We start from the raw sequence: 72,089 nt of genomic DNA, 5'->3' as shown, positions 1-72,089 counted from the left end.
CTGCTCTTTGGTCACTTTGTTGGCGTATGACCATGACTCAACAACCCCCACCCTAAATCACCCATGGTCTGCTAGGAGTTTGGAATCCCTCATGGTTATATTTTGGGTAGACCCTGCCTGGACACCAGATGCCTACTGAAGTGGCTCTGTCCCTCCTCTCCTCATCTGGACAAAGGGAAGATAATATAATAAAAGGTTAATGGATTTAAAGGCAGGGAGAAAGTCACTCTCTTATCTTTATTTCTTCATGTTACAATGAATTACTGTCACAGGCAGAACACACTCAACTTTGGGAAACTTGTTTAATTTATTACCAATCAAATCAGAGTAGAGTAATAAGAAGTAAAAACAAACCTTAAAACACTCCTACCCCTCTCTTCCTCTTGGGCTCATCTTCACTTCTGATTTTCTCTACCTCCTTCCCCCAGAGCAGTGCAGAGGGACAATAGCTGGGGGTTATGTCAGTTTGTCACACATCTCTGCTGCTACTTCCTCTGCAGAGAGAGTACTTCTCATACTTTTCCTCTGTTCTGGAATGCAGTGTTTCCCATGGGAAACAGCCCTCCATGAACTTCTCCAACATGATTCCTTCCCATGGGCATTTACTGCTCCAGCGTGGGTCCTTTCCATGGTGCAGAATCCTTCAGGAACAGGCTGCTCTAGCATGTGTACCCTGCAGGTCACAAGTCCTGCCAGCAAACCTGCTCCAGAGTGGGCTTCTCTCTCCACAGGGCCACAGGCCCTGCCAGTATGTTCCAGAAGTTCCAGCATGGACTTCCCACAAGGTCACAGCCTCCTTCATGTATCCAACTGCTCCAACATGGAGCAGTGCTCCAGGAGGATCTCTGCTCCACTGTGGATCTCCACAGCTGCAGGGGAACAGCTGCATTACCACAGTCTTCACCACAGTCTTCACCACAGGCTGCAGGGGAAACTATGCTATTCTCTCTCCTTCTTCACTGACCCTGGTGTATGCAGAGTTGTTTATCTCACAGATTCTCGCTCCTCTTTCTGGTTGCAATTGTGCAGGTTTGGGTTTTTGTCACTTTTTAAATATGTTATCCCAGAGCTGTTACCATGACTGCTGATGGGTGCAGATTTGGCCAGCCGCAAATCCGATTTGGAGCTGTTTGGCATTGACACTGTTGGGCATGGGGGAAGTCTCTCACAGAAGCCAACCCTGTAATTTCCTTTCCCCACCAAGATCAAAATACTGCCAGGCAAACTCAACAGTTAATTACTCTTTCCACAGGTTTCCATCTGCTGCATCCTCTCCTTTAAATACCAATGAAATAACACTTTACCGTAGACTTTACTGTACTACATAAATCTGGCATCATTTTCTGCTGTAAAGTAGCAAGGAAGTGTCAGATGTCAGATTGCATTTAATGTTATAAAGAACCATGCAGAATAGACAACACGAGTTAAACATCTGGTTTTAAAAATCTGGCATTTTAGTTTTCGTTTCCTTTTATTTTTTTTTTTCACTTTTCATTTCCCATGGAAGTGCTGCTCAGACAGTTCAGAAAATAGGTATGAGAATGAAATAGGAAGCTCTATTTGAATTGCCCAGGGAGAAAGGGCATCAGCATGCTGAAATGAAATCCTTCCCTCATTGTAACACACTTCACAGCAAAAAGAGAAGCTGACAAGAACAGTGTTTGCAGTATCCCAGAAATAATGGAGGTATTCCCAGATGAGAAGCTGAGGCACATTAAAGAAAAGGGGAAAATGAACGGTGTACATCCTGTTTTACGTTCTATACACCACTGCTTTCAGCAGCACAAATATCATAAGAAACGAAACAGTCTTTTTGCTTATTTTTCTTGCTACTTCTTCCATGACCATAGGTATTTCTCATTCAACGGTTGTGGATTGAACACAAAAGCAACCCTGAGTGCTGCACTCTCCTACTCTTTCACCTCTGTGTGCCTGGCTCTGATGTATGGAGTCAGAGCCATATTTCTCAGCTTGCCACAGAGAACACTGTGCTATCTTCTATAGATCCAGCTATTTGTGCCAGAGTATGTATTTTGGTTGGTTTTGGTCTGGTTTTTTCAGTTCTGAGAGCATATATTACTGTGAAGACATAACATTCTAATGGCCATGGAGTAACCCAACTCTGGCATTATTTGTGATATGTATATTGTTTGATTCAGTCCTTTTACAGCCTGACAAGGTAATATTACATCTGTTGCCACAGTAAAATCCCATGCCAACATGAGGTGTTGGTTTCTATAGAATTTTGTCAGCTACATAAATGAAACTTCATCCCTTGGTCTTTGCCACTGTGCCTCAAATTGTAAATTAATTTGTAGTCTTTCTCTGAAATGGTTTTGATTTTTTTGGGGTGATGGGTAGGGGTAATGCTAGGGTTTGGATGTTTTTTTAGGGGGGTGGTGGATAGGTAGCCCTTCCAGTAACATAGAAATTGGGGCTGTAGATACCATTAAGATCTTTCCTATTAAAGACAGACTCTGGTTGCTATGGAGTTACTTGCTGCCTTTCAGTCTGGAGATGTCTTACTTCCTTGGCCACTTCTACCTGTGACATTTGATTCTCATGCTGATGCCTTTGCTCTCAGCACTGTGACCCTGAGCTCTGTGTCCCGGCTCCTTGGTACTGCTCCTTTCCAGCTTACGGATCCACTCCATCTCACTTTTTAGTGTAATGGCTTTATTAAGCAGCACTCAGCTGCTTTAGGCTGCAGAACAGCTGTTACAAGGGGATCCTGTTTGAAAGAGATATGCATTCCTCAGGAGATGAGACCATGCATTTCTAAACAAGGAAGGATTTATATAGAAGCAGAAGCTCGTTTTAAAAATATTGGGTTTTTCTTTTTTATTTTTTCCTTTTAATTATTTGATTTGAAATGGAACAAACGGAGATAGGAAGAATATAACACACAAAACAGAAAAACAAGTGGGAACAAAGAGGTTATTTGAGAAGAAAATTGAAAACTTAGTTTTTCAGTTCTCTGGACTTGGTAATTGTCTTCAAAAATGTAAATGCATTTGATTTCTTCTGAGGAGAAAAAGACTTCTTTTTAATAAAATTTACACCATAAAAAAGTTTTTTTTTTTAAATAATGATTCTTCAATACTTCAATTTATGTCTTACATATGAAATAGTCTCATCTGTCCATTATATTTCATACTTGTGCTGAATAATTTTCATTTGCTAGCTTGCTACTGTAAATGAAATTCATTAATCTGAGGCAAAAGTAATTATAAAAAAGAACATAAAATATAAGATTATTAGGATGATATCTTTCTCTGTCGAGATGGGTTACTTGAATCCATTCATCATCTCATAGAAACACTAGGTTACTTTAGAAGGAGTGTGACCTGAATTTAAATCTGAGAACATGTAGAAGTGTATGTCTTCTACCTAAAAAAAAAAGAAAAAAAAAAAAGAAAAAAAAAGAAAAATAAGCACTCAGTGTCTGATATATTAAAGTCTGGTTGTTAAATACCTATATATTTCACTTCTGTTTTTAAAGTGTGACTCTCACATTGAATCAAACTTCACAAAAGTGAATTTCATGCCTGTCCAGAGTATAAAAATGAAGCATGACTGATATGAATATATTCTATAGATTGTGGTAGCAACTGTTTTCAGTGTGGGAAATTATCAGTATTTCAATATCTACCTTCCAGTGAATGATACAGAATCTTTGCAGTCCAGGAGTGTCCAGTGACTGCCTGATTTCTTTGAATTGTCTCAAGACTGGGCAGTGGAGCCCACTTCACTTTTCCTTCATTTCATGAGTGTTAAAGAAGCAACCTTTTCAACCTCCTTGCTTTTGTCACAGTGATGTTTAGGAGACAGAATTCAGCAATACACAGAGGCAGTTTTGTTTTCCCAGGACCTTTAGACTCCCTGTGTCCAGAGGGAGGTGGATGTCTTTCCTGGGGGACAGTGCATGTGGATACTGCTACTGCCACTGGTGCAGAACAAGCAGCATTTGCTGTGGGTGCCTCTTGCTTTGATAGAGACCAGCATGGGCACTTGCTCTACACCTTCCTGCAAGACAGCAATTGTTCCCTTTGTTACAAATTCTTTTCATCACTGGAGTTTCACTTCATGGCAACCACCTCAGCTGAAAAAAAAAAATCACATACAATATAATTTTCTGTAACCCTTTTATATCTCTTTTATTTCAATCTTGAATAAATTGCAAATCCAAGCAGGATACAAGACTCTTCTTTTTATTGTAAGTGACAGGATATCAATAATGGCATGAACCTTCTCACCCCAAAAGTGAACTACATTTTTGTTTCAAATATCTCATGAAATCTGATAAAAAAAACCAACCTGATAAACTCTTTGAAAATATTTTTAATTGTCGTTACCAGTAAACCAAAAAGGTGTCTATGTACTATGTAAAAGTAAAAAAAAAATTCTCACAAATATGCTTCTTCTGATAATAGTTCTGTGTTTTTACATATCTGTACAAATTCAAGCATATTGTAAAATTCAGATGGATGCTCTTGAAATGTGTACCTTTGAAATTGTTAATAAATGTAACAATGCCAAGAGAATGTCTTCAGGAGTGTTTCATGCAACATTTTACTGAAAAATCTTGTTCCTTTTTCTAGAAATGAGGCCTGGTTTTCAAAATTGAAATGACTATAGAAAGAGAGTGTTCTGCCTTGTCACTTGGCTGGGTTTCATCTAAATTTATAATCCACTTAGAAATAAATCCTTTTGTAGGAATATGTATTTATATGGAGCAGACTGATAAAGCCATGATATGAAGATACAAGTATCTCACTTAAAAGCAGATACTCAAAAGAATATGAAGTTCAATTCTGGCAAAGAATCTCTTGTTTGTCAAAGAATTTGTTTGTTCAGAAATGGATTTACAATGCTATAGGAACATTTCAGCTAACTTGACTTGATCTTGACTATCAAAAAAGAAACTTATCATCTTGGGAAAAAAAAAAAAAACCAAAACAAAAAAAAAACAGCATTTGATTTTATATGTGAAATTTTTAATTTTCATGACATATCAAACAGAACAGCAAGTAGCATTACTCTATCTTTAAATAGCAAAACCAAACTGTGTAGTAAGTTAAGTCATCTGAAACCCAGGCTTTTTGTTATTTGGGGCTTTTTAAATTGTGGTTCACCTGCTCTTACAAATTCCTGGAAATATGCTATGGATTTAAGGAATGGTTTCACTAAAAATAATTTTTAAAAAAAGTAGGAAAGTAGCCATATTTACATCTTTACATCTTTTAAAGGTATTCAGTTTATGGTCTCTTAATATTAATTGTCTCTGTACTGAAAGTAAATCCACAATGCAGCCAGCATGAAGTCTTTTTATCTGTACGCAGTGGTGCATAATCTTCTATTTTCTATCCCTAGATGTCAAAAATAGATAGGAAAATATCAACAGCTTCCACTGATAGCTCAGCCAGGTGAAAATCAGAGCAAAGTCCCTTAGGAAGTCCTGATATTGTGACAATTGTGTCAGCTTAAGTCAACTACTCAAACTTTTTTGTAGACAAAGTATTCAGAGAGTTCAAAAGGTTTACAACTTAAAAATTACAGAATTCCTTGTTTTAATTTGGTTTGGTGTTCAGCTGAATATCCTTGTGCTGCCACATCAATGAGGGCATACTTCAAACTTTCTTCCTCCTTTTATTATTCTACATGACTTGACTTTATCAGACGAGGCATTTTTCAATGTCATGACCTGTCCAGGAAAGTCTGTATCCATAGGAAATCCAATCAGCAGTGTATGCATAACACCATGACATTACTAGTAGACATGGCTGCACAGTGAACAACTCAAAAGAAAATTGTACTTGAATTAGGCAATTTAAAATGTTTTGGTAAGATTCAAATTTCTTAATCTAAATAAATTAATCAGTCAATTTCAGTGAGAAAAAAAAATTAAACCTCCATGGAATTTCCATAGAGAAATTTCATTTAGAGAAGTGTTTATTTATTATTTCTTACCTAAGTGCAATTTCTTTGTTCAGCTCTTAGGTATCATAGTACCTAGCTGTAAAATAAAAAATACTAAGTTGAAAACTGTGGTTGGAACTGAGATTTTTATGCAATCTATTGAAGAGAGGAGGGAACCTCCATCCATTTCTGGCATCAGAGTCTTCTCTGTGCTGGATATTAGTAGAATTATATTGTCCTTACAATTGAAAGGGAGGCAACTGTCCAGTTGAAGAGACTTCAGGGACAGTCAAGCACAATGAATCAGGAATCATGGTCAGTATACATGCTATGGGCTGTTGTGGTTTGGGTTGGTTTAGTCAGGAGTTTATTAATGTTAGTTAGGTTCCTTGTACCACCCCTATTTTTCCCTCACAGTGGTTTGCTCCAAGTTGTTTACACCGAGATTTCCCACTGCTCAGATCCACAGTTAACTGTCAATGTTCTCACTCCTCCCAGTTTTCTTCTTATTTGGTTCTGTCAGTCAAGGTTTGTTCACTCCCTGTCAGGTGTCAATCATGTCACCACTCCCACCTTCTTCATGAAAGTCATGTATCAATCACCCCACCTTAGCCTTTCTATTTATCCCAGAACGCTGTGCCCACCACTGTTATGTCACCATTAGTTGTGAAACCCTATCTTGTTTCTCTCCACTGGGCGAGGCAGGTTTCCACCCCTGTCTGCCCACCCTCTATTTAATCTGCTGTAACCCTTTGTTCTCTGGCATTTTGAATTGCATCTCGCTCAGAGAGCTTTTCCCTCTGACCATGCATGCGGGAATAAAAGTTCTTCGGGCTCACAAGCAAAGTGTCCTTCTCTAGTCCCTTCGTCTCCCTCTCCGCGTGTGACGCTACCAAAGCTGCGTTACCCATGCCACAGTGATCAGCATTACCAGGGAGGCAGACGCCAAATCCCTGGAGTGCCTACACTCACGTGTCAGCCACCCGGCCTCATACGGGCAGTGCTAGCCGGTGCATTTCGACTGCTTGAGGTCATAGCAGGTAGCTGATGCAGTGGGCCAGCCAAATCCATGACAAAGCAAAGGTAGAGATTCTCCTTCTGTGTAGAAACACTAACTGTAAGAGGTCGCTATAGGGTTTTCTGAGGACAATTTCTGTGCCAAGTTACTTAGCAAAAGGATGGTTGTTGTTAACTTTACTGAAAAATGGTTTTGGCTTCAGTACATTGACCAGATCAAAGAAAAAAATCAAAGTTGACTGTCAAAACTTGACTCATTGCTACATGTGCTGTAAATTTGTGGTGTTATGCTGTGTTACGGAAATACATCTTCTAAATTAACAATACAGTATGTTTCCTTTTAGTCTTTCTGTCACAGACATATCTTAAGGAAAAAAGAAGAAAACAAAGATATTAGCTGAGGAAACTTAATTTGCTACTCTGATTATTTTGAGGAGTTTTTTTAATTAATTCTTTTAGCTGAACAATCTGAAAAACTCATACAGCACCCCATCCTCGAATGACTGTAGAGCCATTGACTTTGAGTCCAAATATTGATACTTATATGGAAAATTTTAATATGGAGCTTAATTTTGATGGGAAAATATTAACAAATATATATTAAAAAAAAAATCATCCCAGTAGATAGAAGTGCCCCAATTTAATAATCCCAAGTACACAATAAGACAAAAAATTGCAATCAACTCCATTCTTCTGTAAATATTCAAGAAGGCCATTATTTTTAAGCATGATTTGGTATTATCTCCAAACCATTGACAAATAATTATTGAGCTCAAAACACCAAGGAGCATTTGCAATGAAATGCTGACAAACATCTTAATTGTAAATCTCTGAAGATCTCATTCATATTAATATGGAAATTAAATATTAAAAGGCTAATGCTGGACTTTGCAGTCTGTTATCTTGCATCCTAAGCACCTGCAGTTTCACTGATCAAATGTTTCTTCAGTATTCCAGAGGAGATTGCCTTAATTTTAGTTCAGAAAGTAATGACCTATCTGCTTAATATATGCATTTTAGACATATTACTGTTTCAGTAAAACACAGGAAATTGCACATGTGCTTAAGCAACCCTGGAAACACTTCCTCACACCTGGGGCATTACTCAGTGTGGATGGGTCATACTGGGATTCTGGCAAAGGGATTACCTGTGCCTGTGGTTAGATGTATGTCACTGGGGTTTCTCTCTGTAATTCAGACTGGATGTGACTACTCCGAGGGCAGGGATTGCTCTGCAGTATATTCCAGATCCTCCTGGTCCCTTCCTTTGCTGGGTTGAGTACTCGGCCTGACAACTCAAAATAGCAGTGGTAAGGTCGTCTCACCCTAAATCTGTGAGGCACCCAGCAACTATGATGCCCTCCCAGTTCCAACTCTTACAATTATAACGATTCATAAATTGGAATAATTCTGATAACTGACTTCAAAAATAGGAACATTTTTTATGCAAATCTGTTAAGCTAAGCTTCACCAAAGTAGTCAGTCACCTGCATATTCCTAGGAAATAGTCTAATGCAGCCTCCTTGTACCCAATTCTTTGCTAAAAAAATTAAGATATCTTGCTAACAAGAAGATTCTGGTATACTTGATGCTTGTGTCATATTAAGACCATTACCATCAATGTATATGTTGCACCCTGTAAGATCAGAAGTACAATTCAGCCATGCAGACTTAGATGGAAATGGCCTGCATAGTTTCACACTGAAATAGAGATTTGCTAGAGGCTAAGATGTCTTCGTGTGGAAACAGTACATCTCTGTAGGGAGCTCAGAACTCCTTTGGCAGAAATGGTGCTAAATGAAAAACACATGCATGCCTCAAATGAGTGCCAGGTATTTCATGCATCACTATAGTGTACCAAACAATGAATCATATTTTGGCTCTCTTTCTGTCAGATAAGGAGCAGATGATATTTTTCCCTCTAAAAATATTCAGACATTCTAAAGCCATCCCTTCTAGAAAGGACAAGATTTTATTTGGAAATAAAACACCTTGGAGAGATTTTTTCAAAAAGAGAAGCACTGTCATTTGCATTCACAACTTCATGAGGAGATTCATATTTCAGAGGAACATGCTTTTAATGTTCATCTTTTATTGAAACTTTAAGTACTCTGTAGATTCCAAAGAAGTATCTTTAAAGAAATATCAAACAGTCACTCAGGCAGGTAGATAATATGCAAATTTTCATGGCATACGTAATTTTCTGTCTCAAGCCAATCAACATTCAAGATAGATATTACATTATAATTCAGGAAATCCTACTTGAGGAGTCATTATAATTACCAATCCTGAGCTGCACACTTGTCAAAGGAAAAGTTTTCTGTTTACATAAGTAAAGACAAGATTTTTTTCTCCTCTCACTTTTCCTCATCAGAAGCCAAAAATTTCCAAGCAGCTTGTCATCAGATGTGTCTAAAGTACAGATATCCCTCATGGATGGCATCTGATAAATTCTTTTAAAATATCTTACAGTAAAGGGCAGCTACAGCAAGCAGTTGAAATTTGTTTGATGTTGTTCATCAAGGTTTCATTGAGAACAGGTAGCACATACCCAAAAAGAGTGCATATTATCTGCATTTAAATATTCTTGATAATAGAGCATATTTATACTGTTGGATGATGTTACAAATAAAGGATGATTGTTTGACTGTGCAATAGGATTTTTCCAAAATTTGCTAAGCTACCTCTTCTACTTAAGATTGGTCTTGAGAAGTTTCTTGAGAAGTATGATTTTCTGTCAAAAGATTTAAATAAGCAGTCAGGTCTTAGAGAGGAAAGAACTTATTTTCCTAATAGGAACCTTAATAATAATTTTAGTTATCTTAGTGTCTTAAAAGCTTTGCAACCTGTAATAATGAATGCTGTTAATCAGATTTTCCTGTCTATTTGCCTGTAGGCAAAATGACCAGGAAAGGTGCATAACAATAAACACCTAGAATACATAGTAATAGCGTTCTGTTATGTTTTTTAAAGCTAAATCAATTGTTTGAGAACAGAAATTTTACTACCTGAGATGGTAGTAAACAAAGATGAAGATCTACAATGACATCTGCCAACAAACTCTTTAATACAGGTTACTTGATCTAAATCTCTGATAAGGAGCACATACTTTCTTACTCTCCTGTTTTGTATTTTTTAAATATGACAAGCTTAACATACTTATTGCTCACAAATAATATTTAAAATTTAAAACTTATATAATTTGCTTAAGCATACCATCAATAAGGAAAGCAAGCATTCTCATATTTCCAAAATGCATGTTCAATGTGCTGGATACTTCAGACAGAATTACTCTTTTCATCTCCATCTCTCTGTTCTCCTCATCTTTACTTAATCAGTCTCTACCAGTCTTGTCTTCATTATTCCCATTTTGGCTGGCACACAATTCCAACTTGTTTTTTCCATCACTTAATCACATTACTTGTAAATAATTATTCATTATTAATCAGCACAGATATGTTTCAGAATAATGCTAGATATGAATGATGCAGGTATCCATTGTAAATTGGCATTTTTTCTGTCTTCAGCCATGACTTCTTGTGGTACTCAGTATGATGAACTCACATTGTATTCATCTCCAAGATTCCACTTGGCAATCCATATGTGGTAATGAGCTCTTTATGGCAGAAATTTTCCACAGTCAGTTGTTTCAGTTTGCCACAGAAAATCTAGCAATAGCATGTATGGTTTTATCCATTGCTACAGTTCTAGGAATAAAAAGATGAGTAATCATTTCATAATTCTTCCCCAAAATGTGGTCCAAACTTGGAAAGGCCCGTTTTCAAGATGCATTTTCAAGTTTTTACTTTTCCCTGAAGAAGCACTCAAAATATCAAACTGGAAAAATGTGCTCTGTGTACATAAATCCTGAAGGAAGTCCTCTGTGTCAGTAATGTAAAACCTTGTCTGGGTCTGTGCTCTAACATCATTACTCCTGTCAAGTTTAAAGCAGTAATTATGATTGATTTACTGTTAGCATTTGTGTCATGATATATATGCAAAATAACATGAGTTTTCCTCTGCCTAAGATTTAGAAATTCAGTTTTCCAAGATTAGTCTTTTGTTGGTCTACAAGTGACATGCGAAAGATGCTTGACATGTAATTTATCTCTGTAATGTATTATTTTTTTAATCAATCAATAAATAATTTTATGAAGCTGGCTTTGTTCATGAAAATGCACAAATTATTTCACTATTTCTAGATCTTTTGAGTCACAGCTTTTTTTTCCTCAAAATCAATGTCTGTGCTGTTTTTTTGTTGCATATCTCAACATCTTCTATTAATATGTCCCAGTTCATGCTGAGATCTAAATGCATTATTTGACCTACAGCATGTTCTTGTCCTGCTAGTCAACAAGCATGTTTCAAAAGTTATGGAAGTGTTTTGCTAGAATTCCTCAGCTGGTGAAACAAAGTGCCGGGGAATGCTTTCTTTAGGGTTCAGAATCCATACCATCTCTTTACCCAGAAATGTCTTATTTATTTTTTCACCTAATATTGCTTATACTTAGAGAAAAAGATAATGCAGTTTTTCTCAAACATCCCACCATCTGCTTTGATTGTCAACAAATGTGTTTCTAAATATATTCTTATCTGCTTTGAGTATAACTTTCTTTCCTGAGATATTTACAACTTTTTTTTTGAGTTGATGACTGAAAACATTTTAAGGACATCTGATCATATCGTCTCTGCAAAGAGGATGAGAAGCATCTCACATTTTAGATCATTCTTTTAAAAATCATTATATATTTATATCTCCAGTGACTTCATTAAAGCATCAATATCTGGTGAGATTAGTTGACCAGTTGGTAGACTGGCAAAGATTTTCTGGTAATACTCACTGCATTATTCTGTTTTCTCAAGTATTTAATGTAAGGTTTAATAGTGTCTTTATTTTTTTAATTTAAAAAAAAAGATATTTATAATTATTGCAGAAAATATCAAGGTTTTTTTCAGTTATCTTAGATTTCTCATCAGACTCGTAAAAAGACCTCATCACTTGGGAAGTGAGGTGCACCTATTACAAAATTCATTTTAAGAATTGTAGTCTGAGTGGTTTTTGTTTGTGGTCACTTCTATACCAGATGTACTGTGATTCTACAGTCTGAGACAACAAGCTTCCAAACTTGAGCTAACAAATATATCCATCATCATAGATGGTACATAGGAGACATTGTTTGGATTACATGCAAAAATTCAAGCAGTCATGACACAGAGCATCCACAGCCTTTCCTAACTTCTGATAAACCTAAAAAAAATGTCAAATCAGTGGAAGAAATCCAAAATAGTGAAAGGTTTCCATTAGCATACTCTCTTTGATAACTGAGGTATCCTTCAAATAGACACATGCTTTGTGAAAATGAGTAATTATAAAAGACTTAATCAAAAAGCACTTAGCAGATGTTATCTCAAGCACTGCTGATACTTGTAAGTGCATCTCCAAGTGGGCAACATCAGAAACGTAATTATCTTGTAGGCAAGGAGAAAATTCACTCAATGTCAATCTAAAAAGTGGTTTTTATACAACTTCAGCACTTAGGTGTTCTCCACTGGCTGGTTCATAACAGGTGGAGGATAGATTTATTTTAGGGGAATGAATAGTGGAAGAAATAGAATATTTTACCAAAGCTCACTATAACAGTACCACATACCAGCAGCAGGACTATCCCATAAACTAAATCTGGGATTATTTTAGTTTGGAAGCGGGTAAGCAGACATAGGAAATGGCATGTCAATTTTTTTCCCCCTTTATTCCATGTATTATGCTGACAGCATTATTTATCTGTATTCAAAATGGAGAAGGTTCAATCCTTTCTGAGCACTTTAATAGGACAGAAACAATATAATTACATTGATTATTTTGTACTTACTTCTTGCCCTATTAGCTAATGTATTTGCAGATGCTGATCTAGTAAAGAGAGACAGAAAAGCAACTTCCTCTAAATGAGACAGCATTCTTTCCTCAGATCTGACAATTTTATTCCAAAATGGAGTTTCTTCTCTATAGAAAATTTTGAATATTTCTTGTAAAATTAATTTTTCTTGTGGAATGAAAAGTTTTTACCCATCCCTCTGATAATTCAGTGACACTAAAAGTATTCCAGATATCTGAATGTTCAGAGTATTCAAAACAGAGCACTTCCTCTGTCTTTCCTCTGTCCTTATGACTTCCTCTTTGTCCTTATGACAAAGATTCCCGGTTGAATATTTGTTGAGTTTTTGGAGGGAAGGACCATGACTCCTTCACCCTTTGTATTTAAGTGTCATCTTTCAAACATAAACTGTTTTACTTAAAATTGCTTGTATGTCTTTTATTTTTTTTATTTTGCTAATCTCAACTTTATAATTAGTACTTTCAGAAAGCCTTCTTGGATATGCAATACAATCCCTCCTTTTAAACAAAAGAATGTGAATGTGAATGTGAGGCCTGCCTGTAAACTTCCTTTTGGTTTATGATATGTATTCTTGGATATTTTTTTTAATTCACTGACTTTCAACTAACACTAATCTTTCTGTAAGTATTTGTAATATTTTCAAACTAGCAAAGAGATTATTTCTAATGAACAGAACCATTTCTTCACAGGCAGTGTTTTCCAGATTGTTCACAGTCTAGATTTTGTCACTCTCTTCTCTGCTGCTATTTTGACATCTTCACTGCTGCACGAATGGGCTTTTTTATGAGAAAGAGCTTCTTCACCAACAGCCTTACACTTACTGTGTAAGTTGAAGAACTCATCTACTTTTTTCTTCTTTATGTAAATTTGCCTCTCTTCACGGGCACATAAAGTATTTTCTTTACTAGATTCTTATTCCTTTCTGTTTTACTTAGGTACTTCCTTTTATTAGACAAAAAATCTCCCTTGTTTTAAATCACTTGGAGCCTTACTGACTTTCTCTAGCCAGTATAATTTTCTAGTTCCAGTTTTGACAGAAGAGTATTAAAAAATTGGCTGATGTGAATATGCCTTTGCTTCGCCTGATATCATATCTGCATTATTTCTCCCTGGCTGAAGTTTTCAGTAATGCCAAAAATGGAATATGACTGTCAATGTCAGAAGAGGATGCTGTGAATTTATGTCCCTAAGTGCCATTTACTTGACATATAAATCTTCTGAAATTCTGTCAGTATTCATGCCTTTCATGCACATTTAAAAGGATCTCTCTTCAATCCCTAATTTCATAAATGAGACACTTATGTTTCAAATTTGCAATAAAATACTGCATTGATTATAACTTACATTATGCAAATGAGAGAGATACTAGCAATATATAAAAAAGCCCATTCTTGTGTTGTGACATCAAATTTTAGTTCACATAAAATAGAAAATGTCTTCATACACAGAAATAATCCTTCTTGACTCGAAGTTTGCAACCTCCTATGACAGTTGTTTGGAACGCTTCATTGCCCATAGCTTTGAGTGAGTTAGAGACTTAGAAATGGTATAACCATAATGAAAGTATATTAACATATTCAATCCAAAACCATGTTAACAGAAGCAATAACCCTTCTCCTGAACAATTCCTGGGATGAGATTCTCAAATTCAATTTATTTCTAATGATCTAAGGAAATATAAAAAAACTGGAAAATCTGCTTATCTGAGCAAGTATGGTTTCATTAAATATTGGAAAGAACACAAGCTCAAGTAAGGTATTTTTCCTTTTTGCTTGTAACTTATATGATGAAGGGATAGGTTCCTGAAGTAACAGATTTTTAAAATGTTTGACCCAATTATAATTTGTCTTGGAAGAAACCTTCTATTTGACAACAAATATATGTTTTCCATGTCCTAAATAATTGGTTTCCACCTTTCAAACACATTAGTTTATAAGACATCATTTCTCTTTGAGGTAAAAATTATAGGAGGTTAGGAGGTAGAGATGTTTACATGGTACTGAGGAAAAGAGTCATTAAAAGTGGGCCTACTGGCTACCAACCTGCAGAGTACAATTGCCTGAAGAAAAGACTTAGGCCTATTACAGCCATCTGCTAACCTATTATGTATAAGGCTTTTCCTAAAGTGTCCAGAAACATCTTTTAGTTGCAAGATCTCTTTTTCTTGGGGACCAAAAAAAAAAAGAAGAAAAAGTTTGGAATCTGTTTTTTGTACTGTCTGTTTCTCTGAATTTCATGACTCTGAAATCCACACAGTGAGCATTGTCTTGTTGGTGACAGCCCTACGAATGCTTTAGGCTGTTGCTGCTCTACATAAGAAAAGTAAGCCCACAGTGAGAGATGGCAGGGGCATCAGGCCTCCCTGTGGACAGCAGCTGACACAGAGCAGTTCCCACAGGAACAAGAGCCACTGCAGTAGTAGCATGCCTCTTTTATCTCAGGGCCCTGGCATTAATATTTTTGCAACTCCTGTTTTTCAGTGTCTGGCAGCCCGCTTTCTCTGATCAATTACTTCTTATTTTGCCTGTGTGTAAAGCTGGCACGGAAGGGAATCTGCACAACTCTGGCAGCATAACAATAAAACAGGTCTACTTGGTTAAGACCTTGTCAGGCACCAGTCACAGACAGTGGGGACGTTCACTGTGTAAAGTAAGCCCATATGCAGAGTGATGAACTTCACTCAACTAAGCCACAGAGAATTTTCCTGTCAGCCTCCTCATGGCTGAGCTTCCAAATTAAAAGAGGTTGAGGGCAGCTGTTAGGGTTGATGAGATCAGCCATGGAGTAAATGGGGTTTTTTTGCTTGTCTCAGGATGTGACAGCAAAAGACAATCTGTAGGTTAGTTGTGAGTACAAGCTTGGGCTAACTGGATAGGGGAAGAAATTCCACATGGAGTTCATCAAGAAGTAGATGGTCACTCTCTCTTTTGTATTTAGATCTGACACTAACTCAAAGCTTCCACCGCAATGAATGGAACCTAAGATACTATGAATTTGAGGGAAAAAAATTTCCCGTCATTAATTTTAGGAAATCAATTTAAAATAATGATTACACATACTCAGACAAAATGTGATAACATATGGCCTGCCTGATTAGTGTTTCATAAACCACTATTGTATTTGATCATAAATGATGCATGAAAAGAAATAATGGTTTAATACTTTGTTCCTACTTACATGGTGCATATAAGCTTCCTATGAAAGAAAGAAGAACAATAATATCTGGTTACTACCTCCAGAACAAAAAGCTAGCTCATTTGAAATTCTAAATCAAGAAAACAGATCTTATTGGCAGCTGTTTGTATCAAGTAATATACTCCAAGAACATAGTGCTCCTTATTAAGGTTAATAAGAAATGTAAGGATGTATGTGTCATCTTGGTCAAGAGAAATATAAATGTATCCGAGAAAAGCATGAAAAAAAGTTAAAAGAAATGGATCAGTCATCAAAAATTTTAATATTATTTGGGTAAACAAAGCTCTTGTAAGTTAATTCAGGTGAATGTGCTTGCCTTTTCATATTATTGTAGCTTCATAGCTCAGTCTTTAGAGAACAGGCTTAGTGCTCTGGTGGTGACTTGCATTTGAAAACTAAACCAAACCGTATGTTTAATGTAGAAGCTTCTTTTATACAAGTGAGATTTTCAACTTTTCACATGATATGTTTGAATCACTAATTGCTAATTGCAGATTCCCTCACTGTTCTTTTTAGTGACATATTTCTACCAACCACTGAAAGATTATATCGAGAACATCAATTGGTGCATAAATATTTATGAATACTTAAGTGGAATAATCAAGTGTAATAAACTCTCCAGAGATACTGCTGGTATCTGAAGTGAATTTTAAGAATCATATAATGCGTACACATATGCAGTGAAAAAGGTTAACATTTACCTTGCCAGATCCCTCTGTTATTAGTGGAATTAATTTACTTTTGAGCTTTCCAAACAAACTTCTCCCTTAAAACAAGGTCTTTTTGCAAGGGAAGAGATCTCTAGGCTAGTAAGAATAATTTTATTCCTAGTTTACTTCTCAAGAGACGGCAGTGCCAGATAGCTTGTGACTTAAAATTTTATTAGAACTGTTGTTTTTTTTCCCTTCAGAAGTACAGACCTTCTCTAATTTCTTATGGTTTTATTATCAGCAGAGGCTGAAAGTAAGCCCTGCTCATTAAGAAAACTAAGCACAGCAGTAGGCACCTACAAGGTACCTTGTTCCACCCTGCGCAGCTTTTTAAGTAGAGAAGTCTCAAAAAGTGCAAAGGGAAGCTAGTTGGTCCCCATTCCTACTTCCCTTTAGAAGGACAAGATATTGCTACTGGATATCTAGAGGAATTTGCCATTGTTGTAGCAAGTTCTGTGAAAGTGCCCTTTTTCTCTCCTTGGACTGAAAAAGAAGTACTGATTACAAAGTTTTGTATTAGGTTGTCTCTGGCAACTCACTGGCTTCTAGGAAGCATAATTACAGGTAATATATGTAATACAGAAAAAAACTGATTCTGCCTAATGGTGACATTTATGGAGATCTTTATGGAAAAGTCTTTTTTTATTTTATATTTTGCCAGAAGCTAAGACCTGGAATGCGGATATAGCCAATCCTACATATTCTCTCTTTCTGTCAGGATGTTAACTTCTGCAATTTATTATTTTAATTCTCCAGTCATTCCAAAATCTTTCTATTTACTCATAAGTTCCAGTTAACTTAGTCTCGATAGACAAAGCTGTGTAATGCCCACCTCACTGGAAAGAGAGCATTATATAGGAATCCTGAATTTAGGTTTAGTCATCACCATTCCTAGTCATCACAAATCCTGGACCTCAGTTTGATCTAAGGGTTTGGACTACAGCCCTTGAAATTTCTTGTCTTAGTGGAGTGATATGTTAGACTTTAAATCTTTAAGATATTTAGAAATTAAAATTATTATGCATTCTTATAAAATTACTATAAATTAAATTCTTACTCTAAATTCTACAAGTGATTTCCTCCAGCTTTTTGGTACAGCTACTGGAATTTTGAGTCCAGAAACCAATCCTCTCACCCCTTAATGCAAAAATATTTCCATGAATTAAATATAAAACAAGAAATTAATTCAAATTAATCCTGTATTACATTTTATTAATTATATTTCACTGTGGTTTCAAGGTTTTGAGCCTTGAACATTATTTTTGGATGGCACATTACAAAACTGATAGCCCAACTACAATGATTCAATTTTGGCAGTTCTAGGCTACTATCTTGCAATGAATTCAGTGATGACAGAGATCATTACAAAAGTCAGGGATCAAGACTTGATACAAAAAAAAGCTAAACTGATCAGGGTCAGTAGTGTGTATGCTCTGAAGAGCTGATTTATGTGCTCATATCCTATTAACTGTTATTTAATGCTGAAGTGATTTGCTGAGTTTGTCCCTGGGAGATTTGCATTTCAACTCATGCAAAATGAGAAACACCACCAGATATTTCCAAAAGTCTCACAAGAAACTGGCAAAATATTGTCATCCCAACTGAGGCAGATCACTAAATAAAATGAAACATAACATGCTGAGGGTTTTCTTTAATCCATTTTACACGACATCCCCTCTCTCTATTTCATGCAAGTAATTATTATAGGTAGGGAAGGAAGGACGAAACTTTGCTATGCCTGTTTACTGAATAAGGGAATTCAGCATACAAAGCTTGGTCTTGAATATTTCATTACCATTAAACATACAGACATAAGTAAAAGAGTTCTGATGTTCCATTTTGATTTTAATTTCCAAAGGCATTTCATAAAGTTCTTAAATATATGTTCACCCAATGATAACATTCTCTTTAAATAACTTTCAATATTAGTAGTGACATGATGATCTTTTTTCCCATTAAAAATGTTTTCCTCAGTAATAAATAATCAGCTTCAATGTCAATTATTTTGACTCCCTTTTGTGGCAAAATGAATAACCAGGCACAGCTAAATACTGCTGCACAACAGGTTCATAGATGTATAACTTTATTCTATTTGTATACATTCATATATAATAACAACAAATGTATATTTGTAACCCCTTTTTTCTTACTCTTCATATAAGAGAAACATTTAATGTGTTGCTTTAAAAGAAAGGAGAAGAACTACTTACTAACTAGAGTTTTAAGCCTTCATTTAATTTCCTTTTTCTCTTGGGCCATAAAACAACTCATGAAATATGAGATATTTAGTATGACTAATTAATCCCCATCTGATGTTTTTTCTAATGTTATTACCATATTAATTATCTAATTACCCTAACATTGCCAATGGTAATAAAATGAAAGCAATGCTGCAACCACTCTTGTTGAGCTGTAGTCTGGCAGACTCCATTGCATTTAAAGTGCTTCTGAAACAAATTGCAGCTCTAGGGAGGGAAGATAAGAGTTGCACCCTGTATCAAATTTATTTGACACCACCAGAAAGTCTAGCTACCAGGCAACTTTAAGGCAACATGCCTTCTATACCACTATGTGCAACTTGAAATATTGATATTCCCTTTCCCATCTATGCAAATAAAATAGATACCAACAGGTAGAATTTTTAAGACAAGAGGAAATGGTTCAAAAAGTCAGCACATTTAAATTGAATACATAAATAGGTAGGCAGATAGATAGCAGTTAAGTAAGCAGACATTACTGTAATGGAATTGTTTAAAAGACCGACAAACCAGGCCAGTTTTCAAACTTCACTGAATGAATTAGTGGTACTTTTATTGCTAAAGTTGTACTTGTGAATCATTAATCATGATCATTACATATGCAAAACTGTTAGTCCCTTATACCTATGCTCTGAATTATCTGTGAATATAAAATAACATAGAGCCAATGATCTATAGTTGCTAACAGTGGCCATGCTTCTTGGTGTTATTAGTCACTGATGTCCAAGTGATCAGGCTGGAGGACTCATAGGGCCAAAACCAAAGTGATTTTATCATCCTTCTTCGCTGATTTTTCTGTACTTATGTCTGATGACTTTATGCCATTTTGCTCTCTTCCAAAGGGGAGTCTAATCTGTCCCAATCATGTGTCTCTACTTTCCTTTGTTTTGTCAATCATCCTTTTGTGTATCCAAGGAATCCTATTTGTAGTCCTTTAGACTTACCTTTTATCTGTCTTGCACTTCTCCATTAACTAGACACATGCCTTTACATGCCAACACACTCCTCTTTGCTTGCCATTTTGGTGGTCGGACTGCCTATATACTTTGTAAAATGCTTATACATTTTCTTCTGGTGAGATCATGATACAAAATATCGTCAAACTAATTTTTAAGCTATGTTAATTTGCATATAATCATATTACAGTCAAGTCAATATTATTTATATCCTTATCATCACACTCTTAAATTTTAAGTGCTTTAGTTACAAGGGTTAGGAAGCAGAATGTCAGCTCATGTTGATTGCAACTGAAAACGATTACTTTGACATTTTTCTATGGCAGCTGTGTAAAGTATGTTTAGTTAACTCACCTCAGTGAATAATGAAAAAGTTTACATATATTCATGGTCTAAGTTCTGAAGAATAAATTTATTTCAGTACAACACTGACAAAATAAAGAGGAAATGCATAAATTTAAAACCCACCCTTTTCCTTTGACTAATAAACACCTCTTAAAAACTGCTTTCTTTACAGCCTACATCCACAGTATTAGACTTGGCTGTAATTTTAAAATTGTAGCGATAGTAAAGGGCATTTCTGATGAGTTCAATTTGTAGTCTAATAATCTAAAATGAGTTCAGGAAGGTAGCCTGATGCAATCCCACAAAAAGGAAAGAGACTGTGTCAAAATGAGGCTTGTCCTGGCACCAGTCAATGGTTCCATGCAATCTTTTCTCAGTACTCTGTCCAAGCAGTTCCTTAGCTGTGCTCATATCGCTTATACAAACAAGTGCTCATCACAGTGTAAAAGGATCAAGACAGTAGAAAAATGTTCAATGTTTACTTCCCAATTTCACAGCTGTTCTCAGAGCAACCCAAATCTCAGCAGGACCCCCTGAAGTGGGTGATACAACATTATCACTGTAGAACACATGCACTCACATTATTCATGCTACAATGACATTTAAACTGTGCTTGCTTATCTGAAGAGAAAGAGATCATAAATCCTATCTTAAGCTTTCCTAGAACTTTCTGCTTGTAGATTTTTCACTGCAAGTTCACCTTTATTATCTTTTTTCCTCAGGTGCTTGTTCCCACTGGCTGATAATCCTAGGACCTGATCTATTGCCTCCACCAAGCGCATGGCAAAACTTACTCTAAATCAAATGTTTTGCTTGGATTTCTGTTCCATTCTTGTAGATAGCTAAAGGAAAGTCTTTGACTAAAAAGTGTTATTTTCCTTCTTTATGTTTTGCAAGACACCTTGAATTATACTCTTCTGTGCAAATGAATGCATTCAAAACACCACAGGAATAAAGAAAGCAGCCTGTTTCCTGAGTTTTCTCTGGGATAACTTAAGAGAAAACACAGGGAATCCTGTCTAATTGTTTATGCAAAGCTACTTTATATTCTTGTCACAGCTGAATCTCGTTCACTTATAGCATTGGAAATAATTTGTGAATATATCTAAGAACCAGAAAGTAAGGGAAGTTAGTCTTACAGCATAAAATACACAGATTATGTCTTTACAATATATTTAGTGCTTTAATAAATGATGTTTTTTGCAGTTTAAAAGTTGTTATTAAAGTGCATTGCTTTTAAAAGGTAGAAATAATTTTCAAAAATGATTTATTAATTTATTTTCTCTATCTTAAAAATGAAAAACTATTTCCCGTCCCATATGGACATTTCCAGAGCAGTTGCCATTTCACTCATCAACAGTAGAGTAGATGCAAAATGACTCAAAGATGAAAAACAATACTTTAGCTAGCACATATATTTCCCACACATCTATTGAATGTCAGTTCCATGTTATGTTTATTTAACTAAGAGGGATTTCTAAAATGCCCTTAAAGTTCTTCACCTTGTTAGATAGCTTTAAAGTTGAAGAAGTTGTTACTGAACAATGTTTTTATGGTTGTCAATGCAATTAATTTAGTTACATACCACATGTTGGTTGATTACACCTCTTCAAATTTTCTGATGTCACGGAGAATGCAAAAAATATCTTTTGCAAATTGAGGAGAGGGAGAAGTAGATATTACTAGAGCTGTTTATCAGAATATTGTTCACTGTCAAGTTAAAAGTTCACTTTTCTCTCTACTTGAAGAAGGTCTGTAATTTATTCCTGTGCCACGTTGGAAACCATTCTTTCCCAATTTTCTTATGCTAGAAGAGCTCCTGGAAGATATCTCACTGGGTTGGACAAAGGATCCATTTAGCTCAATATCAAATCTTTACTGGTGGCGAAAGAAGTTCTCACTAGTATATGCATGCTGTGCATGTAGCTGTCACCACAGAGAGCATGCAAGTTTGAAAGCTGTGTACAGCCCATTCTCTGAGCTGTTGAACAAGAAATCAGAGTGCACATTGTAAGAGACTTTGTCTCTTACAGCCTATTCATGGGCCTGTTGTCCATGAAGATGGTCAAATGATTGCTGAACCTGCTGATGCTATGTACCTCCAAAATTTACTGTTGCAATATGTTCCAGAAGATTACTTAATGTTAGATAAAATTTAAACAATTGCTTAAAACCAATCTCCTAGTAGTTTCTTTTGTCCTCTGGTCTTACTGTTGTGTTTTAAATCTATCGATCAATTTATGATTTTTTAAATGTTAATCCTCTTCCTATCAAGCAAAAATATAGGCTGGGAGAAAAATGGATTGAGAGCAGCCCTGAGGAGAAAGATCTTGGGATGCTGATTAATGAGAGGTCAACATGTACATTTACAGCCCAGAAAGCCAGCTGTATCCTGGACCTCATCAAAGGAAAAATGGCCAGCACATAGAGGAAAGTGGCTCTTCTCCTGTACTCTGCTCTTGTTTGAACCCACCTGAGGTGCTGCATCCAGCTCTGTAGACCCAGCATAGGAAGGATGTAGACCTGTTGGAACAAGTCCAGAGGAGGGCTAGGTCCATGAAGAGCATTGCAGAACTGGAGCACCAGTTCTGTGAAAACAGACTGGGAAAGTTGGGGCTATTCAGGTTGGAGAAGAGAAGAATACAGGGACACTTTAGAGCAGCTGGAGAAGGATTTTTCACAAGAGCATGTAGTGATCAGACAAGAGGGAATGACTTTTAACAGGAGGAGGGTAGATTTACCACGAGGGTGGTGAAGCACCAGTGGCCCAAAGAAGCTGTGGATGCCCCATCCCAGGAAGTGTTCAAGGTTTGATGGAACCAGGAGCAACCTGATCTAGTGGAAGGTGTCCCTGCCCATGGCATGGGCTTGGAACTAGATGATCTTCGAGGTCTCTTTCAACCCAAATCATTTTATGATTCCATGATGATATTTTTTTTTTCCTCCTCTGAAATATCTTGAAACTTCTATAACCATTCTTGGAACAGAGCTGTTAACAGTACTCAAGAGGAGTGCAAAACAAATTTTTATTCAGAAGCATAAAAACCCCAAAATTTTCTTTTTTTTTTTTCCTTTTTTTATTTTTCCCTCTGAATACCCTTCCTGATTCTGTCCAACATTTCTTTTGCTTATTTTTTTGGGCTGCTCAGCATACTGAACTAATGATTCCAACAAATTGCTAGTGACAGCTCCAAGTCGTCTTTCCTGAATTGCTGTTGTCAGCTCTGATTTCAGTCTTACTTAGATATGACTTTCTCCTAGATGCATTACTTTTTAATTTAATAAGCTTAAGTTAAGCTTACTTGCTACCATTTTGTTGAAATTCTACCTTATATCCTTCTGACAGACAGTATAGGTCAATTCCAGGTACATTTAATGAGAAAGTTGACTTGTATTCTTCTTTTGGATTCGTTTTTAATGGGTTGTTGTTTAAATGGTTCAGCACATATACTTAAGATTTTTTTTTTTGAATTGCAGCAGTCACTTTTAAATGAACAAACTTTTCACTTTTAAACTCACTTTTAAATGAACAAACCATACCTAGCTAATTGTAAGAAAAGGTGCTTTGCATACTTTTCATGTAGATGTAGTATAAAAGCCATGGTTCTTCTGAATACCAAAGCAGAAGCTCTGTTTAACTGTAGACTTGTAATGCTCCTATTTCTTAGGAATGATTGGAGTTGGAGGAGTTGGAGGAGTGACATAATTTTTGCTTGATGATAATGCTGCATACAAGCCAGGCTCTGGACCAATTGCCTTTCACACTCATTATAGAGAATCTTACTAAATCTTCATAAAACATAAAAAAGTATTGCATGTAATCCAAAAATTTTTTATGACTATGGACTCTTCAGACCTTTTCACACTAAACATAGAGACTCGTTTGTCTCTGGGATCCCCTTTTCTCTTAAGTGATTGAAAATTTATCTAAAAATACACTCTCAATCATACCATATATTGTGAGTCCACCAAATTCAGGTTGTTTCCAGGGATTGACAGACATGGACTCTGCTATGCTAGCAAAGCTAAGTCAGTTTATTACACCTCTTCACCAGCATTTATAGGTCACTATGTTCATACAAAAGTTTTCCCTCAGACCCCTTTTTCTCAGTCCCCTTTAGAAACAATCTTCTCGATTATTGCTCATATGCTAGTAAAGTCCTTGTTAAACTCTTTCACCAGCACTGTCCTTGTTATGTCTTCTCTCATCAGAGTGGTAAGCATCACCAGACATGATGTCTTCACTTCTGTTCCTGCCTTGAGTTTATTTCTCCTTCGCTTTTCACTGTACCAGGGCCAAAAGATCGATAGCACTACCCAACTCAGCTTCTGTAGCTGTCTGATCTCCCACAGTTGTTCCGTGTACTTCAGTGTGTAAAAGGCATTGTGACAGAGGTAGTCCAGCAACCAGTTCCTCTTTCCCTGAGGAGGATGTATTTTTCAGGACCTGACAAGTATCACTTACAAGACCTTACAATTCAGAAGTGCTCCAGCTGAAAATTAATTTAGCATGGATATAAGATATCTGCAATGAGAAAAATGATAATAAGAGGATCTAATCCTAGCTACTCCAAGTGCCTCACTTAGTTGCTTCTAAGGTTGGGAACTTAGGCTGGCCAGGAATCATTGAATTCCAGGCAACTCTATCTCAACAGAGAATACCAGTATGCCTCTCAGTATGAACAGCCATTCTTCCTGGAATTGCCTTTGGACCAGAGCAGAGAATAATTTTTTATTTAGTTCTTCTTTACAAGATAGCTATATTCTCAGAACCAGCAAATACACATAGATTTCCATCATTATCAATAGCTACTCTCTGGTTGAAGTTGTCTTGTTGTAATGAAAAGTTCTGCTTCTGTACACTGAGATAAATCCAGAGTATCACGTACAGTGAGCCCCATGAGAACAAAATCTGACCCATACTTTCAATTACTTGGCATTTTTTTCTAGTGGAGACAGTACAACAACCTTCAGTATTAAATATGAGCATTCAATTTTTCTGAGTTTATGAATTAAATTCTCATTCAGCAGCTCCCACTACCTGTAAATTATTATATGAATGAATAAAATATTTCCAATCTTTTGGAACCACTAGAAAGAAATTCATCTAAATTTAGAAGACAAGGGCATATTCAGGTTATAATAAGGGCATTGTATCCATGAGCTAGATGAAATCTTGTAAGCTGAGCCTAGAGATCTCAGAAACATCACAAAATGCTCTTCATAGATCTTAGAATACCAGGCTGGAAATGGACTTCAAAGATAACTGGTTCTATCATTCTTGGAAAAAGCACAGACAAGATAGCCCAGTATCCTGTTAAGACAAAAGTTGGGAATCTTCCATTTCCCTGAGGAGATTGTTCATGTGGCTAGTTGTTCTAATTGTGAAAAATTGTCCTCTTTTGTCTAATTGGAATCTCCCCAGGTGTAACTGAAATCCAATGCCCCTTGTCTGTTCCACGTGACAACTTGTAAAAATGGAATCTCCATCTTCTTCTTTCTCTCCCTTTGAATAGTAGCACTTAATGATAAGGTCTACCCTAAGGCTTCTTTTCTAAAGGCTGAACAAACCCTCAGCCTTTTCTCACATGTCAGGCTTTCCAGTCCTTTGGTCATCTTTGAGGTCCTTCTCTGGACCCTTTCCCACCTGTCCACTTCTTTTTTTGCACAGTGGGGACCAAAAATGAACACATTATTCCAGGTGTGGCCTGAAAAGCGCTGAATAGAGTTGGATAATGACTTCTTTGTCCCTGCTGGTGATGCCCTTGTTGATGTAGCCCAGAATCTCTTTGAATGCTTTGATGCAGCAGCACACTGTTCACTGATATTGAGCTTGTTGGCCACAAGAATCTCTACATCCCTTTCCAAAGAGTCATTCCCAAGCTGGGTAGATTCCAGTCCATGCTGCACTCTTAGGTGATGTTTTCCTAAGTGCACTTCTCCTTGCTGAACTTTGCAAGTTTCTTCTTGGCTCACTCTTTCATTCTATCCATGCCTTCCTGGAAGGTGGCTTTCCTTTCCCAAGTGTCCATTGGGAAGTTTTAGAATAACCTTTGGTGGATCCCATGTGGCCCTATAGATTTGGGTAGGTCTACTTGGTGCAGCAGTTCGCTGATCATTTCCCCTGGCATTTTGGGAGTTCCATTCTTCTCCCTGTCTCTTTCACCTTGGGAAACCTGATACCCTGAACCACTGGTCATGCTATTAGAGACTAAGGGAAAGGAGACATTAAGTACTTCTACCTTTTCTTCATCCTTTGGCAATATGTTTCCCCCTGCATTCAATAAACTGGGGAGATTATCCTTAGCCCTCCCTTTGTTGCTGATGCCTTTGTAATACAATTTTTTTTTATCCTTAATGACACTAGCCAGAATAACTTCTAGCTGTGTTTTGGCTCTTCTAGTTTTCCCCCTCACAAAGGTAAGGTTTGCATAACCTCACAAAATCCTTGTAGTCCTACTGAATTGCTTGCCTTTAGTTCCAAAGCTCATAAACTCTCTTTCTTTCCATGAGATCAAGCCAAAACTCTCTGGTCCACCAGGCTGGTGATCCTCCCCATCAATTAATTTTTGTCTTTGTTAGGGTACACTTGATCCCATCTTGTCGGTCACTTATGAATATATTAAACTGTCTAGAGGCCAACACCAGTCCCAGAGGGACCTCACTTGTGACAGGTTGCCAGTTTGAAAAGGGGCATTTACTACCACTCTCTCACCCCACCCACCAGATCCCTTGTCTAGACCACAATGCCTCAGTTTCTCCAGTACAAGGCTTTGAGGAACTGTGTTGAAAGCCTTGACTTAATTGTACTGGATAAAAAAAAACCCTTTCCTAAAAGGAGATAATGGATCTGTTGTTGGTTTCAGAACAGTTCTTGGAGGCCGAGTGTCTTGAACAGTCACAAAATGTTTCATCCATCTTATCTATTAACAGCCTAGGGAAAACCATTTCAGAATGCAAAAAGTATGAGACTGGAGTTCACTTCTCAGGGTTACAGCTTCTAATGGACTGACTGTCACTGATAAGAAAATGATGGAGGAGCACAATGTTCTTGCAATCTCATTAGCTGGATATATTGTGTGATGCTAAAGTTACCAACCTGCAGAATACTAACACAGACCAGCTGCAAAAGAGTGAAGGAGAAAGCAATTTAAAGTTATACATGAAACTGTTATATTCTACTTGTTTCTATGAAATAACAGTTTTCAGGGCTTTTTAGTTTGGTTTTATTTCCTTGCTTGTTTGTATTCCGTGCTTACCTCTTATAAAACAGTTTAGCTGGTGTTAATATTATTATGCTAAAAAAACCCCCTCAACAGCAACCAACTGGTAAACCAACTAGCCAAAACCCTGTCAACACAAATAGAGAGTATTTCTTGGATGTGTTTTCTTGTTCCAATAATTTTTTCCACCTTTCTTTGTCCCTTATGTCAAATATTTCAGTGATGCTGCCTTTTTTTTTTTTTCAGAAAGGATTTGAAAATACCCAATAAAGCACAAATGAGGTTCCCTCCTTATGATTGCTTGGCTGTCTAATGCAGTTATTAGAATGTAAATGTGACATTTCTTACCTAGGGGAAAATCTAACCAAAGAGGCTGACCTTCAGTTATTTATACATTTGCAGTAATCCCATCAATGATATTTTAAAATTGGTTGCCATATGTATTGCTATATATGAAGTGAATACCCTTCCATACATCTTCAGCCTAATCAATAATTTTCCTCTTAAGGTAAAACACTTTTGATGCAATAGAAACTCTTATTCATCAGTCTTTCAGAGACAACTTTGTAGAAGAAATGTAGACTGAGAAACCAGAAACAATGAAATATTTATGGATTTTCCTTCAAACTACTCAATCTGGAGTTGTATAAAATGGGCTAAACCAGGTATTTCAGGTCATAATACTTTGCAATTATTAGCTATTTGAGCTAATAATGTGATAATCCGGTGATAATCTTGTCTCTGCACTAGTTTTAGTACAATTTTGGGACAGCTTTTTGTATGCTCTTAGGGACTTTGTTTCTATGGTCTTGTTGGATCATGTTTCATGGGTAAGCTAAATTTCCTCATGAGCCTGGAATAATTTGGTTCTGGCTATTCCTTCCCCTAATAGATGTTGTCATCTCCATCATGCCTTTAATGAAAAATGCATATGTGCTAGAGATACTGTTCCAGCTACATTCTAGTGCTTTCCTAGCAGCAGGAGCTAATATGACCTCTCCATGTAGATCAGGAATGACCCATGGGAATGTGCTGGAATTACAGGATAACATTCAGGTTATAAGCAGGTATAGTATTTTGTGTTCTTTGCTGTTAGCTGGGAACTTAGAGTCACAAATAATTATTTAAGTCTTTCTTGCTCTAGAAGGAAAGGTACATATATTTCAAAATGCATCACTTGAGAAATCAGGGTGATCTGTACATCCAGGTCTATGTGGGGTTCCAAGCATGGCCAAGATCTGTTTTTGACCAAAGAATTTTAAATATTTACCCATGCATTTTGCAGACGATCTCTCAAAAGCTTTTAAGCATATGGTGGCAAATTTCTTTTAAGAGTGTTGTAGCCCATTATCTCTGAGGTCAGCTCAGATGTTTGTAAATACTAGTTTCATTTTCCATATGTAACAACACAAAGTGCACAAATGCCTGCTAATTTGCATGTCACTGAACTGTAAAGATGTAGATTTTTTTAAACACAGATGATTTTGATAAAGAAATAGAAAAATGCTGCTTTCAAATGAGTGATATCAAGAATGAATGTACAAAAGAAGGTATCAGAACACACAAGTATTCCAAATAATCATAGACTATTCAAAGTTGGAAGGCCTCACAGAGGTCATTGATGTTCAACTCCTTGCCCTACACAAGATAGTCCCAAGAATCACACCGTGTGCCTAACAAAGTTGTCCATGCTCTCGTCAGGCTTGGTAACTTGACCACTTCCCTGGGGATCCTATTCAGTACCTTGTTCAAGTTCCCTCTCAGTGAAGACCCTCTTTCTAATATCCAACCTAAATCTTCCCTGACATAATTTCAGGACATTCCCTCAGGTCCTGTCACTGGTCACCACAGAGTAGAGATCAGTGCCTACCCATTCTCTTTTCCACATGAGGAAGTTGAAGACTGCAATGAGGTCTTCCTTCAAGTCTCCTCCAGGGTGAACAGACCAAGTGACCTCAGCCATGCCACACATAGCTTCCCCTCCAGACCCTTCACCATCTTTGTAGCCCTCCTTTGGACTCTTTACAATAGCTTTATATCGTATATGGTGGTGTCCAAAACTATACACAGTACTCAAGACAAGGCCACACCAACTCAAATTGGGAATATCACCTTCTGTTTTCTTCCTTTATAGTTAATGAAAGAGCTGTGGAACCACAATTTAATTTCCCTCTTAATTCTCATATGCATCACTGTACATTCTATATCAATGCCAACAATGGACTCTAATGCTTAGCTTTCTAGAATAAAATTTGTCTACCCTTTAGAGTATTTAGAGTGAGGTGACAATCTAATTCTGTTTTCTAGAATATTCTTTGAAATATCTTGCACTTTTGCCACAAAACTTTTCATATTGAACTAAAAATAACCATCCTGCTCCATTATAATGTTTCTACTGGTATTTCTAAGGCACTAAGTAAGGAGTCATTCAAATAATTTGCAATTATCTGATGAAAGAATTACCAGCAGAATATAGGTCTTCAGGATACTGCTTGTGACTTTTTTTTTTTTTAACAAACACATTTTATAGCCAAGTAGACATGGTGAGATAAATTACAGTTCTCTATAGAAACAAAATAAAATGAGAGGTCTCTTAGTTACATGAACGTCAGAGATCTTACTAAATTTATGAGAATTTTCAACTCACCATTTTTCTCTTAAGTAGAGAAAATCCTATTCCTCAGTGCTCACAGTAAAGAAATAGGTAAAACTTAATAGATTTCCATACCTGTAACACAACCCTCTTCTCCCTGCAGATCCTTTGGTTGTCTCATGCAGTTCACTGCATATTTATGGAAATGTCATGACACACTTGATTCTCTCATTCAACAGGGGAAGGATTTTTCCTGACTGAAACTAGAATCTCAAGCTTTAAGCAAACAACAGAAGTAAAGAACTGGAGAAACAGAAGCTAATATTTTCAAAACTGATTTTTATTTTTTTATTCATTATATTCAGGATTTAAGCTAATTTAGGGAAAGCTTCCATGGTTTTCCTATACAGAATGAAAATGCTGTGAGCTTGAGCAGGGTTTGAGCTAACCAGAATCAAATATATTAAGCCTTCTGGAAGTAAAGCTAATATTTAAAAGATGTTTACTCTGGATCATTTTTTTTTTTATTTCATAGCAAACCTTTATGTTTCCTTGAATATTTTGAAAAGTTAGCAAATTTCCTGAATTCCCCCTTCTTTTGAACTTGCCTTTCTGCTGTCTTCTTTCAAAATAATTTGATTTAAGGTTTTCAAGGGCATATTCACTCTTTTCTTTTAAATGATGCCAAAGTCCTTAAAGTCTCTTGTGAAAGAATATATTAGTTAGAAAAAGTGGGAATAAGTAAGAGTTTTCCAATTTTGTAATCAGAAATAGCTATAAACCATTCTCCAAATGCACTTCAAATGAAAAATTTAGTTTGAGTTTTAAATTTGAAAATTGCTGACAAGTCTTATTCTTAGGATTCATCATTTTTATATGCGCTCTTGTTTGTTTGTTTGTTTTGTTTGTCTGTTTAAAGGAACTTTGATATCCTTTTGGATTACAATTAAATGGCTGAACTAAATGTTAATTGAAACTAGTCAATGCATTTTGTGGAGTAAAAATCCCAAGCATGTGATTAAATTCAGCTTTACAATTGAATCTCTGGATAGGCATAAATACTTTTGAAATTAAACCCCCGGTTGATGATAGAAAGTGATTTACACCTGTCACATGATTTGACTTTTATGAGATAATTTTCTCTCTAGCTTTTGAAGTATTCACTCCCTTGAGTGATTATTATCTTTTTGCTTGGATATTTTTGTCATGTAGAATTATTTAATTCAGAAAAAGTTGATTGGTTATGCTGGAAAATGTAACAAAGTTCAGTGTCATATTTTAGTACATGGTAGATGTCTTTTAGCGAGAAATGCATGAAAGAGTATTTCTGTGAAAATTGTTGTTTAAAGCATTTTTTGGTTTTGTTCTTTGTATTCTAGATTGGTTACATTTTTGAAACTATCCCTCATGTCATTAAAAATAGGAACTCAGAAATGCTCTGAGATCATTTTGCAGAAGTACAGCTGCAATTCCAATTTCTCATTTAGCTCATGTTTTTTCTATGGCCCTGTTAATCAGTTCTTCCTTTGTCAGCGAGGGAAATAAATTAATCCATTACGTTTTTTTAATTTTTGTAAGAGCTCACTGTGTACATAAATAACCTATATATGACAATTCTAAATTTTTTAAACTTTTATCTAGACTGTTGTATCTTCTTGGTATTGTAGGTCCTTGCCAGCTACTGGAATAGCCCAGCACATTCTGACATTCAGATTTCCATCATGGCAGGTATTTTATATGCAGCATGAAGCATTGTCGTAAACTCTTGCTGCTTATGAGACCTTATGTCACCAGGAACAAAGCAGCCCCTGGCAGATACCAGTGATGAGCTGATTCCTTGCCTCTTCCCTCAGCTCATCATTCACTTGCAAGAGAAGTGGAATTATCCCAGATATTTGCTGCTCTCCAAGTCATAATGACCTAATTGACTAGTATTGCTGTGAAGAAATATCATCAGTTAGTTATTTATTGCCTTTAAAAACTCCTTTTTGTAAACCCTCAAAATACTCAGGAATAAAGAAATGTAGATTGTAGTTACATCTGAGGGACAAACAAAATATTAATCTTACATCTACATGCTTGAGACACATGATGTTGTTGTTAGTTGGACTAAAAAGAAATCCATTTTAGGCTAGTATTAATTATCCCTAGACAAATACCAGTAGAAACTTCATCTAACATAATTATTAAATGTTGATTTTTAATTAAGAGATATTTGCAATATAAAAGGAGCTTTCATCTGTGTAGAAAGAATACTTAAAATATTTTAATTTCTACTTTTTGCACTGTTCCATTTTTATTTACTATATTTTCATTTACAGTAAATTTTAGTAGAATATAAATTCAAGTGGTAGTTTTTTATAACATCATTTTAATAGTTACTATTGTGAAAGCTGGGCACTCTGACCCTAATTAACATTGTATGCTATTTTTCACTGCCTGAAGGGACCAGTTAAATTTTCCTTTCTGATCACAATCAAAAGCCTGTTTGTTTAGAAATCATTATTATAATAACAAGAGTGAGAAGGAGTGAGAGACTATTTATGTAAGTGTATGTGCCCATACCACAGAGATGTCTGCTTTGAAAACAGAAAGAAAAAGTCTCTCAGCTCCCAGTGATGTTAATGGAAGTTCTCCAACTAAATCCCTGAACATCCCTTTGAAAACATGCGCCTAATGTAGATAAAAGTGTAGATTTCTTCTTTCTTTCAGCAAAGATAATGTCTGGTCAGATTTATTTTGCCACTCCCCTCATTCTGGTACACTATCTTGGAGTGTTTTGTGAAGAATCCGATGAGAGACGTATCTACACTCCTCTTAGAAAAAAAATTCTCTTTATTTCAGAAATAAAATCAGGCTTCATCAGCTTTCATTATCATTATTATTATTAATATTTTTTTTTTAATCGCTGGTAAATTATATTTTCTTCTTACCCTGAAGAGGATATCTACAAGGGAGAGTTAAAACTGTGATATAAATTGGTGTGATGCTTGCGGGCCCAGTTGGGACCTTGGAGGCTCCAAAAGAGAACACTCTAGGGAAAAAAATTTCCTATCTTTATTTTTCACTTGCAGAAAATTTCTTCAGTAGGTTGTTGAAATGAAACAGGGCTGGAGAGGTTGCTTTACTAACTTGTTGGCGTAATCTGCAGTGTCAATTCCTGCTTAAGGGGAAGAGCAGGCTGCCCACTGGGACGGGCTTCTGAGGAAATGCTGGGTCAGAAGCCAAATGTATAACCAGAAAAGAAGGCTTACTTTTCCTGTTGCAGAAAGGGACCATTTGAAAATAAAATTGCACAAAAAAGTTGAAATGGGTTTTCACTAGTGACTCAATTTGTACTCTGTTTCCCACTCAAGGTTTCTTAAAATATTGTGCCATTGTTCTTTTCATGTGTTGAATAACAAATTAACTTCAAATTAACTTCTTGTTATAATAAATTTATTAAATTATATTAATATTTTATATATGCATTCATATTTTATATGTGTAAAGCATTTGTTTTAATGTTTTTGTTTTCTTTTTAAAATACATCATAAAATTTCAGCTTCCAACTCCATCTTGGAGCCAAGCTAACCTTCCAACTGCCAAATTTTCCCTGGAGAGCTAATACTGTTGTTTGGGATAGTTCTACTCTCTGCGATGGACATTTGATTATCCATGCCAAGAAAGTAAAGTTCTAGAATTTATAGAATGATTGATTACTCAGCTAAGAAGTCAGAAAATGTGCAATGATTATGAGTACCAGGAAGGAAAACAAAACCAAAAGATTATTTTCCTTAAAATTAACAAAGCCATGCATTTTTAATGTCATAGAGTTTAAGAAGAACTACATTTTTGTAAGATAAGAGCTGATTTATTCTGTTTACATCTCATGGTTAATTTAGAAAGACTGAAATATTACAGAGGAGTTGTATTTATTTTCTTTTTTTTCTATTTAGAGTTAACTTCACAGTAGAAGGAATTTGGAGACTATTTTCAATTTGAGCTGAAATTTACTGTAAGAGAGAGATCATGTATTTAAGATAAACTAGGACTAAATGTATAAAAATAGGTATATATATAATATCTCATTTATTTTTTTATGTCAATATTGTGTGGAGGTGGAAACTTTACTTTCAGAAGTTGAAGAGAACTGAGTTCAAAAGGCAGCATTTACAGCCACTTTCACTTTAATTTCTGCTTAGAGTTTACAGAAAACAGCCCATACCTTCCACAGATCAGCACTGTAACCAAACTGTCTTTTTTCTTTGTTTTTTATTAATTTTCCTTTCATTAAAAAGAACATTATCTACTCTTCAAAATAAAGACTTATATTCATGTTTGCCACTCAAATTTAGTTGCAGATCATCACCCAGATGTGTCACAATACTGAAGTTTAACATTTTTTGATTTATGGAAACTGTTCTTGATGAAAAAATATTTGCTACATGGTTTAAGAAGCAATTTTCCATAAGAAAACCTGTACTGTTTTCTATTGGTTTTAAAGAATTCCTTGATCATTTACAGAACACATAAAAACCATATTTAAAAACTGTAAAGGCAGTAAGACTGTTTGTCACAAATGTTCTAAAAGTACTCACAAAATATTTAAAGAAATGTTAAATCAGTATCTTAACATTTAATAGAAAAAGAAGGAACCCAATAATACTTCAGAGCTCTGATTCCAGCTATTGGACAGTCCATCTATGTTCCAACCTATTGCAAGTTGAGATCTCACAGTCCTTTCTTCCCTTCTTCTACTCTCCACTTTCCACTAGACACAGTCAAAGCATCTTTACTTAACTCTGACCACGTGAAACTAAAGCTGACTATAAACTATCCAAGGTTTACACAGAGATAGCTAATGGCGTATGCTAACTTTAAAAATCTTCATCCTACAAAAGCAGAAAAAGGCATTTTAAATCATAAAGACTTCCACGTAATCTAGCGGACCATGACGTTTTCGCTCAGGTTAAGGAGAGATGGTGAACCAAAAGCATTCTCAAAGGCAGTTTTGATCATGGTAATTAGTATTTTTTCGTTGACTTCAAGTGTTTTATCCAGTACGCTATTTTTTCAGTAATTTTGCAAGGAAAGTGTTCTTCTAGCTTATATTTTACTTTTGCTCTCTGGTAAAATGAGTTAGTCTGAATAACTGAAAGAGATAGCCCAACATTTATGGCCTTTATCGCTAAGTGGGTATATGCTTACTTTTCACTTATAGAAAACTTATCTTTATTGTTTTGTTTGGCTTTTCTTAAGCTGAAACTCAACATACTGCATAAATAGTGTATAAAAACCCTAACTCTTGCTTTCAATCCACTGAAATTTTTATCAATTTTTCTTGAAATTCCTCTGAAAACTATTAACTTTTCAAAATGCATAAGTATTAAGATTCTAAACCTTCTAGCACCAGAAACAGTGAGAGTCTTTCCCTCTCCTCCCCATTTTTTGATGCTACAAAGCACTGCCTAAAACAGTACGGCACTCACCACTAATAGATCCCTGTTTTCTGAAAACCTCCTGCAAGTGTAGGTCAATGACTGACAGGATGAGGTGCCTTCTCAATACACATCTGAATGCTGCCAGCACCTGACTGCAATCGCTAGTAACAACAAACTCCAACACCTGCAATCTTATCAGCTGGCAGAAATGCCACACCAAAAACCCAGCTTGTCACCATCCCTGCAAATAAATGTGAAAGGAGAAATCAGTCTCAGTTCCAATTTTTACAGAAGGAGTGACAATTTCCTTCTCAAGTTGTCAGTCCAGCTTTTATTACATTGCTTTTCAATTCTTTTGGTTAATGTAAAGGTGTAAATGAAACCTACCATTTTTATGTAGGCAAAATATGAAGTGTTTGGATCTAATTTCTTCATCCTACCTCAAGAAACAGTCTCCCTTGAAACCAAAATTAGTGAATTTCTGAACATTTACAGCTTAAATACTTCTCAATAATCAGTCACCACTCCAGGACCTTGGGTTTATTTTGTTACATAGCATTTTCCTGGTTTTCTCTTCTCTTTGTTATTTCTTATTTGAACATTTAATGCTTTACTTTGAGAAACAACCACAAAAAAAAAAAAAATCTCTCTTTGAAGGACATATAAATCATTAGAACAGCACCGCGGCTGCCCGTTACTTTTCTCAGTCCCGGTCAGCTCTCAAACACCCGGCTTGGGCGTCTCAGCTTTTCGTCGGGGCCGGGGCTCGCCGCAGTTCCCGGGCGCTTTTGCTGCCGCGCTCTGGGGTGGGCTGTTGGCCGCGCTTCGCTGTCGGCGTGAGGGAAGAAACAAAGAGGCAGGGAATTCGTCCAAATCCGTCCGCGCAGTGGCTGAATGCTTTATTGGCTGTGAGAGCTGCGGTGGAAAAGCTGCAGCCAATCCCAGCCTCGTACGGACATAAATGGCCTCGAGCATGCCGAGGAGTGGGATGAAATAGGGAAGGGACAGGGCGGACGGGGAGTCCTCCCGCCCAATGGGTACAGACATCGTGGTGATGACGTGTACTACAGCGACCAATGGGAACACGGCAGGGGCGGAGACGGGGCTTTGGGGTGAGTGGGACCACGAGAACGGGGAGATGGGCATGGAAATCGCAGGAGTAGGGGAAAACCCGGGGGATGCACGAGGGTACAGAGAACTGGAAAACTAACAAAGAAAAAACCCATAATTTCAACCCAAACCCAGGATGCAACACAGCACTGTTCAAGGAGTACAAGGAAAAGTCTGTCCCCTATTATTTTGGGTTTTATTTGCTAAAATAGAACATAATTTTCTAAGCATAGTAAATTGTCTCTATTTTCCTCAGTTTTTGACCTATAATTAACTCCTTGCAATTTCGTGCTGATACAAATTTCTAAATAATCTACCATATTTGTATAATGGGAGTCAATTTAATTTGTGCTACAGGGGTTCTTCTCTGCATGCAACTCTATTTCCCACAAGATTTTTAAATTTGACTATTTTTTAAAATTCCAACCTTTTAAATACATACAACAGACCTGTCTAAATCAAAAGAAGTCTTTGTACAAAGTACTGCTACTCAACTCACTGGACACCTTATAAGCCCTTTCATAAATCTAATTTGCAGCAGTTTTTAGTCAATACTTCAAATCTTTGAAAACATTTCTCTTGAAACTCTTTCTCACCTTTTGCACTAAGGACAAATGGCACCAATAAAGACACATGGTATTACAAAAATGATATATGGAACAGAGCAGGATCATTCTGAAAAACAGCTTAATACATACCCACTGATCTTCAACAGTAGTAGTTTGGTCTCTCGCAGAGTTAGCCCTGAAATTTTCCATTATGTTCTCAAGCAACTTCTGAAATTCTAGAGTGACTGCCATTCTTACAGACCATAGGCACAAAGTAGTCCCTATCTGATATAATGAAGTTGAAAGAACTTTTTCCCCAATAATACTGTTTACAAGCAGCTATATCAGCCTATTAAAAACTAAATTAGAGTTTAGTTACAGTGAATGTGAGCAAATACCTCTCTTCTTTCTTCTGCATATCTTCTGTTTCTTATATGTAACCAATATTTTTCATGAACAATTAACACCTCAATAAATTTTATTAGAATTTTACTTGTTGAGTGAAAAACAGAGTGATGAGGAAGAATAAAGAAACTTTGTTCATGAATTTCAAACCTGTTATTTTTGAACTTTCATAAGAAATCCACACAAAGGAACCTAATGATTTTTCACTGTGCTGGATTGTATAATTTTTTCAGTGTTTGCCACTTAAAAATAGAAAGTACCAGATATGCTACACATTTAGGTATTTGTGTTTCACTTACTAAAATCTTGTCAGTATCTACTTTCTGATTTGCCATGCTTTTGATTTCATGTAGACGGTCATACATTTAGGTAAGTATGGTGGCTGCTCACAGATGAGTCCATGGGATGTACCCATATCTGCTTATTTCTCTGTAGCTGACTCTTTTTTCCCCAAAAAGTCCTGCAAGAATTATTCAGTGAGATTTTTACTGCTCATATTATCTGGAGTCTGAATGGATACTTGGTTGCAGCAGCATCAGAAAGGTAAGGTGTCTGCAGGATTATTCCATGTTCTTAAGCTGTATGCATCAATAATTCCGCTTTGCTTTCCCCTATTATGTAATTTCCTTCTGTAAGTGTAGCATATTCTTTTCGAAAACAACAGCGTTGTTTAGCAGGACCTTAAGACTTATTGTCTCCTCTTCCACTCCTTCCCTTCATTTAATTTCCCACAATGTTAGGACTATTGTTTTTCATGCCTATACTACATAATGTAGTTTTTAATTTCTTTGACATTTTATGTCCTCTTTATATACTCTGACTTTTGACTGGTTATAATATTGATTGTTTAGGTCTACTACCAGAACCAAAAAAAGTCTCAAGATGAATTCCAGTATTTTCAACAATTTATTTGCACATCCAAAGAAATGGAATCCTCTTCTTGATGACGTCTTAGCTTTTTATATTATAAAATATTTGAAGAGCAGTGTAAGGAATGAATAGGCTCCCTAAATTGTAATCTGTTTAATCAAACAGAAGTAGCATCTCTATGGTAAAATATTTTTTTCTTCAGAAACTCAGGCTTTTATTCATCTAATTCCTGAAATAATGTATTGCAAAATTCAATGTCTCTGTTGACTTCTACAGCACATCCTCTTCCCATCACAAAAATGTTGTTATTTTCTTCAACTTTTATCTGGAATATTTTCTGCCTTCCTTAAGGGAATATTATCCTTATTTAGTTGAACTTTTTTTTTTCTTTAGGTGAGTATATTATGGACCTCACTGAAGATCAGTTGAATATATTCAATTAAAATTGCTAACTTTTCTGAATCATAATTATTTTTCAGTGACTCTAAATCATGTGTTGTTTTAAAAATTACTCCCATGAACACTGCTGCAAATTCTTCAAATCTGTGTTTGATGCACTTAATAAAAAAGCTAGTTTCTCTTCACTCTGTATGAATGATTTTATTCTGATTGACTGAACTAAGTGTTTTGCTCTCAGATCAAGCATTCAATTTCTTTAGGCATGGCCTCTTCCCTCATTACTTAGGACACACTATCTTAAAACAGGGCAAACAATGCACCAATGTGCAAACCCAGATTAGCCAGGGAAAAGATATTCTGGATGTCCTGATCTAGAGATAGACTAAATATACTTGAAGAATAAAGAACAGAGAATATAATATGTCTGCAGAGAATTCCACACATGACAATTCTACACGCAGTAAAATGATTTGTTTAATCACCTGGACATTATTTTACTATTTCTCAGTGGACAGCTCTTAGTAAAAATCTTTACTTGGCTGTACGTAATTGTGTGAAAGTAGAATAGTTGCAAGCAAATTCCTTCTGTATTTTTCAAAAGAGTTAGAATTTTCACATAATGTGAACCTGAGGTGTGTGAGGGAGGGGGTAGTGGGCATTGTTAAATGAACAAAAAGGGTAAGAAATTTAAGAAACCTGGCAAAGCTGGTTGTTGCTCATCTGCTTGCTCCTGTCTGTCTTATTATTCCCTTGATATTACACTGACAAATCAAAAAGAAAACAGTATCTCTTAGAAACAAAAAAACCTTAAATTGATGAGTAATTACTCAGAAGAATGCAAAGCAGACTATAAGAAATAATCTTCTGAGAAGTAAAAGTATCAGCCTGATTTTTCTCTAGTATTAAGTTGCTTTCTTTCCTCTGTTTATACCATGTTCCTAGTAATATACCTTTTGCTGGAATTCCTTTTTACATTAATCAGCTACTCCAAGGTTTTCCAACATTGTGTTCCAATTTTCCTTTTATTATTGGACAATAGATCTACCCTGTCAAAATGATTTCTTTTATTGATTATTCCAACTCTAATTATAGCATGGGACACATGAATTTATTCTATTAAGGCTACCTTCAAACAATATCTTCTGTATTCTCCGGAATCATAGATTTTTTGCTCATCTATAGGTATTAATCACATTTACAGGTTTTTATTGACTAATTCTCGCTCATTACAGTAGAAAACAAATAGGTATTGGTTTGGGGATTTGTTTCTTCTCAAACCAACCTATTTAAAGGCCCTGTATAGCTGCAAGATTAAGTTTGAATTATTTGTCAGGGGACATCCATTTTTCAAATCAAATATATTACTGAATGCTTATAAGTAAATAATGAATACAAGTTTGCATAATTAATTAATTGGTTTCTGATCTGTTAATTTTTTTTTTATTATTATTTTTTATTATTTTCATACTTATAGGTTCCACAAAAGAGTGCTTCAGGTAGAAAAAATTCTTTAAATGCTTATTGCAAATTATAGCTTATTCTAATAAATTAATTTATTGCAACTGAACAAAAGGGTTTATTAAATATTAATTTTCTTCTATCTTCACTGATATTAGTGATTTAAGTTTAAGTTTGGCTATGGTATAATCAATTACAGTGAAACATGCTGTGAGAAAGTGAGCCTAGCACATTAATTGGATCTATTTTAGCTACTCCTGCTGTCTCCAAAATAATTTCTATGGTTACAAGGCATTTGTCAAAGATTTCTAAAAGAAAACATCCTGAGCTTCTGATTCTTCCCTAAATAAGGCTAGCATTTTATTATTCTCTCTTGAAATACCTAGTTTGGGATTTCTGGGATCTCTAAACATTTCTCCCTCAGTAGAAGAGAATTAAAATATTGTCATCAATTGACATTTTCTGTAGAAAAAAATGCATGGTAGCTCCTTGTAAAACAGATACAAGAAACATGCAAATGTTTATAAGCAGCTAGGAGAACTTGACATGTCTCATCTGAGATATCAAAGGACTCAGCTTCTTTTTACCCTTTCAGGAGACATGCTGACAGAATCCACCATGGGTTTAGCCTGTAAGACTTTAGTTGTAGGCTGACATGAATATAAATTGATACCTATAATATCAAGAAGGCAAGAAGGAAAGGGTTGCAATTGTAATCTCTTAAATATGAACCTATCCCAACTTTGATCCTGAATTTGATATAGCTCATGTGTGGTTCCAAGTGGTAGAAACATTTAATAGGGAGATTCAAGTCTTAATACTTGAATGCAACTGGCATCAGCCTTATATGACATATATTGGTTTTGGGAGAAATACATTCTTTTCAATCATCATTTGAGAGAAAATAATACAAGCTGTTCTGAGACTTCACTATGAAGCATCACTACAGCTTGAAAAGAGGCCATGACTACAGCCTATTTTACCTTGTATAAAGTTGCATTTCTACTCAAAGAGGCAAACTCTGTCTCTTCTTTTTGTTTCCCTCCTTCTGCCAGAACAAGAGTTCATCAGTCTCCATAGTGAGCTGCTTCTAAAGCCTTAAACTCCACATTAAAAAGCCATGCAGCAGTCACCCTCACTGATATTCATGCTGGAATGTGGCTCTTTTGTCCTTTATTTACAGAAATATTGAAATTCCATTCTGCAAAGGAACTCCTGTGCCGGCCATTCAATACAAAATAAATAGAATCTATTTTTCTTTATAAAGAAGGCTTGTTTGATTATATACATATATATATATATACATATACCTATACACACACACACACACACACACACATATATATATATATATATATATACACATATATATACTTATATTTGTTTATTTATCACAGAAGATTGCCAGGATTGTTATATGCTGGCATGATGGCAAATGCTCGGAAACCCGATCTGTGATGAATTCTTCAAATAAGAATTTTGAATTCCTTCAAATAAGACATCATAGCATAAACAATGTCAGAAGCTACCTCTGGACCACCTAATCCATGCCCTGTTCAAATCAATGCTAACTTCAAAGTTAGTTTGGATTTTTGAAGACTGTCCTCAGCAGAAATACAAATAGTTTCAAGGATTGAGATTTCATGGTCTTTCTAGGGTCTTTTCCCAATCCTCATCCACTTTCATGGTGTCTATTTTTTGGCTTGTTGTGGTGGGTTGGCTTCTTGACCCTGATGGGATACTAGATGCTTAAGAAAGCTGCTCTATCAGCTGGAAAGGGAAGAAAACTATAATGAAAGGCTCATGGGTCAAGATAAGGATAAGGAGAGACCTCTCAGCAGGTGCTATCATAGGCAAAACAAACTCACTTCCTGAAACTACCTGAAGTGAGTTTGCAGGGAGATGCATGTCACACAGGAATCACAGGGTAAATGAGGTTGGAAAAGACCTTTGAGATCACTAGGTCCAAACTATGATTATCAACCAGACCATGGCACTGAGTGCCACACCCAGTCCTTGTATACCACCTGCTGAGACAGTGACTCCATCACCTCCCTGGGCAGCCCTTCCAATGCCCAATCACTGTTTTTGTGAAGATTTTTTTCCTAATGTCCAGCCTAAACTTCCCCTGGTGCAGCTTAAGGCTGTGTCCTCTTGTCCTGTCACTGCTCCCTGGGAGCACAGTGCTAGAATAAGAGGAAATGGCCTCAAGTTGTGCCAGAGAAGGTTTAGATTTAATATTGGGAAGGATAATAACCAAAAGTGTTGTCTAGCATTTGAAAATGATACCTGGGGAAGTGGTGGAGCCACCATCCCTGAAGATATTAAAAAAAAACATTTAGATGGGTTTCTTAGGGACATGGCTTAGTGATGGACTTGATAGGTCTGGATTAACAATTGCACTTTAAGATCTTAAGGGTTCTTTCCAATCTGAATGACTCTATGAGTCTGTGAATTAGGAAAAAAAAATATTACAAATCAAACCAAAGTAGGACAATGAGAAATACAACCAAATCTTTCCCCTTCATCCCAGGCTCAACTTTATTCCAAATTATTTACTTTCTTCCTCTGAGACGTGCAGTGAGATGGGAAAGGGGGTTGCAGTCAGTTCATGGCACAATATCTCTACTGCTTCTTCCTTTTCATGGGGAGAGCCCTCAGTCTTCCCCTGCTGCAGCATGGGGCTCCTTCCATTGGAGACAGCCCCTCATGGACTTCCCCAGCATTAGTCTTTCCCATGGGCAAGAGGTCATCACAAACTACTCCAGTGTGTGTCCCTTCCATGATGTGCAATCCTTCAGGATCAGCCTGCTTCAGTGTGAGTCCCTTTCAGGGTCACAAGGCCTGTCTGGAAACCTGCTCCAACATGGGTTCCTCTCTCTAAGAAGCCACAGGTCCTGCCAGGAAACTTGCTCCAACATGGGTTCCCCTCTCTAAGGGGTCACAGGCCCTGCCGGGAGCCTGCTCCAGCACAGACTTGCCATATGGTCGCAGTCCCCTTCAGGCATCCACTTGTAGTGGCACAGGTAGGTGGTGAGTTGCCGCCGCCTTCCTGAAAGCATCTGCTAATTGAAGGCATTCAGGAAAGCTTACATCCAAGCACTCGTCTCCACTCACGCCACAGATTGCTTGGTAGCAGGAGGTCGAAAGACAAAAAGGGTCTTCTGCTTGGGTTTCCAATGTGGTTCAATAGGGCCAACACTGTAAGGATCCAGGGACAGAAGACAAACAATACAGGAGGGTCTAGGTTTAAGTATACAACTTGAGTGGGCAGAGAAGAGCATCAGGAAACCAATGATCTGAGGGCACAGGGGCAGTACGAAGGGTAGGAACCAATAGAAAATACCAAGGTGAAAAGGCAGGGACACACAAACCAATGGGAAAGCAGGGAATGGAGAGCTCTCTAGAATATGAACATATAGGGGTAAAAGGGGTAGATAAGGTCAATGGGGAAAACAGAACTGAGGTAAATTAACATAGTGCTGCAGAGCACCATGGGGGAGGCCCCCTTCCTCACTCTAAGTTGGAAGGCATGCCTGGAGCCTACGGTGTGTTCTTCCAGAGCATGGTCATTGACCTTCCCCTGGTAGGCTCATGGGCCTCCACATTCACTTTCTCTAATGTTGGGACATCCATGGGCTGTGGTGGATCTCTGCCTCACCATGGACCTGTAGAGGCAGGCTGCAGGGGCATAGCTGCCTTGCCATCATCTGCACCACATGCTGAAGGGAAATCTGTGATATGGTGCCTGGAGCACTTTTTCCCCTTCCTTCTGCACTTCTTTTGGTGCCTGCAGAGCTTTATCTCTCACATACTTTTATCTCCAGACGCAGCTTGTTGCAGAGATTTGTTTTCCCTTCTTACACATGCCATCACAGAGGCACCGCCACTGACAATGATGGATTCGACCTTGGCCAGCGGTGGGTCCAACCTGGAGTCACTGGCATTGCTTCCATTGTACACGGGGAATGGCATTGTACACGGCCTCAGGCAGCCCCCCACAGAAGGCACCCCTGTATTCCCCCCATCACCAAAACCCACCATGCAAATCTAATACCTGTATCTCTTTGCAATTTGCCATTTACAACTAATATCTGAAGTCTGTTGCTTTCTTCTTTATGGCAGCTCATTACAGCTGGCGGATTGTTGCAAGACAATTCTCTCCTGCCTAGTCACATCACCCCTGCACTAAAAAAATCCATTTCCCTTTTCCTCTCTTCATCTATCACATGCTCCATTCCCCTAACCATCTCATTACTAATGAGTATATCACTATAAAGATGATCAAAGAAGAAAGAGAAAACTTAAAAATAAACAAAGTGATCAAGGCAGCTCTAGGCACATGTATCTGGTTACAATGAAGAGATACTAATGTAGTATTTTTCTGGGAGAAAAAAGGGTCAGTCACTTCAAGTCTTTTTCTGAAGGCAATCAGCCATGAAGAAATTAGGCATTAAGTCCCAGATTCTGGGCAGCATGGTCTATCCCATTCAGTGAAAAGAGTTGAACCCTCAATTTTGATATAAATAACTCACTATTTTCTCAAGAAAATCTATATGGAGCTCAAATTCCTTGAAAGATTAGGAAATTAAAATAATGATTTTCCTAATTGTGGTGGGGTTATAAATTACAGTAACTGCATTTCAAGACAGAAGGACTAGATCTTTTTCATCTGCTTCTTAAATTTCAAATACACAGTTTGCAGAAAAGGAGCAGTGGCAAAGAAATAAGAAACTGATGAGGATGAAAGAAAACCTTTTCAATATGGGTAATTTACAAGATACAAAACTCTTCAGTGTGTGAATTCCGACTTTAATAGCAAAAACAAAAACCTAAACCAGTCTTCCCAATGTCATGTCTTATGAAGCAAGCATGAAATGTACCTTCCACATGTCAACTGGCCTATTGCCTAGATTAATGTTTGCTCTGCAGAAGTAAATGCAAATTAAATTTTTAATTAAAATTAATTATCCTTTTGCATTATGCACACAGACCTATGACTCTGTTTTGAGATCAGATGACAGCAAGCCAATTAATAACAAAATCTATCAAGAATAGCAAAGAAAACTGTAGCCCCTTTATAAAAAGGAAGTTTTAAATGCTCCATGTAATGTTTTCTGAAATGCATCAAGTATGGAAAAAGATATTAATTCCTCAAAGAAAGTTTTCAATAATGAAAGTATTATCATCACTTTATATTAATTTTTTTTTTAAATTTAAAGATTGTGGCTTATTAATTGTAAGTGAATGCACACAGCCCCAAGAAAAGGTAAGCCATGACTTACCCTTCAACTCTGTTGCATTATTCCCTATGATGAATGTGTTATTAAAAGGCATTAAGAATCACTCTCTGACACTGGAAATTTAGCAGCAACCACTGAAGAACTTACTGTCCTGGACATATTTTTGTTCTATCATTTTAGTTTAATTTTAAAAGCAATTTTCCAGGGGAATAGTTATGACTAGGAGTTTCCATAGATGCAAAAGTTTCAAAATCTAGTCAAACCAATAAGTTACATATTTTCACAGAAGTGGGATTTGTTCATCCAAGTAATTCCGAGAGTAAAACTAATAATCATAGATTGGGGATTAAGAATTTGTTGGGATTTTCATTGTCTATTGCAAACATAGTGCTTGCATTGTTTGTCTAGAGCAAACATTGCACTACTCCTATTTGTGTGAATAAGACATATACTGGACATCTCTGGCAATGAAACAGAGGAAATTCAATATCAAACTCTTTGGAAAATAGTATAAATAGTATACAGTTCATTTATCATTTTTCTTATTTGTGTGATATGGATGCATTACCAAAAATCACAAAAGCTAGGCTCTGCATATTTTCACCTAGAAGGAGCCTGGTTCATTGCAAGGAGAATTTTTCTTGGGGAATTAAGTCAGGCATTGACTCAGTTCTCCAAAATAAATCTGGTTCTTTAAATCCCTGTGAAAATAAAGATACTTTTTTTTAGAAATAAACAGAACTGTATAACATGCAGCATAGTAAGTTGGAATTCTATGGTGAAGTAGAACTTTTTTTCTAGATATCTAGATTTTCTACTGTTTTATGATTTTAACACTTTTCTATTTCAGTAAACAGTTACACTTATACACTTATGAAAACACAAAAACACATTGAATGCTTCACCACAAAACATTGATCACTGAACAGATTATTTCCTTCTCTCTGGTCACTGGCAGTGAAATGAAAGCTGAATGTCAAGGCAAGCCACTGCTTTTACCAGTCTCCTGGTGCTGTAGTGCAGATTCTGAGGTTGCTGGTCCTCAACTACCCTGTTTTTTAGCAATTCCCTCTTTCCTACTTCAGTTGGTATTTTTCTTTTTTTTTTTTTTTTTTTTTCCTTTTTTCCTTTTGGACACTGAATCACTAGTAAAGTACATTGGTGTTTGAGAACTGATGGAGAACTGCTGGATGTCACTTAAAGCTTTTTTCATTGGCCCCAATAAGAAATTGAATACCTATATGTATTGACTCATGAATTATCAAGAATTCCTTAAAAGATCTGGGCAAAATAAATTTCTTTCAGTCGGGCTGCAATCTTTAAAGAGGATGTAGTTTTCTGTCTATGTAAAACGTTCCACATTTTTTCAGCAAAAATGCAGAAATTCACTCATAGGATTTGCCCTGAATGTAGCTAAGAATCTTGCTTTAAGATTACTAATTGCTTTATGACTCAAATCTCAATGTGAAAACACTGCAAAAACAAGTTGTGGTTTGTTTGGTTTGGTTTGGTTTTGGATTTTTTTCTTCTTTCCTCTGGCATTTATACTGTGAGAAATAAACAGCTGGGGTAAGCAGCAGGCTTTTCAATATGTTTTATTTATTTATACACAGAACTTTAAGCATATGTCATATTGATGGCATTTACATCATAATATATGTTGTTCCCTATAGCTGTGCAAATTCATCAAAATTGTCTGAATATCTACTGAATGCTAAGGGAGGAACAGCTTACCAAACTTTTTTTCCATCTGGTTCTTATCCCGCAGGCTCAGCTTTTCTGCATTAAGCACTCAAAGAAGGAAATATGTATTTTAAAATATAATAGTCTGCCTCTGAAATAAAGTGGCTCCTTTTCTCAGTCCAAAGGAAAGAAGAAATAGAATAGGAATTTAGTTTGTTCCAGCCTTGAGAACAAAAATAATAGAAGGGAAGCATCCACAGTGGGAACTAAGAGGATTACACGTAGGTTAAATAAATTACATTAGAAAATGTGTGTTTATATGACAGCTTGTACAAAAAATACACCTTTTCACTTGCACAATTCCACTTAAATTTATATGTATTTGACAGATTTACTGATGCAGAAGTTCTGTTCTTTAGGTTTATGCTAACATTTTAAGACTGTGTCTGTCACTGAATGGTGTCTAAAATGCTAACACTTATGTGCGTCTATAGTCTGAGATATAATATCAGGAAAAATTATCCAGGGGCTTCTCTTGGTATGTAGGACTGGAGTCAGTCCATGCATATTTCACTCATGGGTTCAAGGCCTGTTAGCTGTTCTATCAAGACTATGTGCCTCAGTATGGAAAACTGTCTACCCACCCAAATTAGAATAAGCAAGTACTGATTTCTCTGATCTTTGACGTTGTTACAGTGTCTGATGATATCCACCAAACATTTCTGCTTGATTTGTTGGGTCTAGGTTAAGCTTGATCCATGTCTACCCAGATAAAATAAACTTTAATAAAAATTAAATAAGTTCAAAAAAGTAATTATTTTCCATGTTCAAACCATAATGTATCCAAATCCAGTGTTTTATGGATTTTTGGCTCTAGAAGATTAATGGAGATCTACCTTCTATGTTTTGTTCTGAACAGTGAGTGGAAATTTATGCTTCATTTAGGGGGATGTCTCCAAAGATGGATAAATTAGCTCTAAATGACTAAACAACTGCACTAAATTACTAAAATGTTTTCTTTAAAGTAGTAGACATACTTGCAATATACTTTATATAGCTGTCTTCTATTTGTTGTCTCGCATAAACACCAACAGCAATAAGGGTCCACTTGCCACTACAAACCGTGGGGAGAAAATTTTCAGAAAAATGGAGCAAGTGAGCAGTACTGTAACCATGGCAACAATTGTCTGATGTCTTGCACATGCAGTATGGAATGAGAAGACACATGCCTTTGGACTCAGGGGGATACACTGTCCAAACACCAATGACTCACCTTCTGCTTTTGCCCAGCACTCCCAAAGGAGTGATGGGTACCTTTTGTTGAGAAAAATATGACAAGTCTGAAAAATGACAGGTGAAATGGAAACCTAGATAAGATAGAATCTTGACTTTATTCCCAGTAGATAAAATCTATTTATTTCCTGGCAATGTAAAGATTTTCAAGACTGAAGACAGCAGATACCTTTTTTATTCTGTGTAGCCTGTATCCATGAATCTTCTTAAGATATATTTTCTCGGTATAAGTTAGTTTTTTGACATGCCTATCAGCAAAGATGTAAAGAACTGGTGTTAAAAAAAAATAAATTATTCCCACACTAACTTTTACAAAACATACAAATTCGAAACCATCTTGATTTCTGAATTTATGACACAGTTTCCTTTGCCTCCAGTAGCAATTTCAAGAATATCTACTTTTTACATTATTCATTCACTGGTCATATTAATATGGTTCAAAAAAAAGAAAAACTACAGAAAAAAAAAATTGGTTTGATTACGTGGTTGGCACCTGAAGTTTTCTTCCTTAGGCAATGCTATCTGAAATTCTGTGCTTATCTTGTTAAGCGTTCACAAGCTCAGTGGGAAGGCTGAAAACAAACATGCCATTTCATCCTTGTAAAGGCTGTTAATAAAGTGGAAGAATTTTTTTTATCATTCCAAAATCATTCTTTGTTCTCTACCTCATGTTTATTTCTGCAAATAATACAAACAAAGAACTCTAGTTTCAAAACCATCTAGCAAAGCAGAGAACAAAATGCCAGCAGCCAGAGGAAATATACTGAGTCCTTGAGCTTACTCAAAGTCACTCAGCTATAGTGATGTATCTGACTCGAGTCCATTCAGTGATATGAAAGGGTACAAATAAATTCGGACATAATATGAAAATATGTGTATGCTATAATTCAGTGTCATCATCAGAAAATTATCATGAAATTTACTTCTCTAATGAAAATTGGCTGGTATGCTTCCATTTAGTAAAAACAAGAAGATATTACTGGATCTGGTAAAGCTGCAGAAATGGGAAAATGCTGGCATGTGAATTTTTCTGTTCATAAATGCAAGAAAGCAACCAGTGAGAGAAAAAAATGACATTCATATATTAAATTTTAAATATATCAAAAAAATTGTCAGTGTTCCTGTCTATATTACTCAGCAAAAACATTTTTGCCCTATCCAGTGGTGGAAATGAACCGGAGAAAAATTAACGAATAATAGATAAAAGCTAAAATGAAGAATAAATAAATAAATAGGTCTGAATACAGTTTATATTGTATAACACAGAAAACAATGGTATATTCCCACTCAGAATACTGAGTTTTATTGTGGAACCTAAATATATGTATTCAAATAATAGAAATAAGATGATTGTATCAGAGGCTTGATAAAGACTGCCATATAAAAAGCAAATAAAATGACTTAATAGTTTGATTTGAAACAGGACAGGAAAGAAGCTAAAAAATAGACAATTTTAAGAACATAAATGGAATCTTAATCTCCTAAAATAGTGATAGTAAAACATTTCAGTTAAGTTCATTCTTCAGAATGAACTTAAAAAAAAAAAAGTGTGCTTGTGGCACACACATTTCATGGAACTTTTCTACCACAAAAATTTATTAGACCAACAAAATTTAATAGCATACCTGTACTACTGAAACACATACCATATTAAAATGTCCATATTTATACAATAGTGAGTGAAATCTGAATTCCCTGAATTCCTATGATACACGTTGTGCCTTGCTTCTGATTGTTAGAGAAACAACTTCAACTAAGTATAACTATAGATGCCTATTGTGAATTTTCCTATGCCTTTCCCAGAAGTAAATCCTGCAGACTGTAAAAAGACATATAGCCATGAAAACCAACACTTACTCCAAATAGCAATTACTTTTATATCTTATTTTTATTTTCCTAATTATTTGTCACAGGTAAATTATACCCATTGAAACATAATTTTAATTTAAAAATACACTTTTGTTGACATCCAGATGCTACATAAAATTAGCTAAATCTCACTCTGTTGTGCATTTGGACAGAAAAAGAATCAAGATGAAATCAAAGTCAATCTACTTTGCTTTTCAGAATTAATTTCATTTTACTATTTTTATAACAATTTTACAACAGTTTGAGGCATAAATTAAAGATCTCCCTTCTGATCTAAAAAAAAAAATGCCAGAATCGAAAAACCCCAGACTCAATTGGCATTTTTTAAATTGCCAGAACAATTATCTGACATTTAATGTGGTAAATGTTTTTAGTAGGTATTTGTTGCCATTTTTCACTGCATTTTCAGTCAACCACACTGCAGGGTAACCACCATAGGTGAAATTATCAGAAGTAAGCAAAGAACTTCTCAAGTGCTTTTCTCCATTAGGGCATTTAGGTATCCATGCAACATTTTTTTCTTTCTAGTCCCTAAAGAAAGCCATTGCTTCTCGTGTCTATTGCAATAGATTAGTGAAAAAGATTTGTTTTGGCTAGGAAATCTTTGGGGATTCTACAGGAATGATTCAACAGTAGCCAGAAAGCAATTAAGCTTCTTCAGAGGCATGAAAATTAACTGTAATCATACCTTGATTTAGTTTGTGGAATTTTAACCAGGGACTCCACACAAATCCCAGAGGTAACTCACTGCTTTAATTGTTTAATTATTATTTGTGATATGAAACAGATGCTTTTCTTGGTGACCTCATCTACCTGCATATCACCATGAAACATATGCTAAATGACCACCTTGCAGTTAGGTCATGCGATTAAGAAGACAGCCAGATGGTTGTTTAATCTAAGTGAATATTGTTAGGAGATTTTTTTTCCTAGAAGTACATTTAGTAACACTTACAGTTTTTGCATTTTATGCTATTTCAAAGTCTGACCAGTACCCTATTGGTGTAGACGGATTTTCAGTGCACCAGGAGAGGGTTAATAATAGTTTATCTGTAGTAGATCCTGTCTGATATGAATGGTTTTTTCTTTTTTTTTTTTTTTTTTTATTTTTGCTTCTGAAATGGTGGTGGAAGTGAACAGCCCTAAGTAAAATTAATATATTATTACATTATTTTAGCAGGCTAATTAACAAAGTTCATCTCCTTGAGGCTGTGAGAGTAACAAAATATTCTGCTTTTTCAATGGAAAAGAAGCGTATTACTCACATGAACATTGTAGAGCTATCAGTCCTACTACAGGTTGAAAAAGTTATTACTCAGACTGTATAATGAGGTTTGCCTCAAAATTAGGAAGCTAAAAACTTATTTTCAAGTATTTGTCAAGGTTTTTTTTTTCCTTTTGATTCGGTATGTTTATTTTTTGTTTATTTTTTTTGTATGGAGGCATTTATTTCATATGACTTTCAATCTGTAATTCATTTTTAAATAGTCCTGTATAGATTCAAGTTTTAAGGGCTGTTTCCATTACATAGTTTACTCTTTCTTAACCTGGGACTTGCTGCTTTTGTATTTCTTTCAATGTTGTTCATGGTTACCCAAAATGGCTATTTAAGTTGCTGGCCACATTCCTCTGTTCAGGCAGGTTTTGAGAACTTTCTGTCTCTATCTGGCATTTCCAAACGTGCAGCTCAGAAATTAACAGCAACTCCAGACAACCTGTAACTACTCTGGAAATTACAAATATGAATGTGATTGATGGACTTACCTATTATATAAGTAACATACAATTGCTCTGTACATTTGCAGTTTGATCAGCATTTCCTGAACAAAGCACTGGAGCTGTCATTCTCAAATAGGATCTACAGGCATATGTGTCCAAATGAATCAGAATTTACAGAACATATACTTCATTACCCCCATGCACCTCTATCTGCTGAGCTATTCCAAAATACTTATATTTTAGCACCCTTGTGACTTTACTATGAAAACCATAGGGAAAAACAAATAAAAGAAACATTGAATTTAATATGGTAATGCATTTTTCTCTTTTCAATAAAAGTAGACTAATGAAGTCTTTATAGACTTTTTTTAAATACCAATTCCCCTTTCTGATCTACTAATAAAATAGTTTTGTCCTAATACGTAGGTAGAAGCTTGAACCTGTGAAGCAGAAATTGTCTCATTGTTAATCAGAGCTGTGGTTTAATACGATTTAGGTCAAGGAAATAAACCTTTGCTGCACAGCTTGATTGCTGGTACTGACATCACCACTTTTATTACTTTCACTGCTTTGGAAACCAATTGACATTCAGTTCAGAAATAACTCTGTTTGCTCAGCCAAACTGACTTCAATGCTCTCTCTATGAGCTGACAGCTGGCTTGCAACAGATGATGATGAGTAATCAGCTGATCATGTCTGAAAACAGAACCATGCACCTGGAACCATCTTAAATTCACATTTCTATTGCATTTGGAATAGCTATGGAGGCCTCAAGAATTGATATAATATCGTCATATCTCTTCAATATTAGCTTTTGCAAAATTGGTTTCTTCCAGCTGAATTTGCATAGCTGAGTTTACCTGTGCATATATGTGAAACTTTTCTCCAGTTCTGTAAATTAAGCATTCATACCATCTTTGACATCCACAGATTTTTTTCCCAGAAAATATTTCCTCAGACTGAGGTAAAATTAAGATAATTCAGAGGTTAAAGTAATCAACGATTAATGTATCTATATTCAAATTTAAAAAGCCTCTTGTAGGCTTCAGTCACCAACCCAATCGTTTGCTTTCAGGATTTTTTAATTATCTTTTCCCATGTCATCCATAACTACAAATCTTGGTAATACTGATATAAATGTTTTGCCTTAGCCACAGAAATGGTCATGCTGAATACTTTTTTGTAAGAGTTGTACATATCAAATGGGGAAATTATTAGCTTATTTTGCTTGTTGACATATCAAATGACAAATGGAATAACAAGCTTTTCATTCTGTGAGACTGTTGCTCAGTGTTCATGGTTGTATTGCTGCAGCTTATGTCTAGTCACAGGTTCAGAAAAAGTATCAGCTGAAGATCAGTATGCCCCACTATGTGATACAATAACAAAGATCTTTGGATATGTCTAAATTTAGGAAGGAGAGGCCTACAGAAAAATGAACTATCTGATCTTCAGTTATCCAAGGACATTACGACTGAGAGTATGGTTGACTGACACTACTGATACTCCATTAATTAGAGGGTTTAAACATGGGGTATTATAGTATAAACTACCAGGGTCCTATGTATGATTTCCCTTTGTAAATTAGCAGTAGGTCTGTGCCTTCTGAAAGTGAAGAAGCCTTTCTAGAAATTCTGACTGGAGATTATACCACAGGTAGACTTTATAAGTGATTTTTATCAGGAAGTAAAAAGCTTTATGGAAAGGATTTCTCTGAGAGGAAAGACACATGGCTGCTAGTCAAAGAAATTAATTATTTATATTTTAATTTTTCAGATTAGGTTTTTCATCAGGGTGTTTTAAAGGACTTGGAAAAAAAAAACTACCAAAAAAAGCAAACAAAAAACCACCACAAACAGAAAGCCCAACAACCAAACCAAGTGTTTTATAGCCTCTATATTTGAATCCCAGTTGTTCCCTCCGGTTCCCATTGGTGTTATAATTCATTTAGAGTGATGAGGTTTTATGGCATGCTGATTAAAGAATAAGCAGCCAGGGTCTTTACAGTGGTACTTCCTGACTGTAATCACAAACTGAAATACAAGTTCCTTTAAACATAAGAAAACTTTTTTTGTGGAGTGATTACACAGGTTAACAGGTTTTGTGGAGTGGTCAAACACAGGTTACTCAGTGTGACTGTCAAGTTTCCATTCTTGGAGACATTCAAAAGTCAAAGTGGACGACATCCTGAGCTGGATTAGACAGTCTTCAAAAGTCCCTGCCAACTTTATCACTGTGGCTATTATGGAATGACCTCTGCTTTGAAGGAAATTTCCAGTAATTTGAAGGAAATTCCCAGTAATTTTCCTGGGAAACAAGCAGGTCTGCTCATGAAGACAAGCTTGTAAGGGACTGTAGGATGTCAAGGGCAGAAGACATGAGACAAAGATCAGCATCTCACAGAGGACATGTGAAAGAGGACAAGGGAGAGACTGGCCGATAGCCGGGTCTCAAGGACAAGGGAAAGGAAACTTCATGGAGTATAAATACTGGTACTCTGGGCTTGGTTTGGTTGTTATAAATAAACCTACACATTTAATTTTAATGAAATCATCATAGAGATGCTTTTTTATAGTTGTTCACTTTCTGATTTATATAATCATATATTTAAATTCTAGCTCTTGTGCAACAGCTACATTATGTAGTCTAATCAACTCTTCAGACATGCATATCATCATCCATACATTATAAATACAAAACCACTTTCTTTCTGTTCCTGACCACCTTTTTTATTCCTGTTGTATCCATTATCATTGAATGTCATATACAGAAGCTTTCTCAAAAATATCCCATGAGAGTTTTGCATTTTGAATTTGTGTTTTCTCTTTTTTCAGTCACTTTGAAAAAACAGGATACATTTTGCATGCAAACAAAGCTGGAAAATATCTCAATCAACCTCTATAATCAAGGGTGTGTGGTTGGCTTGTTCAGTGCAATGGCCTTACAGAGATAGCAGATAATATTCACTACTCATTTTTTTAGCATATTCGTGTTCTTTTCTTTGTTTAAAGAGTTGATTAAAATTTAGCCTGTCATCAGCATACACTGCTGTATTTTGAAGAATATCAACTGTTTTGTAATGACAGTGGAGAAGCTTTATTCTCCCTCAAATTTATCTCAATGTTTTTTTAGTCAGCTAATCCCAATTGTGTAAAAACTTCCTTTTTCTACTTAGTGGAGGGTAGATTGAGTTTAAGAGCTGAACAAGGATGGGAAACAAAGTATGCTGTCACAATCTCTAGAATATAGGTAATCACTCTAATCTGATAAAACAGTATGAGTAGGAAAAAAAAAGGTCACCTTTACCATAGATATATTCAGGCAAGAATGTAAATTAGAACTGATGACAAGTCTCAGAAACAGGAATAATGTAAAAAAGGAGAATTATGTCCTTGCTGTGCACAGTACCAGAGAGTGCTCAGCACTGGAGCTACACAGGATGTATTCCAAAGTATGGCATCTCCTTTCTAGAACAAGTACACTTTACTTGTGTTTGTTACTGCTTAGTGAGTAAGAATAGAACAGATTGCGGAATTAAAAATGCATACACATGGAAGAAAAAAGGTGAATGGGGCAGAATATTATATATTTGTTTGAAAACCAATTGCCTCTCACTCTGCTCTCTCAGAGAACCACAGATGTTTCTCCTTGATTTTATGCAGATACTTGGACAATGATATTGCCATAAAAAAAAATGGAGTAGATGGCTCTGTACTTTCCAAAAATCATGGAATTCAAATCACAGTCTTTTGAAGAAGAGGTAGTGTCATAAGATCATTTTGTCTAGCCTCTTTACTCAGCCCTTCTTTTTCTTTCTTAAGAGATAAAAAGAAAATGGGTGAAAGGTGCAAAGAAGATGAAAGAAGTGAAGAAAAGAGGTGCCCTTACAGAAAAGTCACTAATCTCAGCAGGAAGATGGGATGAGCCTGAATCAAGAGCACAGAGATCCTTTTCAGCTGAAGAGGACCACACTTGAGCTTGAGCTTTTCCTGGGTTAAAAAAAAAAAAAAAAAAGAAAAAGAAAAACGAAAAATATGAGGAGAAACTTTAACTGTCTTACATGTGCTAGCCACCAAAGGAGAGCAGAAAGGAGAAAGACAAGGATGTCAAGTGTCTGGGGCTGTCAAGAAACTAAGGATAACAAGTTTTAAGTTAACAGAGGGGCTCACCTTACCTCGGACAACCACCTTTAGTGTTCTACCCAGTATGTATCTACTTAACCCTCACAATAATGGCTCTCTTGCCTGTTTCTGTCAGAACTATGAGTTCAACTTTGAAATATGGATGGCTATTCTTCTGTTTTTCTTCCAAATTCTTGTCTGCAAATCTCTTTCACCTTTAAAACTATCAGTCCTCATCCTACTTCTTGTTTTCTCCAGCACTAAATCTCTCCCCTTACACCTTTAGAATTGCTGAAATAGCATAAAGGAAATCATAGCTTTAATCTTTAATCAGTGCCTAGATATTCTATTTTGAAGTGAATTCTTCAAGACTGAGTTTCTTGTATATGAGCAAATGCATATGGATCCATTAAATTGGAATATGTACAGGAAAATAATTGTATGGATTATAATTTCTATTCCTGTATCTTTTTTGTATAAAATTTTGTGTAGGATTTTTTAATTTTTAACATTGTTCTAGGACTTGGAAGTTAACAAGTGCGGTGCTCCGTTGTTTAATCCCGGTCCCCAGGCAGCTCTGGTGCCTGGAGCGTCACTGCCTCTCTCCGGGAACCAGGTTTACAGCTCGTTCCCGGACATGGCTCCGTTCCACAGTCCAGGCAGGGCTGGCCGTGGTTTCTACCATCACGAGTGTGGGACATTGGCAAAGAGGTGAAGGAATGTTCAATTCACCCACGAGGGAAGCTGAAAGTCTTTAATGGCCACAGAGAGCGGTGGCAGAGAGGTTACGACCTGCCTCCAGTTCCTGCGTGGGCCCCGAGGGCAGAAGCCCTCCTGCCCAATGGGGACAGGCGCCGTGGCGATGACGAGGACCACAGTGACCAACGGGGATGCGACAGGGGCGGACCCCGGGCTCTGGAGAGAACGGGGTTGCGGGATCGGGATGACAGACACCGACGTCTCCGGATGGGATGGGGAGTGGTTACAGGACTGACGGGCTGAAGCTCCAACAGTAAGAGACCCAGAGCGGACTACCGTGGCGGGGGGAGAAACACGGAGGGTGCACGGGGGTACACAGAACTCAGCTAGCTAATAAAAATTAGAACCCCTAATCTACACCCAAACCTGGGATGCCACACAGCCCTGTTTTTTAATACATAAAGAAGAATGGCTGCTTGGTCTTCTTCGCTGCTCGTCTGGTTGTTTCTTCACTTATCTTCTGCTCCTGGTGTTTCTCTCTGCTGCTGCAACGGCTGCCCTTTGCAGATGGAGAGGGCCAGCCACATTGATGCTGGGGGTGGTTTTTCCCTAGGTTTCTGGGGATAGGGGAACTGGGACAACTTTATTACAAACACGTGGACTGGGGACACACACGGACTGGGGTAGCTGGAAGAGTTTTTTCTGATGCTTTGGGGCAAAAACATTTTTGAAAGAGATGCAGCATTTTTTTCTCTTTACATCGCCTGCAGTTTGATGCCACTCCCCGATTGGTGGGGTCATCTGCTGCACCCACAGGCACGCTGATGTTGCAATTCACCACCTGCACGACTTGATAAATCACAGCCCCCCTTGAGGTGTTGTGACCTGCCTTATTTTTATCCTCACACGAGGCACATGCGCGTTTGGGTTGCAGTTTTTTTTTGAATGTGGGGTCTCCCTCCCCCCTCCTCCCTCTACCTGGGGGTGCTCTCCCCAAAAATGGACATTGGATTACAAAATGTCCCTTCCAATCACAGTGGAAACATTGGAGTTTTGATGGAGGTTGCTTCAGAGCAACGTTCTCTGGAGGCACAGCATTCATGGCAACCATGTGGTTTCTGGGCTTTTCAGGGATCTTGTGTGTCAGCACGAGCTGTGTGTCAGCATTCATAGATGTTGTTTCTGGGACAAACTTGTCCTGGACCTCTGATCCCTCTACATGCCTCTCAATTGTCCCTTTGACCAGATCCGTGGAATCTGCAAAATGCTCAGAAACCAGCTCCTGCCCCCACCATCCCTGCTTCACTCCCTCCCGGCTCTCCAGGAACCATGGGAATGAAGAAATGGGGGCTCTTGCTCCCCTCTCCTTTCTCTTCCCTCCCTCCCGAGTCTCCGGGAACCATGGGAACTTGGAGGTAGGGGTTGCCATCCCCCCCACTTCCCCCCGCCTGGATCTCCGGGGCCCATGGGAAGATGAAGGCAGGGGTCCTTTTCATGGACCCCTTCCCTTTTCATGGGAAGATGAAAAGGATTCAAAGGAACAGAGCAGCGTGGGGTAGTGCCAGAACTGGGATTTCTAACTAGGAAAAAGGGATTGGAGAAGGGGTTTGGGTTCAGTTCCTTAATGAAGTGGCCAATTTCGCTAAGATGGGAGTGCCAGGGGGGCTCAGGGGACCCAGGACCATGGTCCACATCTGTGGAGCTGCCCTGCGCCTTAGAGCAGCTGAGTACTCCCCCCTGCCTACCCGGGTTAGGGGAAAAAGGGTTAGGAGAAGAAGGTAGGGAAACGGGTTCAGGGGGAACAACAGTTTTGCCCAATGGCTCCTTCCACCCTCTGCTCGCTTCCCATGCAGACCATGCTTCTACAACCTCCGAAATCAGCAAATGGAGGGTGATAAAGCAACATTTAATGGAGGGATCCCTACATTCAATTCCCTCCGCCAATTTTGCCTCCACATGCTCCCAGAACTCCTTTTTGCGAGCCTCTTCCGCGGTTACGCGTGGGAAGGAAAAGCACAGCTATTGTACAAACTGTTTAATATAACTTTTGGGATAGGGGCCCTTCACCGAGAGGATAGCCTTAACTAGGGAATATAGTTCCTTCTGTTAGGTAGTTAGCATGGTCCCCATGCTACTTCTACCCACCCAACCTCACCCTTAGTGCAGAAAATGCGAAAAAAAAAAAACAAGAAATGCAGAAGACTCCAGCGGCCGTTGCCAATGCTGCGCACTGCGTGTCCCAACCCCCCGGGAACGCGTCAAAATCCCACCCATGTGAAGGGGAGTATTAGCTAGGCACCGACCCCTAATACTTACCAAACCGGAATCTCTGCAAACAAAAGCTGCCACCAAGGTCCTTGGTCCCAGGAAGTTTCTCTTCTTCTGCTCTTCATGGCCGTGAAGAGTTCACTTCCCCTCCCATGCGGGGAAAGCACAGCATGCTTCCCTGTGGGTGGCGGAGAGTTCACTGACTTACTCTGGGGAGGCTCTGTTCCCATTTTCAGTCTGGCACAAAGCACTGTCCTGGCGTGGACGGTGGCTCGGCAGCGCAGCTCGGCAGTGCGGCCTCGCGCCGCCAGTGGCGGCTCTCCGCATGGCTCCCAGTGCTTCACGGTGATTCTCCGCCTGCTCCGGCAGCTCCGCTGGCCCTGGCCCCACTGTTGGGCACCAAATGCAGCGTTCCGTTGTTTCCTTCCGGTCCCCGGGCAGCTGTGGTGCCTGGAGCGGCATTGCCTCTCTCCGGGACCCGGGTTCACAGCTCGTTCCTGGACATGGCTCTGTTCCACGGTCTGGGTGGGGCTGGCCGCAGTTTCTACCACCGCGAGCGAGGGACGTTGGCAAAGAGGTGAAGGAATGTCCAATTCACCCACAAGGGAGGCTGAAAGTCTTTAATGGTCACAGAAAGCGGTGGCAGAGAGGTTGCGACCCTCCTCCAGCACCCACGTGGGGGAAAATGGCCCTGAGTTTTGGGAGGCATGGGATTCTATTGGGGGCGGGGCGAGGAGAGCAGAAGCCCTCCTGCCCAATGGGGACAGGTGCTGTGGCGATGATGAGGACCACAGTGACCAACGGGGACACGACAGGGGCGGACCCCAGGCTCTGGGGTGAACGGGGTTGCGGGATCGGGATGACAGACACGGAAGTCTCTGGACGGGATGGGGAGTGGCTGAAGCTCCAACAGTAAGAGACCCAGAGTGGATGACCACAGTGGGGGAGAAACACGGGCGATGCGTGGGGGTACACAGAACTCGGCTAGCTAACATAGATTAGAACCCCTAATCTACACCCAAACCCAGGATGCCACAAGCAAGCATTAGACCCTCTCAGTGTCTGTAAAGTTTAACTGCTTATTATAAGTGCTGTAAACTAAATACTTAGAAAAATACATTTTTAATTGTACAACACTGTTTAGCTTGTCAACAGGTAATCCAAATTCAGGTTTTTAATGGAATCTAAGAAAACTTTTTCTCTGTTTGGCACATTTTGTCAGACGATATGTGTTTTTAATGCAAGATCCACAAGGAGAGCACAACTATTTACAGTATGCAAATGATATGTAAATATGCCCTTGTTTTCTGACAGAATCATTGATGCTCAAGGATATCCTGCCTTCCCCAAATGAGATGCAAAGAATGAAAAATTCTCTCAAGTTCAGCAACTGCCAAACTCTGCATCTAGTATAGCAGTCTCTAGCTTTCCTGGCCCTGCAAGCTGCATACCAAAACCCCTGCATGTCTGAAAAGCACAAGACATTTATTCTGTAACTAAGAAGGGCAGATAGATCCTTGTGAATGGTTCAAAGGTAGAAGAGAACAAAATACAGAGGAGACCTCCCTAGGAGATCTCACTATTCTATTACCTCAGGGAGGATGGACTCACACCTTGATCATTGAATGACCTTTTGATTTCAGCTTCAAAAGAGTTTCGTGTCTCTACATAGTCAGGGATTTCAATCAGGCAGAAGCCCAGGTGCTGCATGCTATACACCCCTGCCATGGCAGCCTCACTTGAACTTACATACCACTCTTGATCCTTCTCCAGAGGTAAGACTTAAATGAAAGAGCTAATTACATGGCCAGCTAGACAGCAGATGTCATATTTTTAAAAAATATCATTTAAAAAAGAAAAAAATACCATAATTTTAATGGTAAGGTTTGCTTATCACAGGTTTTGTCTTTCAAACTGCAATTACACAGGCAAAAGGTAAATAGCAATATAACTATAAGCAAAAAGATATAATTTAGAACAAACACTAGTGACATCAAATTTTCAATGTCCGTAAGGAAGTCTAGAAGAAAGGTGAATGGGAATAGTTGTGACTTTTCCATATTTATAAAGCAGCAATGTATAGAGTACATGAAGTGTCCATAACATGTTGATTTTCTTTCTGACTTATAATTAAGAATGCAAGAAATATGAATTTATAAGTTAGGGACCAGATCCTGTGCTTATATAGCATTGCTAAAGTCAATAGAAATCAGCTCATTAACCTCCCCAGGGGTTCTTGTGCTAAATATTATATGAGCTGCTTTACATGTTCATCTTCTATGTCTCACATACTTCATACAAAGGAAATGTAGGCAGTTTCTTTTCCAGATTGTATTCAGTATTTTATGTGCTGAACAGAGACACTCAGTTCCTTCACTTGTCCTCAATCTTTTTTCTTTAATATAGCACCATTTGAAATAGGAGGTAATATGGGGAGTGTCTATATCTTAAAAAGCTGCTTCTCTTTCCAGCAGCCACATATTACTTTAAATTATATAGGCAATATTTTATACATTATTTCCAAAACTCTGTTTCAACTGTAAGACAAAATGCAACTATTTTGCTGACATAAATGAAGGTGCAGTAATTTTTAGCTACTTATTTTCACAATGAATAAAGATATTTACTCATTTATCTTACCCAGTTATTAGTCTGCATTCTATTCAATTTCCACCTAGAAACTACATGGAAGTTGTGTCTCAAATATGCATGTGATTTTACTGTTGTGTTCCAAAAAGTGCTGCACATTGAACAATGCCCTGATTACTCCAGCCACTTACTATGCTAAATGTACACTTGTCTTGGGTCAACCGTGCACTAGAACTGCCTGCAGCTTGCATAGTATTGCATATCCACAACACATTTCTGTACAACAGGTTCAGTTGAACCACGTACATACGCAAATTCTGTGGTTATTCATCTCAGCTGCACACCAGATTTTGGGAAAAAATGGATGGATACAGACAAACAACCTACCCAACTACTACCACCCTTCTAGTTGAAGAAACACTGGAGACATATTCTCTAGGTTGTTCCATCTAATTCTTTCTCCTCATATCCCCAATATACTTAAGAAAGCAGATTCAATTCAATTTAATCTCCGCTTACACGCAATTTCTTAGCCCCTTCATATATTTTCTTTTCCTGCAAACTTCATATACTGGTGCTTTGCTCCTCAGTGGAATTCACAGAATCACAGAATGGATTAGGGTTTGAAGGGATGGCAGTGGTTAATTCCAACCTCTATGCTCAAGCAGGGTCATCCTAGAGGGCATCACACAGGATTGTGTTGAGATGGTTTTTGAATATCTCCAGTGAGGGAGACTCCACAGCCTCCCTGGACAATCTCTTCAGTGTTTGGTCACCCACACAGTAAAGAAGTTCCTCCTCCCATTCAGGTGGAACTTCCTGTGCATCAGTCTCTGCACATTGCTTCTTGTTCTGTTGCCTAGCACCTCAGACCAGAGCCTGGATCCATGCTTTAGACAGCGTCCCTTCAGATACTGATAGACATTTATGATATCCCTTCTTAGTCCTCTCTTCTAGAGACTGAACAGGTCCCTCTTTCAGCCTTTTCTTATAAGAGACATGCTCTACACCCCTAATCATCTTTGTCACCCTCCTCTGGACCTGCTCCAGCAGCTTCCCCTCTTGTAGTGAGGAACCCTGAACTGGACATACTGGTGCTGAGTAGAGGGGCAGGATCACCTCCCTCAACCTGCTGGCAATGCTCTTCCTAATGTACCCCATGTTAATATTGACCTTCTCAGCAATGGGGGCACTGCTGGCTCATGGACAGCTTGTTGTCCACCAGCACACCCAGGTCCTTCTCTACAGAGCTGCTTTCCAGCAGTTTGGACCTCAGCTTGTCCTGGCCCATGGGGTTATTCTTCCGCAGGTGCAGGACCCTGCATTTGCCCTCGTTGCATTTCAGAAAGTTGCACTCTGCCTATTTACATCTCTCCAACCTGTTGAGGTCCATCTGAGGGGCTGCACAGCGCTCTGGGGTATTGGCCACTCCTCCCAGCTTTGTGCCATCAGTGAACTTGCTGAGGAGGTACCTGCCCCTTCATCCAAGTCATTGATGAGTATGTTAAACAATACTGAGCCCAGTATTGAACCTTGGGACATACCACCAGTGACAGGCCTCCAACAAAATCCTGTGACAGTGATTACAGCCCTCTGGGATTTGCTGTTCAGACAGTTCTCAATATACTTCCTGTCCACTCATCCAATTCACACTTCTTGAGTTTGCCTGTGAGAATTTTCTGACAGACAATGTCAAAAGCCTTGCTGAAGTTGAGGGAGAAAATATCTACTGCTCTCCCCTCATACATCCACGTAGTCATCTTGTTGTAGGAATCAATCAGGTAGGTCAAGCATAATTTACTGTTAGTGAATCCATGCTGACTGCTTCTTATCTGCTTCTTGTCATCCAAGCGGATGGCATCCAGAATGAGGAACTCAATCACTTTTTCAGGGTGACTCACTGGTAGTTCCCTCCTTGTCTTTTTCTGAAGACGGTCATGACATTTGCCTTCTAGTCCTCAGGCAACTCTCCTGATCATCAAAACCATTCAAAGCTCATCAGTAACAAAATCATCTCTATATTACTAACTCAGTGTGCAGCACAAATTCAAAACACAGCGCTGTACTAGTCACTGTGAAGAAAATTAACGCTACTCAAGCCAATACCAGCACAGAGCTTTTAGAACCCTTTTGGGACCAGGCACTGTAATCTGCCCCTTCTGCAAGGTGAAATCTCCATCAACCAGCTGGCTTTTGTGGAACTTTCAAAGAGACAATTCCTTACCACCCTGCCACTGGAATGTTGTAATTGTCCATTGTGTTTTAGAGGAGTTTACAGCCAGGATTAATTTACTTTCCATTAAATCTGCTTCTATAACCCCTTAAAAAGAAATGAACAAAAAAAATCTCAGTGCTTAATGAAAAAGATGAAGTATGAGCTTTGTCATAGAACTCTAAGTCTTTCAAATTTTATATTTTATATTTTATGTCTAGGAAGAAAATGTATAAATTTCCTTTTTATACCACATTCCCATTTTCATATAAATTTACATAGCATGCAGTAAATCAGGTCAAAGATAAACTGTTAATATACTTTGCTTGCAAAGGGCAGACCATTAACAGAAAGTTTACTTTAGGCCTTTAAAATTCTTCTGCTATCTTCTGCTCTCTCTGGCTCTGTGACCTCAGGGGATCTAATCCCTTAAAATACTGCTCATCTTCAATTAGCAAAGAGAACATATGTATGTTCTTCACTGAAATCCCCAGGTATCATGCAATGCATTTCACTTCAGATTTTACAGTTAATTAAAGCCTCATACACATTTTCTGATTCTCCAGCTGACACTGGAGGGTTTTAAAGCTTAAACCATTTTAGCTATTACTCTGCTAAAAAGTTTACTAATAAAAGCATAAATGTTCATGTGCCTTTCTTGCTGACTAACACACTATAATTGGAAGTTTATAAACACTGACCTCTAAATCCACTTTCCACTGATCCTAAAAAGGATGAGTAGATACTGAGGTTGCTGGAAGCACCAGATTTTGAACTGCCTGCATAAAAATAATCCCCCACAAAGACCAGAATTCTTTGAGAAAACATATCTTGAAAATTGTCAAATAAACATTGAGAAGCGGTCACAAAACATTTCCAGGTTATAACTGTGAAAACCAGTAGGGAACAAGATCTTGTAGATCTTGTAGACAGATGTGACTTGCTGATATGAGAATAAATACCATGTTTTTTGAAGGAAATAAAGTACATTGTTTTCTCTCCAATCTCTTTCAACAGTCCCTAAATTTACAATATGTTTTCAAATCCTTCCTTTTTATTTAGTGTCCTGCGTGAGGAATATGTATATAATAGTTGCCTGACGGATGATTTGTTCCCATAAGATGAAGATGCAGTATTAATTTTTTTTTGTTTTAGTAAAAAATTTCCTAATCTTATTTCTGTTCAGAATAGCAATTCTTTTAAACTCAGTGCTTCTTCCTCCTTTTTTTTTTTTTTTATTTCCTCAGCTAATATTGATATTTCTTTTACCAGGTTGTTCCAATCACCTGTTTAATCTGTCATCCTCTTTCCCTCTTCTGGTTACTGCTTCTCTTTTCTCCACTTTTCTTCCACCTTCAATATCCTATTTTTATCTTTTTAACATTCATGCACTCCTCCTTAACTTTCACTGGGCTGAAGGCCCTTGATCATGGCATAATCTCATGCTTGAAGAAGTTATTATCTGAAGATTGACTATAAAAATGTCACTGCACTGTTATTCTCCCATGCATCTCAATAAGGGGTTGAACTTATCGGATCAACAGGGCTTTTGTTACAAATGAAAATATTTTTATTCCTTATGTTTAAAAATATCACAGTAGGCCAAGTCATTGCAGATTCCAGTGTTTCTGAAATTAATTCTTTTATTTTATCTTATAGTGATTGAAGTTCTTAACACATAAAGTTTTCCAGGCACATTTAGTGACTGAAGAACTTAATGAAGACTTAAATCTTCATTCTGTTTCTGATATTGTTACATTACACTCTTGATTCTTGCATAAGAAACTGCTTTGAGGTCAAAGAACATACGAAAATATAACTAAAAGCACAATTAGGGCCCATTTTTCTTCTCACCTGGGTGGCCCCGGGGCCAATGAGGAATTTTTTGTGGTTTTAAAATTAAAACGCATTTGCGGAAACCATTAGAAAATAAACCCAAACATTCTGTGTTCATGGGTATTTTGCTCATATCTGTTGAGGTAGCAACCCACAAGTTTTCTGCAAAGACCATAGGGAGACAAGTCAACATCTGTCAGTATTGGTTACAAAACTGCAAAATAGATTTGCATTCCTACATGTCCCACAAGATCCAGGGGCATATAAAGCTAGACCTAGCTTAATGTTCAGCCTCTCTTGAAGTTTAGAAAGCTTATGACAAAAGAATGAAAAGGATTTTTTTACATTTGAAGTATTTCTATTTGTGAAAGTGCCGATAATAATATATTAACAATTGTATTGATACAGAAGCAGGATGGTAATCTACCTTTTCCAGACATTAACCTTCTTTCTGCGGTAAAAGGCATATAAAAGGATGTATGCTTCAGAAACAATTCCTTTTTTGTCAACAGCATATACTTGACTGCCTTGGGAATGTTGTTATTTTCTTCTCAAGTAAACCTGCTGTCTGAAAAATACTTTAACTTACTGGGTATTCTTTAGTGAACATTTTCTGGGTATTCATTATTTTTGCCCAATTTCTGTGAGTCTAATTTAAAATAGTTTATGATTATTATTTTAATTTCATCTCTGTCCCTTATTAATTCTCTTTCAGAAGAGAACTGCATGCATTTCTTTGATATAGAAAGGGAATCTGAAAAAGCTAAGAAACATTCATGGCTAGAAATGTTGGATGATATAAATCGGCATATACCTACTAATTCCACTAGGTCTATGCACATTTAACTTGACCTGTTTCTACATTTGCAATAACATGATCTCATTTAATATTTTAGATCATTTCTCATTACTTGTGGTGGATTTGCATTTCTATGGGTCTGTTTACTATGTCTGTGAATGTATTTGGAGTTGAGAGAAAAAAATTGCATTATTCTATAAATTTGAAACTATTTTTAAAAAGCAACTCCTGCACAGGAAAAAATGACAATACCCTGTAATTTCCTCTTTTGTGAAAGCTTATAGCTCTTTTATGTTATCACATAAGTGAAATTATTTGGCCCACTGCTAGTCATGGAAATCAAAGAAACAACTCTTTAATTGTATGATTGCTTCCTGTCAGAATAGCAACCCACTGTAACTTGACAAAGTGAAGTAGAAATGTAGGTGAACTATAAATACTCACCCTAAACAAAATAACAAGTTTGTAACACAGGTGTTTCTACAAGATCAGGCGAAAAAAGTTTAAAACCATAAAACCTTAGATTTCCTGATAATATTATTCAGTAATATAATTTCTTACAACTCCTCTGCCACAGATTAAGAATGCTGAACACATTTATTACAGATTCTCAGTCAACTGGCAATAGGGAAGGAAGACAAAGAAAGGATGTACTGTATTTTACATGAAAAAAATGAGCATTTTTCTCTTCACTCAGCTATAAAATTATTGTTGAGTAAAGGGAAACTGCAGAAAAAATATGCTCCTTCTTTATCAGTCCATGTCAGGACTTCACCCATATAGAGAACTGGAGAATTTGCTATACAAGTTTTCCTATTAGTCATCTTTGATTTTTCCAGATTCTGGAGAAAATATAAGATTTTTTTTTAAGAATAATTCAGAATTTTATGCTTTGGAATTTCTTTAATGGAATGTAAATTGATAAAAATCTCTTTAACTTGGTGATAATACCAGATAACGGGCTAGATTTTAAATGCTGCAAATAGTTTTGGGGTCTTGTTTTTTTGAGTAATATACATAAAATTTTCCTCTCTCAGCAGTTTTTAAAAATTAACATATTCATTTTAGCACTTTAGTCTCTTTTTTAATTGAGTGAGAAAACAGTAATCACATTAGTGGAATTAAGAAAAAATGACATGGGTAAATAATAAATTACGAAGAAAAGCTTAATATCATTACAGAATTATAAGACTTGCAATATCTCAGGGTTAACAGAGAAACACATTCAAATCATTAAATTAAGCTTTATTAGAGTAAAATAAAATAAGGAAGTATTGTGCATAAATTCTTCATAATTTATAAAAAAGTTGTTTTAAGATATCTTTTAAAATTAGTAGTTTTGTCAAGACAAACTTGCCTATGCTTTTAAGATACACAGGGGAGTACTTATGATTTGAGCTTGGATTAATCTGTATCAAATACATTTGTGAAAGATTACCTTAACAGCTCAGTAATTCTCTAAATGACTGATACATTCAGCAATGTACATGGACTACAAGAGATATTTTGTTAAGGGGGAGTATGTGACTGCTACCATGAGCATCAGAGAAATGTGAAGACAAGCTATGCTCTAAAAGAAGCAGGTTGTTTCTCTAGTTTGTAAATGCATGTATACATTTTGGAAGGGGTGTTGCTTGTTGTTGTCATCATCTTCATCTATTCCCCCATGCATTAACCTCACATCAAAACAAAGTCATACCTCGGGTGCAAGAGAGGGAAAAGGTGCTTGGAAAGCAGTAGTTGTATATGTCAGAATTTTGTCAGGGGCAGACAGCCATCTAAGAAAACTCAGGTCTACTGTGTCCTTCCGATTTCTTCTTTGCTTCTTCATTTGTGTCTCCTTGCCTCTTTTTTGTGTTTGTGTTTAAGAATAAAACAGCATTGTGACTTTCATAAATCTGGGGTTTCTGGGTTTTTTTTGTTTTTTAAATCTAGGGTTACCTATAGATGTGTGCTTCTGGGTTTTCACCTCCACGGCCTCTGGCTGCAGGAACGCTCGGCTAGAGCTTCCCTTGCAGAGACCCCGTTTGCCACATGGATGGGCGCTCCAGGGCAATTGCATTTGCTTCCCTGCTAGTGCTGAGCGCTCCGGCGTGGATTCACAGCTTTGGTAGCTTCAGCTGAGAGGAAATAAAGGGACGAGAGAGGCGCACCTTGCTGGCAAGGCTGAGAATTTTTATTTCTTGTGTGGCCACAGCGGTGGTCAGAATGGCGTTCCCAGCGTAAATGCAGGGCAAAATGGCGACGGGACAAAGAAAGCATCGAGTTATACAGGGGCTGGGCGGACAAGGGTGGAGAACCCCCTCGCCCAATAGGGACAGACAACAGGGGAGTGACACAGAACATAACTACCTATGGGAACTTAACAGAGGTGGGTACAGTGTTCTGGGATAAATGGGAATGAAGAGGTGGGGTGATTGACACAGAACTTTCTGTGAGGAAGAAGGGAGTGGTTTCAAGATTGACAAGTAAGAGCTCCTGTGGTACACAGCTTGGAGCAAACCATTGTGAGGGGGAAATATCGGTACAGAGAACCAACCTAAGTAGCATTTATTAAAATCCCTAACTAAACCAACCCAAACTACAACAGTGTGCTATATGAATTTTAAGATTACCTTTAGAATACAGCTCACAGAAGAGCAAGGCAGAGGCAAATTCAGTTAGTAGTATATAATAGCCCACATACTGTATGACTTATAGCAAATCCCTAATTAACAATAGGCTTGAATATATGGTTCTTCATAAAGAAATATTTTTTGCTGCTGACTTCCTTTTAATTTTTATTTGTAGGCCCTGCTTTATTCTTCCCTCTGGAGACAGATTTTTGTACTTTTTATAAAGGATTACGAATATTTCCATCTGCATCTGATTAAGCATTTTAAATATTTTCATTTTGTGGGATTATATTGTTTAACCACTTATCACAGCACTTTGAAGAAATCATAATGTGAGCAGAATGAAGTTGAAGGCTTTTTCAGATCATCTCCCATTATATTTTCTCTTAATCAGTTATTTAATGTAGAGAATAAGATTTTATTTCATAGTGACACAGATTTGACAATATTGACTAAAACATACATAAATTTCCATAGAAGTTCAATGCAATGTTCAATGCAAGTTCAACAAGAACTTGTGTATGTGACAGGTAAAAACATGTGATCAAGTTTCCTTTCCAGTGGTAAACCAAGCATGCTGTCATGCTCCCTTTGCAGTTCTATTCCTTGGAGGACATAGCATAATAGCTGAACTTAAAGACACCAGTCAGTTTAGATCCTAAACATTAGTTACAGTGACTAAACAGAGATTTTTTTAAAAAATCTGATGTTTTCTTCATGTAAATGTGCCAGATGTTGAGTCATTTAATGTAGGATGTATATTTATTATTTATTTAGATAATTTGTCTGTCATTACATTCCCTTATGCCACACTAGTTTGGAGGTAATAAATAAGAGTGAACATAGTTTTTCTGAGAAAAGCAGCTTCATACCATCTTTGTTTAAATATTTTATGAAAACACAGTCAAGTCAAGGGGAGGGCTTTCTTTATCCTAAGATATACAAATGGTTAATAAATAACAGATCTATACAGATAGCACAATTGGATGAAGATATCTGCTTTTTTCTGAGATATTCTTGATGGCATTTCAGATTGAAGGATTGATTGAGTGTTTTCATATCTCAGAGTAAAGATCACTGAAAAAGCAAAGAGAAACACAGGATTCTCTGTCACTGAGAAAGAAATCTCAGCCACACAGGGTACTGGGAGACTGCAGGGGCAAGAACAAAGTGCTGTGTTTCTCTAATCTGTGTCAGAAGATTTATCAATTGTTTAAAGAAAATGGTCATAGACTAGATAACATTTGGAAAATAATAAGATTGTCAGGAAAACAACATGAAAAAGTGAGAGATGATTGCTAAAAGAAATGACTTGTATTAGAACCAAGTTATCTAAAATATTATGATCTCAATGAGATTATAAATTGTTTATTAAATCAATTTTATGTGATAAACTATAAAAACTACTTTATAGTCTTTTTTTTTCATACACTATTTCCATGGGATTATGTTCCATAATGGGGGATGGGAAAGGAAAACAAACACCATTCCTTTTGGTTTGACCAGACCTCTTATTAAATGGAAAATTCAGGATTGGTCTTTGCTAATCCATCTATGGTAATTACTCAACAAAAAATTATAACAATGAGATTTCTAGCAAGGAAAAGAAAAAAGAAAGGCTTAAATGACATGGCATGTTTATGAGAAGACTGACCTAATATTCTAATAAGCACTACAGCCTGAAGATAAAGATGAAAAAAAGACATTTTAAAGATGAGCTCAGCTTTGGGAAAAAAAAAAAGGAAAAAAAGGCAAAAAAAAAAGGAACAAACATTCTGAAGTTTGCACTCAGTCTTTTACAGTCTGTCTTCTAATTTATACAGCGTGAGCTAAAGTTGCAAGCATAAATAGGGCACAAAATATACCTTTTACAGAGCATATCGGAGTTTTCAGGAAAGCAGATTTAAGGCTTATACAAAGATACACAGTAATCTATTTCTGAAGTAGTACTTGGTTTCCTTCTTAAAGGCAAATGAAAAAACAGCAAACAAATATTCTGGAAATGAAAAAGGGGGTGGTTCATTTCCTGAGCAATAGTGTCAGCTGAACACAAAACTCTCTGTAGAACCTAGTAACACAGAATGTCAGAGCCCTGAAAGACATGAGTTGGATGTTCCACTCATATGCCAGAAATACATTTCCTGAATGTGATAACTGATGACAAGAGTTTCTTCAGCTAAATATGATGGTACAGAAGGTATAATGGAAAAGATAGGTGCTGCATATAAATGTAAAGAAAACCGCTATGAGAGGAAAGTGAGGGGACTCTTGAAATCTTGGGGTAATAAAAAGTTAATTGCTAGACTCAGTTTTATGTTGACATCAGCAGTTCTTAAAAAATGTTATAGACAGTGAAGACTCACAGGAGCTGCTTGTTCCTCAATATTCCATGAAGATCTTTGTGGGTCACAAGCTATAGTGTACTAATAAAGTTTTCCTGCCATTTCTCCCCAGTAGAAATTAGCCATCTTATATCAACATCTAGTATTCCTATTGAAATTAATGAATTTCTTATTATATTTATTGAATTTCTTATTATTTTTATTGAATTATACCTGTAATTCTCTTCCTCATTATCTCAAACATTCCCTCAGAGATTATTGAGGTTGAAGGTTTGCTGGAAGTTATCTTGATGGTATTTTGAATGAACAAGAATGAGTCTTGAATTTCCTTCTGCAGGCCCAACAAGCTTCACATTAATATAATAAACATATATTTGCTTTAAAAATTTTAAAATAGTAGCGTTAATTTATTGTTTCTTAAGGTTGGCAAAACCGTCCCAGAAATATTGTTTCTGTCCTATTTATTGATGTCATTCAT

General features: G+C 37.0%; 1 long non-coding RNA gene across 1 annotated transcript; it reads left to right on the top strand.

Moving 5' to 3' along the window:
* Nucleotides 1–48,372: 48,372 nt before the first annotated feature.
* LOC137480461 (uncharacterized) lies at nt 48,373–61,032 on the top strand. Its single transcript, XR_011002931.1, has 2 exons — nt 48,373–48,603; nt 60,533–61,032. It is a non-coding gene; the product is annotated as an uncharacterized lncRNA (long non-coding RNA).
* The last annotated feature ends 11,057 nt before the right edge of the window (nt 61,033–72,089 follow it).

This window comes from Anomalospiza imberbis, chromosome 1, assembly GCF_031753505.1.
Source record: "Anomalospiza imberbis isolate Cuckoo-Finch-1a 21T00152 chromosome 1, ASM3175350v1, whole genome shotgun sequence".
NCBI lineage: Eukaryota > Metazoa > Chordata > Aves > Passeriformes > Viduidae > Anomalospiza > Anomalospiza imberbis.
This window is presented reverse-complemented; position numbering and strand designations above follow the sequence as displayed.